This window comes from Camellia sinensis, unplaced genomic scaffold, assembly GCF_055761805.1.
Source record: "Camellia sinensis isolate YWXY unplaced genomic scaffold, ASM5576180v1 Unanchor12, whole genome shotgun sequence".
Lineage (NCBI taxonomy): Eukaryota > Viridiplantae > Streptophyta > Magnoliopsida > Ericales > Theaceae > Camellia > Camellia sinensis.
The window spans coordinates 2599429-2671517 of record NW_028128998.1 but is presented as its reverse complement, the minus strand read 5'-3'; the positions used below and the strand labels follow the sequence as shown (position 1 = coordinate 2671517).

Genomic DNA, 72089 nt, shown 5'->3' with positions numbered 1-72089 from the left:
TGGGAAGCATTTGTGGTGGTTTTCCAAGACAAGTACCTACCTCCCACTGCTAGGGAGAGGTTGAGGCAAGAATTTCAGGACCTTAAGCAACTCAATATTTCCGTGGCCAAGTTTGAAGCAGCCTTCTCTAGTTTGTCCCGGTTTGCACCGGAGTTAGTGGCAATGGAAAAACGTCGTTGCATTGAGTTTGAGAAGAAACTAAGAACAAAAATCTTGTTCAAGGTTGCCGGGAACATGATCCGGAATTATGATCGACTTGTGGAAGCGATGGCACACGTAGAGATTACCGTAGAGGCCAAGGAGGAGAGAATTCGAGGGTCAAGGTCGAGGGGTCAAGGGTCACAAGGGGACTATAGGCCAAACAAAAAGAGAAAGAACACATTTTCATCCTAGTCCCAACCGCAACAGTCTAGATCCACCTTTCCCTTGCCTAGTGCAGGCCCGGGGAAGAGTGCGCAAAGTGGTTTTTCTTGTTTCAAGTGTGGCCCACTAGGTCACAAGGCCTTTGCATGTCCACAGAAGGGAGGAGGACAACAGATGTTGCCACCACCACCACCACCTAACCGATGTTAAAGTCAATCTCAAAGTAGGGGGTAGGGGCCTACTTGATATCAGTGCAGTCAGCCAGGGCACATAAAGAGAGCTTGCCCGCAGTTGGGAGGTGCATCTGGCATCAGGGTCGAGGCTGACTCAGAGCCACTAACAGGATCACTCAGTCCAGACTTTGCGAGCTAATCAGGGAGCCGTTTCGGCTTAGTCAGTGCAGCAGGCCTATGCTCCGAGAGATAAGTAGGTTGACTAGAGGCCACAGGAGCACGTATATGCTGTTACCGCACCAGAGCAATTGCTAGGATCCTCGGTTGTGAGAGGTATTTTTGTTGTGTGTAATTCTTTGGCTAATGTGTTGAAAGATACGAGTGCGTCTCATTCATTCATATCTACTGCATTTGCGTCTGTATTGGGATTAGAGGTGGCACGGTTAGCATCTCCGCTCAGAGTAGAGTCACCAGTTGGGGGTACAGTTGCCTTAGATGGGAGGTGTCATGGTTGTGAGATAGAGGTTACCAGGCGTCGACTCCCGTTTGCTTTTGTGTTGCTAGACATGTTGAGTTTTGATGTTATTCTAGTTATGGATTATTTATCTTCATATCAAGCAGTGACTGATTGTTTTTGCCAGAGGGTCACAGTGTGCACCTCAAGTGGTGATTGTTTTTACTTTCTGGGGGATAGGGTTGATAAGGTCTTGTCGCCAGTTTTTGACCCTCATAGTAGAAACGAGCTTAGTGGCCTTCTTGCTACTCTCTTGGATAGTGAGAGTGATGAGACTCGTGTTGAGTTGCCAAGGGTAGTTTGTGAATACCCGGACGAATTTCCCGAGGATCTTACTAGTTTGCCACCCCACCAGGAGATTGAGTGAGTGCCTAGAACGACACCAATTTCTATGGCGCCTTATAGATTTGCATCTGTGGAGTTGCATGAGTTGAAGATTCAACTCCAAGAGCTTTTAGACAAGGGTTTCATTCGCCCTAGTACATCGCCTTGGGGAGCGTCGACTTTCTTTGCGAAGAAGAAGGATGGGTCGTTGCGGTTGTGTATTGATTACCGTAAACTGAACCGGTTTACCGTTAAGAACAAGTATCCTTTACCCAGAATAGATGATTTGTTTGACCAACTTAAAGGGTCTTGTTGCTTTTCAAAGATAGATTTGAGGTCAAGATTCCATCAGTTGAGGGTTCGGGAGGAGGACATCCAGAAAACGGTCTTTCGTACGCGTTATAACCACTATGAATTCCTTGTAATACCTTTTGGGTTGACTAATGCACCGGCTTCCTTTATGGATTTGATGAACCAAATTTTAGAGAATACTTGGATCATTTTGTGGTTGTCTTTGTGGGCAACATCTTAATTTATTCAACTTCCGAGGAAGAGCATGAGACTCATTTGAGGGTAGTACTTGACTTGCTTAGAGAGCACCAGTTGTATGCCAAATTTGAGAAATGCGAGTTTTGGCTCACTGAAGTGAAGTTTTTGGGTCATGTAGTGTCAAGAGAGGAAGTATCTGTATATTCTTCAAAAATAGACGCCATGCAGGATTGGGAACAACCCAAAAATATTTTTGAGATTCGGAGTTTCTTGGGATTGGTAGGGTATTATCGATGTTTTGTAAGGGACTTTTCTAGACTAGCCGCGCCTTTGACTAGATTGACTAGAAAAGGGGTCAAGTTTGTGTGGAGTGAGGCTTGTGAAAAGTCTTTCCAACAGCTTAAGGCTAGATTGACTACCGCACCGATGTTGATAATTTCGAAAAGAGGTTTGGGTTACACTGTGTATTGTGATGCGTCTCGGGATGGGCTTGGTTGTGTCTTGATGCAATGGGGAAAGGTTGTAGCTTACGGTTCATGACAATTGAAAACTCATGAGAAGAATTACCCCACCCACGACTTGAAGTTAGCAGCAGTAGTGTTTGCCTTGAAATTTTGGAAGCTTTATTTGTATGGTGAGAATTTTGAGGTTTTCTCCGATCATAAGAGTCTAAAATATTTGTTTTCTAAAAAAGACTTGAATTTATGCCAACGGAGGTGGATGGAATTTTTGGAGGATTATGACTTTAAGTTACACTATCATCCGGGAAAGGCCAACGTAGTGGCCAACGCCTTAAGTCGGAAATCCGTGAGTAGTTTGGTGAGTGTGGCTATTCAGGAATCGGTTATGTTGGGTGACATCAGCAAGTTTGAATTGCACTTGGGTGAGCCCGATGAGGGTGTAACTTTGTTTACCTTGAGTGCTCAACCTACCTTAATTAGTAAAGTTATAAAGGCACAACAAGAAGACCGTGAAGTAAAGTCAATTCGTGATAGAATCTCTAACGGGAAGGAAGAGAAGGGTTTGAACATCCACTCAAATCTGAGTGTACGATTCCTAGACCATTTGTTTGTACGAGAATCTTGTAGAGAGGAAGCGCTTCAGGAGTTCCATCACTCACGCCTTGCGGTACATCCGGGAAGCACCAAAATGTATGATGATCTTAGCCGTCAGTTTTGGTGGAGGGGTATGAAGCAGGATGTCGCTTCCTTTGTGTCAAAGTGCCTTACTTGTCAACAAGTGGAGGCTGAACACCAAAGCCCAGCGGGTTTGTTACAACCCTTACCGATAGCCGAGTGAAAATGGGAACACGTTACCATGGATTTTGTAGTTGGGCTTCCTAGAACACAGTGAGGCAATGATGCGATTTGGGTGATTGTTGATAGGTTGACTAAGTCTACACATTTCATTCCGATGCGTACCAGCGACTCAATTAAGCACGTGGCAAATTTGTACATTAAAGAGATAGTTCGACTTCACAGAGTTCCTGTAACCATAGTATTAGATAGAGATCCTCATTTTACTATCTGGTTGTGGCAAAGCCTTTAAGAGGCATTGGAAATTAAGTTGACCTTTAGCACCGCTTACCACCCTCAAACCGATGGGCAGTCGGAGCGTACCATTCAAATTTTGGAGGACATGCTTAGAGCTTGTGTCCTTGATTTCAAGAGGCCTTGGGAGAGACATTTGCCGTTGATTGAATGTGCCTATAACAATAGTTACCAAGCTAGCATCGAGATGTCACCATTTGAGGCCTTGTATAGCCAACCTTGTAGATCACCGGTTTGTTGGGCCGAGGTGGGGGATGCACCATTGTTGGGTCCAGAAATTGTTAGGGAGACAACCGTGAAAGTTGCTCTCATTCAAAAGAGGTTAGCTACGGCTCAAAACCGATAGAAAAGTTATGCCGATAAAAGGAGACGACCTTTGTCTTTCGAAGTGGGTGACCATGTTTTCCTTAAGATCTCACCTAGGCAGCGTTTGATGAGATTCGGTAAGAGTGGTAAGTTGTCTCCGAGGTTTATTGGGCCTTTTAAGATATTGGAGAGAATTGGGGAGGTGCCGTATCAGTTGGCTTTACCACCACAACTTTCGAGGGTTCACAATGTGTTCCATATGTCTATGCTTAGGAAGTATGAACCCGACCCTTCTCACGTGCTTGATTGGGTTGATTTGGAGGTAGATGATGATGCCTCTTACGAAGAGCGACCGGTTCAAATACTAGACACCCGAGAGCAAGTGCTATGGGGCAAAATTGTACCGTTATTAAATGTGTTGTGGAGGCAAGATGGGGTTGAGGTGGCAACTTAGGAACGGGAAGCGGGGGTCTGCTCCAAGTATCCAGATTTGTTTGGGAATGCTTAGTTGTTTTAAATTGTAATATTCCCTATTGTTGAAGGAAAAAGTGTTAAAATTGTTAATCACATGTTGTTATATGTATTGTTAATCTAAGCATGAGGTTGTGGTGGAATGATATTTTGGTAGAAAGCTTCATTTCGGATGCCTATTATAAGCAGTTGTCGTTTGGAAATAATGACGATGATGATGATGATGGTAAATGTTGGTTGAAGATCGATTTTGTGATTTGAAATTATGATGGCACAGTCATGATTGCTAGAACCCATTTGTGTGGTTAGTTTATTTAAATTTCGAGGAAAAAATTTCCTATGGTGGGGAGGTTGTGATGACCAGTTTCGTATACGTCACTTCACTTATTGTCCTCTTTGGGTTTGTTGTGTTCAAAAGCTTTTTCTCAAATTTTGGTCCTTGTTTATTCCGAGTTTGAGTGTCACTCGTTTAAAAGGGTGCTCGGTCGAGTCTGGAGTGTCTGGAATCGAACCAGAAAAAAATTCTGGGCTGAAGGACCAGGGCCGCACGTGCCAGGGATGAGGCCGCACGTGTGGGGAAGTGTGGGCTCTTGAACATTGCACACTGCATTATATGCAGGTGCGGAGGGGAAGTACGGGAAGGTGCCGCACGTGCGGGGATCAAAGCCGCACATGTGGGGGCAAGTGTCGCACGTGCAGACGGGCATGACTCTGTAAAGCTCTATTTTTCTTCTCTTTTTGGGTTGTGTGTGTCACTTTTCCTATACCACTCTCTCACTAAAAACACATTACTCTCCCTTCTCTCTACATTTCATAGCCCAAAACTCTTCAAACTCTTGATCCCCTTGTATCCATTGCATCTTCAACCCAAGTTCCTTCATCAAAGTTGAAGAGCTCCTCAAGAGCTACATTGTGTATAGTGGAGATTGGGTTTTGGCACTATTGATTTCAAGGGTTTCATCTCATTTTCTTCTTCAAAACTTGAGGTAGTAACTTCTTTGAGTTATGTATACATGTCTATGCAAGGTTAATGTGATTTTGGAGCTTTCTTAAAGACATTATAAAAAGGTTTTGGTTTTTAACTCAAGAAGTTAATGGTTTTGCAAAAGAAATCCATCTTTTGTTTCTTTGAAAGATTTTCTTGAATAATTGAAGCTCATTGTCATAAAAATGATGTTTTTGGTGAGATTTTACCAAGAAATTGAGAAATGCATTGTTTCGGTGAAAAACCTAGAAATTTGGGGGGTTTGTTGGATGTTGAGAAATTATGATTCTACTTGTGTTAAATGAATGTTCAAATGGAGATTTCATGACATTAGATGTAAAATGTCAAATTTCTTAGTATATGCGAAATTAGTAAATTTCCTTGGAATCTATTGTATATGTAGATATGTATATGAATCTTGAAATGACAAAATGTTGAGACCTTATGAGATGTGGAAATGTCGCAACACTTGGATAGAGGTAAAGTTCATGAATTATACATGTTAAATGTATTGGAAAACGGAAGTGGAAATTGTGATCGCAAATGGAACAATTGTGGGGAAATTATGTTATTGTTTGGATGATACGTCGCATGGGTAATCACTACATGGCATGGTTAATTGTTGCATTGCATGGATAGTTGTGGCATTGACATTTCAATATATAGCTAGTTATAATTATTGAATTGGGATTTGAAACTTGCTTTGAGAAAGAATTATTTAGAAATGAGAACTATTGTAATGTCTTGGGATAAATACGTTGGTAAATCCAGATATGAAGTGTAGATTGAATTGATTAAGTTGGCCTGAGTGTTCAGGGTAAAAGACCGAAAACACGCGCGGAGGAGGTACCACTTCCCTTCTGGTTAGCAACCGGTAAAGTGGGTTTTTGGTAGTGCTAGTTATGCCTACTTGTAGACACCAACTCAGGGATTACCTGAGTTGTATTTATCGCCCCAATGAATTAAACAATAAATTTCTGAATTGTAGAGAATTTCAAGTTATCGTTGTACATGGTGATTTTCAAAGAGATGTAAACGAACTCTTTTTTTGGGGCGTAGCATACATGTGCATTTCATATTGGGAATTCTTGCATAAACGTATATACTTCGTTAAGATTTCTCTACTGGGCCTTATGCTCACCCCTATGGGACTTTGGTGCTGGAAAAGATGTAGTGAACCCGCCAAACTAGGGCGTGGAAGTATGTTTTGAGAGTATAAGGCTCTTTTGTTGTGATTGTAATTTTTGCAAGCCAAGGGCTATTCATGTATGGGTCCGAGAGACCATTTTTGTGTAACCGAGCTTAAGCCTTGGAATATGTAAGTCTTCAAGGGCATTTTATTTATTTTGGGATTTGATGTTCTGCATGCTATAGATTCATGTATTTCTATATCATTGAATGTATAATTCACATGTGGGACTTTTGCACAAACCTTATTGATTAATGATGTAAAGGTTGGAGAATTACTATTATTCTTTAATGGATGTTGGTTAATGTACCTAATTTGTGTTGGGTTATTTTGGGCCGTTACAAAAACGCCACCAAACACAGCCTATAGTTGACAAACGAGACTTTAGTCTTAAGTTAAATCTGATAGGCTACCATCCAATTAAAAATTATACTCTTTTTTTTTTAAATGATTAAAAAAATTGGAACTATTACTCTATAGTGATGTTAGAGGAAACAAATTATACATAAAAAAAAGAAAGTTTATAATTTTAATTATTAATATTTATATAATTTTTCATTAATTTGGAATTTGTTTTCACAAACTACACTGATGTATAGTTTCTATAAAAAAATTTAACGAAACGTCACAAAAAATCAAACTAAGTAGTCATATGTCCACCTTGCCTGATGCACAAATGCACACCACAAATTAATCTATTTAAATTTTATTAATTCTTTTTTAATGTTGGGCAAATTACACTTTGCACTCCTACACTTTGTATCAAATCTCACTTTGGCTCCTACACATGAAATCATGACAATCAACCCCCTGCACTTCTGGTCAAATTCCACTTTAATCCTTGCACATGAAATTGTGACAGTTAACCTTCTGTACTTTTGGTAAAATCTCACTTTGATCTCTATACAAGCGTCAATTTTCCTTTCTATTATCAATTATTTAAATATTTAATAGAATCTTGTCATGTGATAAGAATGTAACTATGACATGAGCGTAAGAAAGGATAATTATCTACATTTTTTACCAATATACACTTTATCCCAAAATTTACATCAAAATATGACTGTATTAGACTATTCGATCCCTTGGGACCTCGTAATGGCAGATGATGTTGTTTCTGATAAACTTTACAACGTGCGACGCCTTCAACACGGCATATGATTGGGCCTCGACCCACTTTGTAAAGTAATCTATTGCGACTAGGATGAACTCATGCCCATTCGATCCCTTCGGAGTGACAGCCCCGATCATATCAATTCCCAAACTGAAAATGGCCATGGTGAAGTCATGTTGTACAGCTTCGACGGCGGGATGTTCATGCGGTTTGCATGGATCTGACATTTGTGGCATCGCCGAACAAAACCGATACAATCCTCCTCCATGGTGGACCAGTAGTAACCCTGTCTGAGAATCTTCCGTGCTAGCATTACTCCGTTCATGTGTGCACCGCACTCTCCTCCATGGATGGCCTCCATCAGGCGCTTCGATTCTTCGGCTTCGATACATAGCTTGTGCATTCCCAGATGACCTCTCTTATACAGCTTACCCCCACAGATGATGAACTGAACAGCCATTCTTCTGATCGCCCTTTTATCCTTGGCATTCGCCCCTGGTGGATACGTCTCTTTCTCCAAGAAGTTCCAAATGTCGTAATACCAGGGGTTTTCATCCTGAACTTCATCTATGGCGGCGATTGATTCATGCGCCGGCACAAACTTCTGATCAATAATAACCGGACGCATCCGGACTCCAGACGGGATGTCTATCATGGAAGATAGAGTTGCTACCGAATCTGCGAACCTGTTGTTCTCTCTTACTAGATGAGTGAAAGTTAGCTTCTCAAACTAAGGAATTAACAAGTCCAAGGCCTGGTGGTAAATTATCATTTTTTCTTCTTTGACTTTCCAGTCTCCTTTTGCCTGAGACACAACAAGGTTCGAATCCCCGATGACGTCTAACCGTCTTGCCCCTAGTTCCAGGGCTGCTTCTAAACCGGCAATACATGCCTCATATTCTACTTCGTTGTTCGAGACTTTGAACCGGAGCTTGAAGGCTAGAGGGATACGGGAATTGTCGGGTGCTATCAGCAACACTCCTATCCCATACCCGTACTGATTTGACGCTCCGTCAAAGTACATCGTCCAATACTCGTCGTCGACGTGCAAAATGGCTTCATCTGGAAATAGGTATTCAACTGCTCCACCTCCTTCCACTGGATGATCAGCTAAGAACTCTGCTACTGCTCTTCCTTTTACTGACTGACGCGTCACATACTTCAGATCGAACTCGGAGAGCAACAGCAACCAACGAGCTAGCTTACCCGTAAGCGCTGGTTTCTCGAAAAGGTATTTGATAGGATCCAGTCATGAAACCAGCATTACGAAGTGAGCTAACAGGTAGTGTCGCAGCTTTCTGGTAGCCCATACTAAGGCCAAGCAAGCCTTCTCCAACGGTGTGTAGCGAGTCTCATACTCTAGCATTTTCTTGCTCAGATAGTAAATGGCTCTCTCCACCTTGTCCTCTGACTCTTGCGCGAGCATGCAACCCATCGTGGTCTCAGTCACTGAAAGATACAATATCAACGGTCTCCCCTGCTCTGGTGGCGACAACATGGGCGGGTTCTGTAAATATCCTTTCATCTGTTCAAAAGCAGCTTGGCATCGGCCGTCCCATTGGAATTTCCTTCCTTTCTTCAGGAGACCAAAAAGTGGTTCACAAGTCAAGGTTAATTTTGAGATAAACCGTCTTATGAATTGCACTTTACCCAGAAAGCCTCGCACCTCCTTTTCAGTCCTCGGTGGTGGCATTTCTAAGATGGCCTTGATTTTGGAAGGGTCGACTTCGATGCCCCTTTGTGTAATCAGAAACCCTAGCATTTTTCCTGCCGTAACACCGAACGTACACTTCTGTGGATTCAGCCACAACTGGAATTCTCTGATCCTTTCAAAGAACTTTTACAAGGCGGTGTAGTGGCCCTCCCTTTCTTTGGACTTGACAATCATATCGTCCATGTACACCTCCACCTCTTTGTGGATCATGTCATGCAATATCGTGGTCGCGGCCCGTTGATATGTAGCTCCGGCATTCTTTAACCCAAACGGCATCACTTTGTAATAGTATGTCCCCCACGGGGTGGTGAAAGCAGTCTTCTCCCGGTCTTCGGAGGCCATCACTATCTGATTGTAGCCTGAAAAATCATCCATAAACGAGAGCAAAGCATGCCTCGCTGTAAAATCCACCAACTCATCAATATGTGGCAAGGGAAAGTCGTCCTTCGGACTAGCTCTGTTCAAATCCCTGAAATCCACGCATACTCGAATCTTGCCATCCTTCTTCGGCACTGGAACAATGTTGGCCAACCAAGTCGGGTATTTGGATACTAACAGGAAGCCTGCGTCGATTTGCTTGGTGACCTCTTCCTTAATCTTGAGAGCCCAGTCCGGGCAGATCCTCTTGAGTTTCTATTTGATCGGTCGGCCCTCGGGGTCGAGAGGGATCCGGTGTAGTACAATCTCAGGATCGATTCCAGGCATGTCTTCGTAGGACCACGCGAAAACGTCTTTGAAATCTTTTAATAAAGCGACTAAGCGCTCGCGTTCCCCCGAAGACAACGTGGACCCGATTTGGACCAGCTGCGGGTCCTTCTCAGTACCAACATTCACAGTAGTGATTTCATCCATTAAGGGTTTAACAAATCCTTCCTGCTCTTGATCAATTAATCGTTGCAAAACCGGAGGAATTTCTTCCTCGTTGTTTTCATCAAAATTTTGAAAATCCTGATTTAAGCAATAAATCAAAGGCACAGAAAAATACTCAAAAATCACATCCACATCATTCTCATTAAATACTTCCAAGCCGTCCGATTCTTCTGTTACAACAGACTCAAAAGAGAAAGAAAATGACGACCTAGACAGGACTGTGGCATCCGGGTTATCACCCCCAGGAATACCGGACTCAGACTCAGTCGAGCTGGAACTTGATTCCGACTCACAAGACTCAGCGGAATCAGATTCCGGCTCACTACCTGACCTAGTGCTGCTTGATAAAAATCCCTCTTCGTGTTGCCAAACGAGAGAGGGTGCGATGGATGCATCCAAAATAGTTGATGGTAGGCCCGCAGCCGTTTAATTCCCGATCATGCATACCGAGAAGTTATCCCCCAAGCACTTCTGTTCGATCAAAAGATGTGAAAGTGGACATGCCAGCGCTACCCCCATTTCATTTTCAGCGTCCTCAGACTGCGCTTCCTTACTCTACTCAACCTCCGCTGATAGATTTGTCTGCCCTTCGGCAACGTCATCCTCAGGTAGCTGCAGGTCAAAGAAAATCTCAAACCCCGGTACGCGCTTCCTCTCCGCGTTCAGCCACGGCTCTGGGAAGCCACAGAACGGAAAGTCCTCCCCCTCCCGGACAAAGCGTCCGTTTAGGGTACCCTGAATGGGCCTATGCATCAACTCAAAAGTCTTCCCAGCCTGCTTTGCTCTAGCTCTTCCAGCCATTTCCTTTCCCTTCCTTATCTTGTCTTCATTGGTGGGTAGATAACCCAAGCCGAAGGTGTATGGGTTATGTGGCACTTCGGCCAATGCTGCGACGCCCTTTCGGCCGCTCTTTCCCAATCCCATCCCAGGGATATGTTGAAGCTTGTTCATGAGGTATACCGCTTGGGCACTGACATATACCCCCTCGTTAGCAGCCATGATGTCCTGTACAACCCGAACCTCAGCAAGGGTGAAACCTGACATAAACACGTCCTCCATGCCGTGCTCAATTTCCAAAACTGGCGTAGATACTTCCGGCGGTGAATGGATCGATGAATTCCCAAAAACAATGGCTACTCCTTTTCCATAGGGGTATTTCACCACTTGATGTAGGGTGGAGGAGACTGCCTTGACTTGATGCAGCCACGGCCGCCCCAAAAGCAGGTTGAAAGTTGCAGGAACCTCCAAGACATGGAAATCTATCTCATGCTGTCCCGGACCAACCTTTGTTTGAATCTTAACTGTTCCCATTACTTCCCGGCTTGTGTTGTCATACGCTCGATTCACCTGGGCTGTTGGCACAAAGTCCGCGATTTTCAAACCGATCGCATAGGTTGTCCTTGCCGGGCAAACGTTGATGGCGGACTCTGTGTCGACAAGGACCACCGGTATCCATTTATTCCTACACTCCACAGAGATGTAGAGTGGCTTGTTATGGTTTCCCCCCTCGGGTGGTAATTCCTTGTCAGAAAATGTCATCATCGGGGTAGCTCCTCCCAAAAAAACCAATCCAACCAACTGCTCCGGCGTAGTCTCTATTGAGAGTTTGGCCCTGTCCATGGCTGAAAGGACAGCCTATCTATGTACTCGAGAAGCCATAAGCAGCCTCCAGATGGAGATGTCTGCTTGTATCCTTTTCAATTGTCTCAATACGGCCTCATCCTTGAGTTGCTTTTCTTTTTGCTTCTCTGCCTCCCTATCTTTTCCAGACGCCTCTGGTTGATCTAGGTGTGGAGGCTTGAAATACCGTCCACTCCTAGTCATGTGATCGACTTCGCTGATATACCAGGTATCATCTGGTTGGTTACTCCCCCAATCTTCGTTTGTGTGGGCAAGACATAGATCATCGTCCTCCCACCACATTCCATCTGCAGCCGACAAGCACCTGTCTGGCTCTGGCATGACTGTTCTCATACTCGCAGTACCTTCTATCCCTATGCTCGCGGCATTCTCCATTTCTGTGCTCACAGCAGCCTTAGTCCCCACATGGGCTTTTGCCTTCCTGATTCTCTCGGAATCTTCGAATCTTTCCTGTTCCGACTGTGTCAATGCAGCCGACTGTTCAATAACCCCCGTACTCGAAATGCTCCAATCCCGAGCGAAATTCTTGACACCGGCGCTCTCCGGTGATGCACTCTGTTCTTCAACCCTTCCGGCTGTCACTGACATTCTTGCCCCTGCCGGGCCTTGTTGTGGCTGAAACTCTTCTACCACATCTGGTTGATCGTCCAACCATCTCGTAGCCTCCGTTGATTCCTCATAATCGAACCAGTTGATGGCTGAGTCCCCTGGATCTTGGTTACTGTAAAACTGGAGCTTATCAAGGTCTTCTTCCACAGCCGTTAAATCATCTGTTCCCTGTCGTAGACCGTCCCCCTGGATTACACACAGCTCCCCCTCTGTTTGTAGTTCCATATCTGGCCTATCCTGGCCTATCGACAAAATGTAGTCACCTGGACTATAAGCTTTCTCAACACTACTCCCAGATTCTGCAGACTCCGACTCAACAACCCCCTTCTCCTTTGGAATCTTCTCTCTCCTGTCCTCGACAGTCATCACCGCTGGCTTAGGTTGGGTTATGGAGGTGTCCATCATCCACAAATCGGTGCAATCGGGAAGGAACACTTCCGGCTTAGGCAGGTGGGAAGGAGTGATATAGATGCTAGGATCGTAAGGCATGACCCCAGTTTGGATGAAGTTGACTCTTTTGGGTGGTGGAGCTTGGTTATGTGTGGGGAGAGGGTTTGTAGTAACGTTGGGTTTCTCGGGAGGCAAAATCACCCCGTTATCGATGAGATCTTGAATCTCATGACGTAATCGGAAGCACAGGTCGGTGACATGACCGTGCTGTTGGTGAAATGCAAAATATTTGGCTGGGTTGTGGGTAGCGGGGAGTCTTTCTGGTAAGGGTCGCGGCTCTAGGGGCTTCAGATGCCCTTTTCTGATTAAAACCCCCAAAGCTTTGGACAGGGGCATATAAAGTGGCGCAAAGGTTCTGGTGTTTTTGGGTGGGTATTTGGCTGTTTGTGGGTTGCTTCCGGATGCACCGGAGAATGGTGCGGCCGCCATAGTTCTTGGGGGAGGGTTGGTAGTGACCATACTCACTTCGGAGGTCCTGGCAGTTGTAGCACCACTCGGGCCTGCATTACTGTTACGATTGAAAGTTCTGCGGGGTTGCTCCCGGTCATTATCAATTCAGCCTTGCTTCAGTGCATCCTCAATCTGTACCCCCATTTCATGTAAATCGGAAAAGGTAGGAAAGGGGAGTACGATCATCTTCTGCATTAACTTGGGCTGAAGATTACGCACAATCATTCGAATCTGATCTTTGTCCGTGGGCCTTAAGGTCATCATCGAAGCCTTAGCCCGCCATCTGGTCACGAATTCTGAGAAGCTCTCTTTGGGTTCTTGCCTCGTTGTCTCGAGATCTTAGGTCGTAATCTCGATTTGTGTATTGTATGAGTACTGCAAGATGAAGGCCTCAGCCATTTCGTCCCAGCTTCTCTTGACGTCATCCTCCAATTTGGCATACCATATGGCCGCTACACCCGACAGGGTCCGGCCAAATAGAGACAGCTTCTGCAGTCTAGTGAGGCCCATTGGCCTTAGGATATCTGAAAACAACCTCAGGTGCATCATGGGGTCCCCGGACCCATCAAATCGATCAATATGCGGCATTTTGAATCTGTCAGGCAGCGTCACAGCTGTGTCAGTGTATCCATCTTCGATGTCAGGGATGGTCTTGACTCCCTGGGACTTCTTAAACATCTTTTCCAACTTGCTTAGTTTTAAGGCTGTGGGGTCCACTTCGAACTCAAAAGGAGAGTCCGGTATATTGACAGGCGTGGGCGCCTTGGATAGTTGTGGTGGAATCGGGGGCGGAGCTGGCCCCGCTGGAAGGTCTGTATTCTCTTGGACATTCCGGACATTCGGTGTTTCTTCGGGTATCGGAACCCTTAGTGGGGGAGGGACTTGCTGTGAAACAGATGCTCCGGTTTGCTGCTGTAACCTCACGATTAACTCTACTTGTTCATTCATAACCGTGGCCTGCTATTTGGCGAACTCTGCCTATCGGACAGCATCCTACTGCATCGCTTTCATGCTTTCTTGGAGTTGGCGCACCATCTCCTCTAAACTAGCCATACTGCTCTGTTCTGACGGAATTATCGATATATGTTCCCTCTCTGTGGGTGAAACAGAACCCTGATCCCTACTGTACTCGGGTGCGGTAGACAAAGCCCTCTGTACTGACTGCGGAACTGATATCCTCTGCCTAACTGCCCTCCGTCTAGTAACCGGGGGTAGAGAGTGGTACACTGGTTGTCCGTCTACCAGATCCTCAGATCGATGGAGCCGACGACCTCTAATCCAGAGTGCTTGGGGAATATCTACTGGGTCAGAAGCAATTGTGCTTGACTACCTAGTAAAAAGATAAATAAAGCAAATAAATGAATGGGCAATTGGACAATGTAACAACGTAAAATAAACACACACAACGCACAGTTGGGTATTTATAACACATAGTTGGTAAGCCGAACACACTGTTCCTCGATACTGATCACTGTTCCCCAGAATTACTGTTCCCAAAACTGAACTTGATACCCGCAGATAACTGATTTCTCAACAACACTGCTACTGGTGCCCTCGGGCCTTGCAAACTGATATGTATGTTCCTGTAGAGATACACTCTAAAGCACATAGCAGATAAGTGAGAGCCAAAACACCCCTATGTTGGGGTAGGGTTTCCCTATCCTATTTTGTCAGGAGCTAGGGTTTTACTATGCACGCAGCAGTTTTCAAACAACCGAACATCGGGTAAGCAACCTGTCCTAATTTGGAATAGTCACTATGGATTTCGATATGCACTAGGTCGAATGGTTGAAAAGGGCGCCCCAGTAAACCGGGGTTTGTGTTCCCATACTGTCAGAGCTCACAACTGGTTAGCCTTATGGCATGCTTTGACAAAGTCAAGCCTCCGGCAAACCATTCAGGAATGGCAAATGACAAACACGGTGTCGTAGGCGCACCAATGCACATGCAATGCAAAGAGACACATAAATGAAATCAAAACAGGATATCACGAGTTCGAGTCAAGCTCTCTAAAAATCCCCAACAGAGTGGCCAGAAACTGTAGACGCGCCCGTGGGCCTCACTACAGTTCGGACTCAATTGGTGTCACGGTCCTTAATCTGAACCAAAGAGTCCTAATCCGGCAAATCGTTTTGAGAAACAGATTTTTGAAAAGAAGTGCCAAACATGGACTGCTTTTCCAGATACAGAGTCGCCACCTAAATATTTTTTATGGGGGAATTTAGGAAACCCTGACTCGGTGCCAAAGGGCACGTGTCCGTCATCACCAAAGTTGCCTCGGCTCGGGAGCTTGGGTACGATTGGGGAAGGTCAGCTATGAGCACCCCCTCTCGCCCGATCCGAAGATTGGCCTCTACTAACCGTGATATCCGTTTTTGAAAACATTATATGTTCTTATTCCGATTATTAGCTTAGAATTACTATGTTATGTGCACAGCAAACAAGTATAGACCAAATCGCCTAAATTGGAACAAAACATTGCATGTTTGTTTTGAAAATGGTTTGCTACTCGCAAGTAGGCTAAAATACAGGTTTTGCCACCCTCAAGTGGGCTTTAGAAAAGATGGTTTTGCCACTATCTAGTGGGCTTAAAACTCACAGTTTTAATGCATTATCCCAACTTAAGCAATTCGACCTTCATCCACAGGCATTCAAGCAGTTATATCACATAAGCAGCTAGCCTCGTGGTAATCATACAATTTATGGCAATGCTCACACGCATGCGGCATGCTAAAGCATAAATACTTACAATGTACTCCGTGCCAAAACAATAAACTAGTTAGCAAACATGCGTGATCCTAGTTCATGTTAAAGTGGCTAATGCAACACATGCAAAGATGCAATCCAAACAGGCTCGGCTATCCTAAACATGGCATGTGAAATGCTGCAACTAACAAATACTCAACTTGGAATTGAAATACGAGTGCAGTTAGCATGATGTACCGAGCCTGGTGCATGTAAGACAAATGTATGGATGCACGCATGCTAAGCATAAGGTATGCTAATTTAAATATGCCCTAGTCTACCATCATAAGCGGGTAAATAAAAGGGAAGAAAGACGTGGGGTTGGAAGGCATACACACACTCACGCACACTTATTACACAATTGCCCTCACTCGGAGGGTCCGAATAAATATTACAGTCCGAATAAATAATACTAAATTAAATATTACAAAATTTCTAATCTAATTAAAAAATTAAATGCTAAGAGAAGATGGCCGCAACCCCTACCTCAGAATGCGTGAATGATGCATGCTCGGATTTATCTTGCCCTGAAAGCCCGTACCATACCACTGCTGCCTCTGTTTACACTGCCCTGCTTCTCTGAAAACTGCCAAAGTCCTGGGACAGGTTCCTTGAACCCTGTAGGACACCATCGACTGAAGGGAATACCCACCGGCCATGGAACTTACCCATCGGCTTGGGTTTCACATTATCGGCCACCAATCCATGGCCGGTCGGCACTCTACAGTGCCGGTCGACAGAAACTCCCTGCAGAAACTGGTTTTTGACAGCAACAAGGACAGACAGTGTATGGCATGGAATTTCAAACAAATGTATGCGCGGGCACACTCCCTATCATGCAAGGGACTCGAGGGAGCATGACCCTTGACCCTTGGGCCATCAATCATGCATTTTGATGCGTTGATGGCCTAAGGAACCAAGGTTGCAATTTAATGAAAATGTATGCAACGTATAAATGAATACCAAAACCCTATCATGCCAAAGTCAAGGGCCTCGGTGACCGAGAGTTGAGACGCATTACATCACTTATAGTATGAACAATTCTTCCCCCTCGCACTTGGTTTGACATCCCAAACCAAGCAATGCAATGCATGTTATGCAAACATGGCTCGAAAATGCAACATATTACTAAAATGCAAAGCATGCCAAATGTAATGCAACATATCATGGCAAGCATGCAATGTTCCTAACATGCAATGCTAATATGGTACAATGCACGCATGCAATTAGAGGCAACAAGTCAAACATACAACCATGTCCAAGAAGGGACTTAGACTGAAATAGGAGGCCTCAAACACCCCCCAAAACAGTGGCTAAAAGTGCCTCAAGTGATGGACAAAATGCACTACAAACATGCAAGCCAAAAGAGGGGCCAAAGCTAAGGCATAACAAAGGGCATTCTATCACCACTAACCCAAACAAACATGGCATGAACTATACAACCAAAAAAAGAATTTTGGCATGCAAAAAGAGCCCCAAAACCCACACATATGGCATCCCAAATGAAACAAACACCTAGGAATACGCAATGCATGTTTCAAGGCATAAGAGGGTGCAACTTCAAAGCATGAGAGGAGCGATGAATGCAAGTATACAAGCATGGTTTAGGGACTAAAATGACATGCTAAGTGATTCAAAATCACCGAAATAGCCTAACCAATGCATGTTCATGGCCTATACCCTTAAGGCTCTCAAGCCAAAATGCAAAAAGGTGACACCAAACATGGAAAACATGACTGAAACAGTGGCCAACAGATCTTGAACATGGCAAAATGATGCTAATACCATCATAATATTTGGCTAGATCATGCGAGAATCATGGCCTTAATGTATGGCATACCTCTAGGCAACCTTGAGAAGATATAAAGCAAGTATAACATGCATGAAAGAGATCAACAAACCCACATGAGACAGAGGTAAAACATGTTGTATAAACACCAAATAAGCTCTGAAATGAAGCTAAACAAGATTAAACATGCATGCTACCACATTGAGCCAAATATGCAAACAAGAGAGAGACCAAGGGAGAGGGGTGTCCCTCCCCTATGCAAGACTTCAAACCCTCTTCTTTACCACTGAAAATCCACTGGATTTCAGTGGTGAAAAGAACCAAACACTCAAGAAAGTAAAGTCTAACAATGGAAGCACCAAAAGGGCCAAACAAGGCCTGAGCGGGTGAGTTCGACCCCCAATTCCAAAACACCCTTAATCAAAGTTCTTAAGCAGGAAAATATAAGACTTTTTTATGTTATACTCAAAGCTTGAATCAATATGCAAGACAAGTCAAAAGCCAATGCAAGATTGGGGAAACTAAAGTGAAAATCTTACCCTTGAAGAACACTTCAAGAACAGTTGGTCCAGCCACACTCTTCTGAGCAAAATCAGCCCAAAATCTCAAAAAACAACCCTCAATGCCTCTCAATCTCGGAGCAAGGTGTAATGGCGTGTGTATTAGTGCAAAAGTAAGGTCAAAATGCACTTTTAGGCCAAGAAAACACACACAAGGGAGGAGAGAGAGGGAAATATAGAGAGAGAGTGTGTGTGTATAAGATGTATATGTATATAAGCTTTGGTTTTTTTATGTTCAAAACTCTAACCTCAACAATGGAAGAAGAGAGGTGCTTAAATAGGCGAAGGGAAATGATTTAAGCTTCTCAAAGAAGCTAAATGAAAGGGGCAAAGGGGGCAAAGGAGTCAAGGCTTCTTGAGGAAGCTAAGACAGTTGGCCAAGCTTCTTGAGGAAGCTTTGACAAAGGATCAAGCTTCCTCAAGAAGCTTTGACCAAAAGGGGGCAAAAGGGGCAAAACAGCCGCTTCATGCCCGAGGAGGAGTGTTGGTGCATTCCAGCTGGCACAGCTGGCATGCACCAAGTCTGAAGGGTGCAAAAGAGTCACACTGGCCAGCAAAAAAAAGTCACCGGCCAAAACAAAGTGCCGGTCTGCAAAATATAGTGCCGACCGGCCATTGGTTTTAAGAAACCACTGTCGGTGGCACCAATAAACGGCCGGTGATGTGAGGGGACAGCCGGTGGGGTGTGGGAATGGCCAACAAGCTATTCCCTGCCTCTCAAGGCAAAAACACAAGTGTTTGGTGCAAAACCAGACACCGAAAAGTCGAGTCGAGAGATCTTGAGGCGAGGCGCGCAGCCGAGACCTCCGGGAACTCGAGACGAACACAAGCACGGATGATCACCGAGTGTTCCAACAGTGACGTCCAAGTCTTGAGGACGGTCAAAAATGGGGTGTCTACAGCACCCATGTCTATCAATACATTAGCCAAAGAATTACACACAACAAAAATACCTCTCACAACTGAGGATTCTGGCAACGGCTCTGGCATGATAATAGCATACACACGCCCCTGTGGCCCTTGATTGACTTGCTCCCCTCTCGGAGCATAGGCCTATTGTACTGACTGAGCCAAAGTGGCTCCCTGATTAACTCGTGAAGTTTGGACTGATTAAGCCTGCTGGTGGCTCTAAGTCTGCCTCGACCCTGATGCACCAGATACGCCTCCTAACTTTGGGCAAGTCCTCTTCATATGCCCCAGCTGACCACACTGATAACAATTAAACCCTTGACCTTTATTCTGAGACTGAGACTGACTTTGAGATCGGTTAGGTGGTGGTAACATTAACTGCCCTCCTCCCTTCTGTGGGCATGAGAAGGCTTGGTGACCCGGTTGGCCACACTTGAAACACGAGAAGCTACTCGATGCACTTTTCCCAGACCCACACTAGGCAAAGAAAAAGTGGATCTAGACTGCTGTTGTTGGGACTGGAATGGATAGGTGTTCCTGCTCTTCTTGTTATGCCTATAGTCTCCTTGAGACTCTTGGCCCCTAGACCTCGAACTCCGAAGCCTCTCCTCCTCGACTTGTATGGAAATTTCTACGCGTGTCGTCGTCTCCACAAGACGGTCATATTCCTGAATCATATTTCTGACAAGCTTGAACATAATTTTTGTTTTCAATTTCTTTTCAAATTCAATGCAATAGGGCTCTTCCGTTGCCACCAACTCTGGTGCAAATCTGGACAAACTAGAGAAGATCGCCTCAAACTCGGCCAAGGGCATGTCGAGTTGTTTATGGTCTTTAAACTCTTGCCTCAATCTCTCCCTAGTAGTGGGAGGTATGCATTTATCTTGGAAAGTAACCACAAAGGCTTTCCATGTCGGCTCCTCTCTACCCTTGGCATATTTCCACCATTGACCCTCGTCTTCCTTAAGGTAGTAACTCGCTAGAGTTACTCTTAGTTCACTATATTCGATGTGAAGTATCTCAAATGTCGTCACAGTTTGTTCGAGCCACTCATCCGCTTTCTTGAGCTCGGGGCTACCATGGAACTCATCTGGTTTGGTCCGCAAGAACTCTCTAGTAAGGAAACTCGCCCTTGACTCCGCGGTGTTCTCTTAGGCTTGATTCTCCACCCTTAACAAGTTCATAGACTCTCTTAAAGCTGCTGCCATTTCTCAAGCTAGGGCCCCATTGTGGTTTGACCCGCTTGTCCCACTTGCTCGGCCACATTAGTTTGGCCTGCTTGCTCAGCCATATTAGCTTGGCCAAATCCTTCTTCTTGCACCGGAACCCTATGGACCGGTACCTCATGCACACCTCGACGAGCCCTACCACGCCTCCCGCCTCTACCACCACGGACTTGATCCGTTCCTGAAATCCTAATAAAGGACACAAGAGAAATAATTTAGCACATTAACTCATATGTTCTCGTAACTTGACTCACACGTTCGACTACAACAATTCTATATATTTCTCTACCATATACATAATTCAATTTCACTCCACATAAGCACTTAGTCATGTAAACACAGATGGACTATTCTTTTACGACGACATCCATCCCATGAAAAACCAAGAATTCTTAGTAGAACGAGTATTGATCAAGTACCCTTCTAATGAGAAATCAAGGAATTTAACATGCGCAAACAACATCCCAAACGTCCAATCCCATACCCATTTAGTCACATAAGCATGTTATCACATAGTCACAAAATGCATAATACTTCCTAAACATGCTAAATGAACCCATTGTGGTTAAACAATCACTTCCCACGAGTTCTAAGTATTCAAATCCGGTAGCTCTAATACCAAGTTGTAACGCCCCAAATTTCTAGCCCAAGTGATAATACAACAATCATGACACTTTCAAGGAGAAACGAATATAAATCTCCAAACTTACATTACATGATACAATAGTTCTTGATGCAACAATACATTAACCCAATAACAAGTAAATAAAAAAATAAATACCCACAAGGGTTTACTAGTTTCCAGGGCTTGAGCCTAGTTACACAAAATGGTTATTCAAACCCACACACATATAGCCCTTGGCTTACACACAGAGTCATAGCAAAATGAGAGTCTCGTACTCTCAACACACATTTCCTCGCCTTTAGTTAGGCAGCATCACCACATCTTTTCTTGCACAAAAATCCCGTAGGGTGAGCATAAAGTCCAATAGGAAATCTTTAACAAAGTATATACATTTTATACAAGTCTTAAGAGATGAAATGCACATGTCATGCTATGCCCGTTTTTGAAAATAAATCACATTTTTATCTTTTGAAAACCATCATGCTCAATGATGTCATGCAATTTCAATTGTTCAAAACTTAACAATTTATTTCAAGGGCGGTAAGTACAACTCTGGTAATCTCTAGGTAGGTGTCTGCAAGTAGACTATACAAGTACTACCAATTTGTCATTTTTACCAACATTGACTAGAAGGCTCGACACCTATAATCTGTCATTTTTACCAGTATTAACTGGAAAGCTAGACACCTATTCAATTTCATCTACACCACCTGTCAAGACTTACCACCGTATTTACCCCAAAACCAATTCATGGAAACTTGTTTCTCAACATTCTTTTCTCAATGCAAGTTTTCAAATCAACTTTCAAAGTTTAATGTAATCAAATGAATTGATATGTCAATAACACAAGATGAATATAAATAATTTTATTCCAATTCATCATCCAAGGAATAACACAATTCCCTCTTCTCAAGTATCCTCAACAATTAGTCATTTCAAGACTATTTTAACGTTTTGAACAATAATTTCCAAAATGAACAACAATTCTCATATTCCTTGAAATTCATCATTTATGCGCTGTTTTCGTGCAGGTTTTAACGATCACAAACGACTCCAAGATAGAACCCAAAACTTTACAGGATCTGACACAATGCACAGTTGCACTAGAAGAATTTGCCAAAAATGTATCAATTTCCAGAAATATGGAATACAAAAATACAGTAAAGAGGAGAGAGAGAGAGAGAGAGAGAACAGAGAATGTTGTATATTTTTCCCAATGTTAGAGTCCTATATAAAAAGGCTCTATGGTGTCTGTTAGGAACAAACACACCTATTGCTTTTGAAACCAAACACATATTTAAAATTCAAATAAATAAGACTATTAAAATAAATAAATAAATAAATAAATAAATAAATAAATAAATAAATAAATAAATAAATAAATAAATAAATAAATAAAGTTTTGAAGCTTTTAAGAAATCTCCAACAAAATTGCATTAAGCGAAATTCTGGGACAAGAAATTTAAAATTGTGATAGAGAAGTAACCTCCAAGTTCAATAAATTAATCAAGACACATAAATTAAAGAAATTTAATTGCAGAATGTTGAGATTTTTTTTTTTTTTAAAAAAAAAAAAAGGCAGCAATACTAGATAAACTTTCAAATAATTTGGAAGGAACAAAACTTCAACAAGGCTGTTGCATTGTTTTCCAAGTGGTAGGTCTATGGTTAGCAAGCTTAACTTCTTTCAGATATGTTTTGGACTGCTCTTGGAATAATAGAATTTTATCCAAAGGTTGCAACCAGTGCTCTTGTTAATCCAAGTTATACACTTCGCTGCCCAATCTTATCTCAAATAGTTGGTGCTCTTTTCTTCTTTGGAAAAGAAGACTTGACTTGATGTTGCTCCTTAATCACCCCTACCATTGGTACAAATCTTTTCAGTGTGCTAAACACCCCTATTTCTCACCCACCACCCTCACCAAAACCCACATTGACCACACCCCCAACCCAAACTCGGTACTGCTTACAAAACCCATAGGTCCTAAGCGTCATATCTGGCTTCCCCAATCATAAACTCAACTTCAAAAGTTACCAAGCTTTTTTTATTTCCCTCAACAAAGTATTCCCTCATTGAGAAAAACCACCACTTTGTATGTATATTGAGTGGGTAATTTGTATGAACAAATTGGGCCGCGTTAATTAAGCCGCGCTAATTGGGCTGAACTAGTTGGGCCAAGCACTGGGCCAAGGTAAGAGCTTGGGTAGCTCGATTGGGGATTGAATGGAATTGGAGCTAGCTAATTATGTGCAGGTCATATACAGAAGTCCGAGGGGGCTTTGGTGGGGAATGCCCAGCTCAATTTAGTTCGGCAGGTTGTCATTTGGCTGAGTGTACAAATCGGCTTGAGAAAGGGAGCAAACTGAGGTGACCTCAAGGAATGAAGCTGAGCTAGCTGTAGCTCAGCAAAGCACTACTCTTTGGTCAGGATTAGCACAGCTCGACTAGAAGTAGAACAAAGTAGGGTAGCTCGGTTGAGCACAGTAATAGCCGAGCAAAGAGTTTTGCCATCTCGCTTGGCTTGCAGTGAGGAGGGTGTTCCCAGGATAGGCATTATCCTCGAAGAATATAATTCCTAAGAGGACTCTGCAGTGGAGAGTTAGAGTCCTACTGGGATTGTGCCACGCAGAATCTATAAAAGCTCATGATAACACCTATATCCAGGTATTGCAATTCTCACTTGTGAATACACATAGCTTTGTGTCCCTTGTCAACTTGCTGACTTAGGCATCGGAGGGATTTCTGGCACACACTCACCGGCTTGCTTACGATTGTGTTTTCAGGTGATAAAACAACAACGTTTGGACGAGCGCAAACTTGATCAATAGAATTATACGAGAAGAATTATTTTGTGCTCGTACAATTGGCGCCGTCTGTGGGAAGAACACAGAGAACTTACCTCTTGATTGAGTTTTTCCTCCAACTAGTTCCAATGGTGCACAACGAAGACTTGCCTCAATCTACCGTCAACAGGAAAACTCTAGAAGGGAACATGAGGCACAATGATTTGCCTCATGTTCCGCCCATGGTAGACCTGGACCCGCAGCGACGGAACCCTCATCGGGGCGTTCAAGAAAAATGGGGCTGAAGTCCCCGTTGCTCTCAGAGCCCAGATGGACAAAGTCGCAAGATGGATGCCCAAGTCTTAGAGGACTATATGAGGGAACAAGATGAGTTAGTCAGAAGAATGGTGGCAAACATGGAAACTATGAAGCGACAGATAAAGGGCAAAGGTGTTGTAGGGGTTGAGAGCAGCGATGGAAGAATGCATTCTCGCTATACAGGACATCGGGATAGGCAGGCCACGCCTACCCATTCTAGGAGCAGGAGCCTCAGAACAGGCGATACATATTCAAGAACTTCCAGGACTTGTGACTCTAGGTCTGAGAGAGTGAGGACTTAAAGGTCTTACCCAAAGGGAAGCAATTATCGACCCTCGCATACTCACCAAACTACCTCTAGACACAGTGAGTTTCCCTGGTTGGTGGACTTGTGAACCGTTCTAGAAGAAAGGGTGCAAAGGAAAGAAGACGCCCAAGCCTGTGACCCTCATAGGGTCTCAGATTTGTAATGGTTGGCACCTCAGATGTACGAAAGCGTTAAGGTTGGAATGCTAGTATCACGCCTTGCTTATAAACCAGCTGACAAAGCGTTGGCAAGGCTGCAGAGCTCGTCGTTTGTTCTGGCAATTGAGAACGCACCACTGCCCTTAGGCTTTAACCAGCCTAAGTTCACGACCTATGACGAAAAGTCGGATCCCTACATGCACCTAAGCAACTTCCATCAAGTTATGGCCATATATTGATGGAATAAAGCTCTAATGTGCATCCTATTTCCGTCAAGCCTCAGCGAATCGGGCTTGACTTAGTTTGAGAAGTCTGAAGGTGGCATTGCTTCATGGGCGCAACCGACGGAGGTGTTTGTCACCAAGTTCAAGACAAACACCAAGACGCTAGTGGAGATAGACCAGTTGCTCGCCATCGACATGGGCGGAAAAAAAAATGCTGAAGTCCTACAATAACAAATATTGGGAGACCTTCAACCAGATAGGCGACTTCCCCACCAACCTAGCTATCGCACAGTACAAGTGAGGTTTTCCAACGGACTGCAAGTTGAAGGATTCAATGACAATGACGCCGCCCCTCACAATAGAAGCCCTAATGGAAAGAGTGCATCAGCACATCAGGGTAGAAAAAGCGAGGCTCATGCCACGGGTAAGTCCTGCACAACAGCGATGTTAGACAAAAAGCCCCCAGCAAAAGTTAACGTAGTCGAGAGGAAGGATCGACCGTGTAGAAATAATCGCGACGAAGACCGCAAAGCAAGGAGGCTAAGGGTCTGCACCGCCATCACAACGGTGTTCAAGAAACCTATCTACCGAATATTGAATGAGATCCACGATGAACCCTTCGTTCAACGGCCGGTCAAGTTGGGTGAAGCGCAAAGGGGCTATGACGAAAGATATAGGTGCACCTTCCATGACGAAGTTGGGCTCTGAACTGAAGATTGCACGTCTCTGAGGCAACATTTGAAAAAATTGGAGGAAACAAGCCACCTAGATCAGTACATTGAAGGGGGAGCTCAACTTGCTTTTCAAGATGGCAATGTGGCAGATGGGATGCCGGCAAATGGCCTGCCTCAAGGCGTGATAAATCTAATTCATAGAATCATTGAACTTAAGCGAGTCTACGAACTCAGAGGGATGATCAAAAAGGCAGAGCACGTGAGGGAAGTGCTGAGAGTCCAATACCATAAAGAAAGGGAATACCATCACTTTCTCAGATAGGGACTTGGCGAGGTTGCAGAACCCTCTCAACGATGCACTAGTGGTTACTTTGCGCGTCAAAAATTTTGATATTAAAATGATATTGATAAACTAGGGGAGCTCGTGCGAGATAATGCACTATGAGACTTTCAAACAATTGAAATTGGAGGACAAAGATTTGGTACCCGCGACTTCCCCACTGGTCAATTTTAACTTGATGCCAGGATGGCTGGTCGGCAAGATCATTTTTCCGGTCAAAGCTGGCTCAATGACAAAGCAAGTGGAGTTCTGAGTGTTGAAAGTCCCTTCCACTTATAACATCATCTTGGAGAGGGCATGGATGCATGTCATGCGAGCCGTTGCATTGACCTACCATCAGGTAATGTGGTTCCCTAACGAAGCTGGCGTAATTGAAGAGGTCTTGGGAGACCATATTATGTCCAAGTGATGCTTAAAAATCGACAAGAATGACCCAAAGAAGTTATGTTTTCTCGGCTCATCCTTGTCTAGCACCGAGAGAAAGGAGCTGATAGAATTTTTGATCTCCAATATCTAAGTGTTTGCCTAGACGCCATATGATATGCTTGGCATTTACCCAAATTTCATCTACCATTAACTTAATGTCTACCCCACCGCTAGACCAATTATACAACGGACTCGCAGATCGGTGCTATACCATGTAGAGTAGTGGCTGAAGAAGTAGGAAACCTGCTGGAAGTAGGGGCAATTAAAGAGGTTCACTATCCCAAGTGGATCTCCAACACTGTGGTGTTGCCCAAAAAAAATGGTAAATGGTTTGCATGGACTACAAGACAGTCAACAAAGCGTGCCCAAAAGATAGTTTCCCTTTACCAAGGATAGACCAACTAGTGGACCTAATTGCAGGTCACAACCGACTTAGTGTTCTCAATGCGTATCGTGGATACCATCAGATTGCTATATATGAACTAGACCAGGAGTTCACATCCTTCACGACTCCGAGGGGGTTATATTGTTATAAGGTCATGCCCTTTGGCCTGAAGAATGTGAGGGCAACATTCCAGTGAATGGTCACCAAAATGTTTGAACCATTGTCAAGTAAAATAGTGGAAGCCTACATTGATGACATGGTGGTCAAAAGTAAGGATAAAGCAGACCATCTTAACAACCTAGCTGAGATGTTTCAAATCTTGAAGATCTACAAGTTGCGGCTAAACGCCTCTAAGAGTGCGTTTGGGGTGAGGTCAGGCAAGTTTCTTGGCTTTCTAGTGACCAACTGCGATATAGAAGCAGATCCCTCCCAAATTAAGGCTGTTCAAGAGCTCAAAAGGCCTAACACGGTCAAGGAATTGCAACACTTGACAAGCCTAGCAGCCACACTAAACAAATTTATCAGTCGATTGTCAGATAGGTATCGACCATTCTTCCAAGCGCTTAAAGCAAAATTTCAGTAGGATGAAGAGTGCGAATAAGCTCTAAAGAGCCTAAAGGAGTATCTGACCTCGCCAACACTGTTAGCAACCCTAGTGCCTGGAAAGGAACTTTTCTTGTACTTGGCGGTTTCTTAATATGTCGTTAACGCGGTGTTGGTATGTGAGAAATGAATATAACCCTTGCTCATCTTTTATGTGAGCAAGACCATGCTGGATGCCGAAATGAGATATTTGTCATTAGAAAAGCTTGTTTTAGCCCTAATGGTAGCTTCAAGAAAGCTGTTGCACTACTTCCACTCACACACTATGGTCGTGTTAATGGCGTTCCCTCTAAAAGCCTTGTTTGAAAAGATGAACTTCTCTAAAAGAACACTGAAATGGGCAGCGGAGTTTGGACAATACAACATCAAATTCCAACCTAGGATGGCGATTAAGGCCCAAGCTTTGGCAGACTTTGTGGCAAAGTTTGCCCCAGGAAGTCATTCTGTTTGTCTGGTTGACCTGACTGAGGAAGCCTAACAATGGGGGGAAAGTGCTGGAGGAATTGAGCAGCCCCTATATCAACCTGGTTAACCGTGCAACGCGCCGTTAAGCCTAACAGTGGCTACATCATCCTCAGAGGCCAACAGCATATTGCCAAAGAGAAAAGGAGCAAGCCACACAAATACAAGCACAATTTGCGATGACATACATGAAAAGGAAATAGTAAAGCAGCCGAGCAGTGAGGACCAGATCTGAACGATGGCTAAAGACTTGGAAGAAATCACCAATGTCCTAGACCCTAAAGCATCTTTAGATCCATCCACATGTTGGAAATTGTTTGTAGGAGAGATGTGGAAGCTCTTCGTAGATGGCGCATCCAACTGGTATGGGGCCGGACTTGGCATAGTCCTTATCTCGACAGACGGCTTGACCATTGAATAAGTAATCACACTTCGATTTCCAGCATCCAATAACGAAGTGGAGTACGAGACACTATTAGTCGGTCTGAAGTCAGCCCACTGGATGAAGGCCACCGAGCTAATGGTATATAGTGACTCCCAATTAGTAGTCAACCAAATATCTGGCGACTATGAAGCAAAGGATGACAGAATGGCCAAGTATCAAAAGCTAGTCAGAAACGAGATTATGAAATTCGAAGTCATGAGGATAGAACAAATTGGCCGAGAAGAGAATAGCACAGCAGATGAACTGGCTGGTTTGGCGTTGATGGCAGACACTTCTATCCCACACCCTTTGCTAATTGACTTCTTGCTAAGACCAAGCATTGAGGAACCTGAAGCGGCCGAGGTACTATGCACCAAGCTAGATCCCTCCTAGATAGACCCCATCATCACCTTCTTGAAAGATAAGATTTTGCCAGAGGACAAGAAGGAGGTGAACAAGATTCGAGCAACGTCGCAACAGTTTTGGCTTTCTCCATCCCTAGCGCTATACAAAAAATCTTTCACTGGACTATACTTGAAATGTGTCCATCCTAGCAAGGTTGAGGCATTTTTGTTCGAAATACACAAGGGCATTTGTAGAAGCCACCAAAGGGGTTGATCTTAGGCCTACCGAGCTATCTCACAAGGGTATTGGTGGGCATACATGCAGGCAAACACAAAGAAGTATGTTAAGAAATGCAAAAAAATGTCAGAAGTTAGCACATCAAATCCATCAGCTAGCTAGAGAGCTTTTACCTCTGACCAGCCCCTGGCCTTTCGCAATGTGGGCCTTAGACATAGTGGGACCACTCTCAACTACGCTAGGCTCCAGAAAGTTCTTAATCGTGGCAACAAACTACTTTACAAAATGGGTGGAGGCAGAGGCACTCACATCCATTAAGGAGAAAGACGTCAAGAGGTTTGTTTGGCAAAACATCATAACCTGGTTCAGAATTCCCAAGGCCCTGATATCAAACAATGGCACCCAATTTGATGGAAGAATCTTCAAGGGTTTTTGCGAAGAACACAAAATAGAATTTTACAACTCCACGCTAGTGTACCCCCAAGCCAATGGCTAGGTTGAAGCATCGAACAAGGTGATCTTAGATTGCTTGAAGAAGAGGTTAGAAAAAGTGAAAGGAAAGTGGGTTGAAGAACTACCCCATGTCCTGTGGGTCTACCGAATAATACCAAGACGATCAACTAGGGAAACGTCCTTTGCCTTGGCCTACAGCATGGACACAATAATCCTTTTGGAAGTCGGCCTCCCCACTATTAGAAGCGAAAATTTTGACCTAGAGCTGAATGGAGAAGTAATAGCCTTGGAGCTAGATATAGTCGAAGAACGAAAAGAAAGGGCTCTGATTCACATCGCTTCGTATCAGCAATAATTGTCCAGAAAATACAATAAGGTGGTGCATCCAAGGCAATTCAAGATTAGAGATTCGGTACTACATAAAGTAATGGGAAACACTTTGGTGCCTGGTGATGGCAAATTAGGACCCAACTGGGTGGGACCGTACAAAGTTATGGGGCTAGCAGGAAAGAGAGCTTACCACTTGGAGGACAATGATGGCCGAGCTATCCCAAGGCCATGGAACACAACCAATCTCAAAATATTTTATTTTTAGCTTTTTGTACTTGTCTTTTTACAACTCTTTGTTCGAATTTAATAAAACAAGTAGACAATTTCATTTTGAACACTTTTTCAATACTTGTACGTATTTCTATTGTTTAAAAATCTTTGCTCAACTAGCGGCAAAGTGGGTTGGCAGGTTTGACCAACCCCTTCTTAAAATCTTTGCAAGCCTGGGGGCAAAGAAGGTTGGCAAGTATGACCAACAAGTTTTTGCACTCCTTAACCAAGATGGTCATCTCGGCCAAAGAAGGTTTGCAGGTTTGATCAACAGGTTTTTGCACTCTTTAACCGAGATGGTTATCTCGGCCAATGAAAGTTAGCAGGTGTAACCAAGTTTTTGCACTCTTTGACCGAGATGATCATCTCGGCCAGAGAACGTTGGCAGGTTTGACCAACAAGTTTTTGCACTCCTTGACCGAGATGGTTATCTCGCCAGAGAGAGTTGGCAGGTTTGACTAATAAGTTTTTGCACCCTTTGACCGAGATGGTTATCTTGGCTAGAGAGGGTTGGCATTTTTGAGCAACAATCTTTTACAGTCCTTGACCAAGATGGTTATCTCGGCCAGAGAGGATTGGCAGGTTCAGCCAACAATTTTATGCACTTTTTGACCGAGATGATTATCTCGACCAGAGAAGGTTAGCAGTTTTGACCAATTTTTGCACTACTTGACCGAGATGGTTATCTCGGCCAGAGAGGATTGGCAAGTTTGACCAACAATTTTTGGCACTCTTTGACCGAGATGATTATGTCGGCCAAAAAAGTTTGACAGGTTTGGCCAATAGTTTTTAGCATTCTTCGACCGAGATGGTTATCTAGGCTAAAGAAGGTTGGAAGGGCCATGTGTAGCCGAGCTGGTTAGCTCGCCAAAACATGCATTCAAAGTTGCAACATTTGAAAAGAAACACAAAATATATGAAAATAGTTGGAAATTTTCATTGATAAATGAAATGACTACAAAATGGGGGGCTGCTAGCCCAGTTACATTGCCGAAATAGGAAGAAAAGGAAAAAAACTACAAAGATGGAAAATATAGAAGCAAGTTTCATCACGGACAAGCAAACAGGTCGTCCAGCACAGTATCGACACCAGCACCGACTTCATCGCTCGCCAAGTCGGCTCCAGTACCATCCTCTAAGACCAAGTCAGTGATGCCTTCTTCGACAATCAGATTTGGCTCGGTTTGGCTCAATACTTCCAACCGAGCAAAAAGATCAATGGTTGGAGCAAGAGCATTGTTTGGCGCCGGGCTCTCCTTCTCCACCTCCAAGAATTTCTATTGAACGGCATTAGCATAACTCGTTATATAGCTTGGTATGAAATGTGGAGTAGGATTCTAGAAAACGTCAGAGTTAGGCACCTGATCGAGCTTCTCTGCCGCGGCTTTCTAACCACTTAAAGAAGATATCTTTGGTGACTTCGCATTGTTGAACGTAGGTTTCCTCACTCTCTTTGAAACTACAGTCCTTATCATCCTCCATCTTCTTCTGCATCGACGCTATTTCGGCATCTTTCTTCTCCTTCAGCTTGGCAAGCTCACGAAGATAGCGGTCTTTCTTTTCGGCCAAGGATTTTTGCTTGGCTACCACAGCCTCATTGAGTAGCTCGGCCAATTGATCTCAATTAGTGGATAGCTCGGCCAGTTTGGCATTTACCCCCTTAAGCTCAGCATCCTTAGCCTCACTTTTGGCAATAGCCGCCCACGCTGTCTTCCTCAATTCAAGCGCACATCGGTGAGCAGCGTGGTTTTTCTGCACGGCCTATAATTCGGCCAAACAAGAAAAGAGTTAGACTGAGCCAAAAGTTGAAAATAAACAAAAAAGAAAACGCAAAACCCAAGCTTACTAACACCATAGGCTTGGTAGTTGACCGAATAGCTCTTAGCTCGGTCAGCTGTTCGTACCGGTCCATGTCGGCAGGCAGGTAGGAGGCCCTCTTTCCTAGATTAAAGGCTAGGTCGCTGTCCTTCTCAGTGCATACCGAATCAACCGTGGTCACAGCACAGCCTTTAAATGTCATAGCCGACGCCCAATACAGGGGAGAGGAAATGTCAAAACCACCAGAGTAGCGGCTTTTGGATGATAGTGAAGTTACAGGCAGATCGGCCTCTGGCTGCTCGGTCTCCTCTTCATCCATTAGTCACTGCTGCTCGATGGGTGAAATGCAGGCACGTTTGGTGGGCCAAGATGATGACGCCCTCGCTTTTAAGAGGGCAATGGCAGTTTCGCGCGCTGCTCGGAGGGAGGATGCTCAGTCTGGAACTCGCCGGTGGCTTGCTTGGTGATTAGCGCTCAGACAACTCTCCTCTTAGCCATTTCTTGTTCTTCAGTGAGAGGGACGAGGTTGATTTCAGGGAGAGTTGGGTCAGGCTCAGGTGAGGACTCCAAGAGGAAGTCGGTCACCTTGCTCTTTCGCTTACCGCTATACCGGTAAGTCGGTTGGAAATTCAGGAGCTTGGTCTAGTCTTTATGCCGGTATCATAGTGCGGCACGGAGTCTTGATTGGTGTAAGGGTAGTTCTCCTTGAGTAAATTCAGATCTGTAAAGAAAACAAGGGTTAGCATGGTATAGCCCGATTTTTGGGCTTCGTGATCTTCAAAGTTTCCAGAGACCTAGAGAAAGTCGTCATCATGCAAGTCTTTGTCTGGCGTTCTCTTGATGAGTTTCTCTCGACCTCTCTTTATTTTGAGATAGTATACCCATCCGTCGTCATTTTGATTGAGCGAATATTGGTGGAAGATCTTGGCTAATCTGAGGTTGAAACCGAGACAGTGATTTTGTGAGAACCCGAATGTAAAAAAAAAAAAAAAAAAAAAAAAAAAAAAAAATTAAGTAAATAATTAAATAATAATAATAATTTTACAATTTCAAATATTTTGATGGTAAATCCTAAAGTGCAAATTAAATATTTGGGGGATCTTTAATTAATTTTTTAAACTATAAATAATTTTTTTTTTATGGAAGTCCACAATTTTTAAGACTATTGATAATAATCTTAATGATAATAACAATGATAATAATAATAATAAACTAGTTAGTAAGGGGTCATTTTGAAAATTTATTATAGGTGGATAAAACCCTAATGGTGAGATATCAATCCTTTTCTTAACTACCCTAGTAGCAGCCGTGAGTTATAGAGAAAAGGGAGAGGGAAAGAGACAGCTTGTTTCAATTTTGTGGTGTCTCTAGCAAGGTAATCTTCCTCACTATCTTCCTTTTTGTTCTTATTCTCTTTATTTAATTCCTTGTGCCGTTGTGAGGGTTGTGTGGCTGGTTTGTTTTGGGATTATTCTATATAGATATACCTGCATACATACTTATACTAATGTAACAAGAGAGTTAATTGGGTAGTCAAATTATCACAAGTGTATCTCGGTTGGTTTGTGCGTAAGAGTGGTCACCTGTGGCAGACAAATTGTTGGGTATGCAGGTGTGTGTTTTATTATTTCTTTATATTTAATTGGTGGTTTGGTTATGCTGTGAAGGAGTTTAAGAGAGAGGTATTAGTATTTAATAATGGATTTTCTTGTGTAAATGGGTTGCTGGGAAGTTTTGGTTTGCAATGGTGGATGGAAATTCTTGATTCTAAAAAACATAAACTTTTAATTTTGAGGAATCTTATCAAACGGAGGAATTTTGAACTGAAATTTTTACAGTAGATTAATTACATACTGAATTGTATATCTGATTTTTTTCATAATTTTTGGGGGTCAAAATCCATATAAATTGAGGTATTCAAATCTGCCCAGAAAACCAGTCCAAAACAGGAAATTCGGGAGTGTTGTTCTCTTTGGGTATAAATCCAAAAATTATCAAATTAGTGTCATTAGAACCGGTTACGAGTCTAGTTTCGTACGTTTTTGGCCTTGCATTGATTGCTCGTGTATATTAAGAGAACCATCAATTTCTTTAAAGTGCTGCAGAAAACAACCTGTTTGGATATAATAAATTGTAGATAATTATTTTGAAAAGAAAATCAAGTGAAACCAATTGGGTTTGAAACTTAGGATACATTAGATCATATCTGGAGGTTATTGGAATTTTTTGAATAGCGTGGAGTGGGTTTTGTAATTTTCAAAGTTAGCGAATAGATTGGGAAAATTTGTTTAAAACTCTGTTTTATCTCAAAGTCACATTTAATTAAGTTTCAGCCGGAACCCATGTCTTGGGTGATTTTAAACCTTGAAGAACATGAACTTAGATAATATTTAAGAGTAGCGGTGAGTTGGGTTGAGCCGTGTTAGTGCGCTTTAGTTGAGGTTACTTAGTTCCTATTTTGTAGTATTTTAAATTAGTTGTGACGTGTAGTTTTTTTTTATATACTTCGTTCAGGGCACTAGTTGGACTTTTTCACTCTATTCGATTCAAGGATTATATCATTTCGTTTCAGGTGAGTAGTTTCATGCTACATATTTTTATAAATGTTCCCCTACCCTGAACTGTTGGAAAAATTAAATTGTTGTTTCATGATTAAACTGTTTTGATAAATTATTATATTATTAATTGAATCAAATTATTTCTGAAACATGTGTGAACTTGGCATACTGTAAACTATTTGTTTTGGTCTCATGTTTATAATGATGAACTACCATGTTTTGCGAAACTGATGTGTATTGATTATTGGGACCATGTGTGTATTTAGTCCAGGGAAATTATTCCACTGTGTGTGGTGACTCTGGCCACTAGGGAACAGATCCGGGTTGGGCCGTGATGACTCTAGTGCTCAACGATTGTAAGGAACAGACCTTTAAAAACAACTAGGTGACCTTCAATCGGATCGTCTTTGAGAAAAGGCCCAGGTGCCACCCTGAGGATGACTCTTAGTTCGGTATTGGATCCAACGGGGCTTATAGCCTGAGAAATGTGTGGCAGATTATTTGTTTTTATTGGTACCCAGAAAATTATTGGTGTTCATGTTATAATCTGTTTTAAGTGGAAAATGTTGTTTATCATGTTCTTGCGAGACATGAGTATTTTAAGTATTGAACTGTGGAACCATCTTTTTGAAACAGATTGTATTTACCAAACTGTATGCCAATCTAGTTTCTGTGATATATATCTTATTATGGAATTGAACCCTGTTTTCAAAACTGTATTTACTATCCATGTTGCTACTCACTGAGCTATCAGCTGACTTAGTTGTTTACCATTTCCAGGTGTTAGAAGGACTTAGAGTGGACTCATGGCGTAGCGGGGACTCAATTGCATGGACCTCTAGGGCATTCCTTTAGTTTAGAGTGTTATGTCAAATTTGTGCATATTTATATTTATTCTTATCGAAGTTCATTTAGGATTATTTTTTTTTATATGTGGGTTGTTTATATCCCATAAGTTTGGATGGTTTGTGATTACGGTTGATTTTGCCGTTTATAATTGTGACATGTCTGGATTGAGTTTTGGTTATTTATTATTGGACTACTGTTCAGTTGTTCAATATGATTGGATTCGTGTTTAGGCTTACGTGTGCCTTGGGCTAAGTCCTTGTGGGCCACGGCCGGTCATGCCCGGATTTGGGGTGTGACAATTGTGGTATCAGAGCTATAGTTTATCGAGTTACATATATTGCATTTCATCATTAGACGAGGTCCGAGTCCCTATAGTCCTTAGTAGTGTTTGGTTAAGTTAGTTTTGTTTAAGCTTGTGTTGAGCTTTTCTTAATTTTGTTTTGAAGGTTAAGAGATGGCACCTAAGAGAAGAAGTGTCAATGCTCTTGGAACTGAACAACCAGCAGCTAATCGTAGAGTTCCCCATGTTCCTATACCCCCTACCGCACCACCTGTTGCTCCAGTCGTCCCTGAAGCACCAGGAGTTGTTCCTGCTGCACCAGCCGCACAGGTTTTACAGTCGTTGTTGGGATTACTGAACAGTCATGTAGCCTCACAACCAGCAGTTCACCCAACTTTAACTTTGGATAGAGGTTCCTTATTTGAGAGGTTTATGAAGGCAAAACCTCCAGAATTTCACGGAACAGTGGACCCTACGGAGGCAGAGGCATGGGTACTAGAGATGGAGAAAATATTTGATGTTCTTGGTTGTTCAGCAGACCAGAAGGTGGCCTTCGCAGCTTTTAGATTCAAGGGTCAAGCAGAGCATTGGTGGCGCATGGTGAAGCGTCAATATGAGGGTAGAGAAACAGAGCTAGTGTGGAGCAAGTTTTTAGAATTGTTTAATGAGAAATACTTTCCTGAAGCAGTGCGAAGGCAGAAGCAAGTGGATTTTCTCAATTTGAAGCAAAATGACATGTCAGTGGCTCAGTATGAAGCCAAGTTTGCAGAGTTGTCGAGGTATGCTCCACATCAGGTGGCCATAGAGGAAGATAGAGTGATGTTGTTTGAGAATGGCTTGCGGTCAGAGATCTATGCAAAAGTAGCTATTTTGGAGATGAAGACATATTCTGCATTGGTAAGCAAGGCATTACTAGCTGAAAGGGGAGTAGATGAGGAAAAGAGAGCTGAGGAACAAAAGGCTAAGGAACCACAAAACAAGAGACTTAGAGAGGAGAGACAAGTAGAGCATCGTGGTGGTGGTAGCAATCCTAGCAAGAAGCCTTACACCCAAGGTCAGGTTAGCAATGGCATGAGGCAGCAGAATCGGAGGAATTGTGATAGATGTGGTAGGTCACATTCTGTTGGGTATAATTGTGATGGCACAGCTCGAACATGCTTTAAGTGTGGCAAGCTTGGGCATCTCTCTGCACAATGTAGGTCTAAGGGACTGGGAGGGCAGTCAGTAGCACAGTCATTTCAAGGGCAAGGGCAGAGACGAACTTTTTATAGCGGTGGGTTTAACCAGAAGCAGAATAATGGCAAAAGTGGGACTACCCAAGGGCAGACATCCGGGAATGGGGCTCAGGATAAGAAGTCAGCGGCTACCCAAGGACGTGTTTACGCTCTCACTAGAGAGGAGGCTGAGGCTGCTCCATCTGTGGTGCAAGGTACACTCCTTATATCATCTGTACCTGCTAGAGTTTTAGTTGATTCAGGATCTACACATTCTTTTGCTGCACCTAAGTTTCTACGTCATTTGTCTATTCCTTGTGAGCCTTTGGATGTAGCTATTGCTGTGTCTACTCCATTAGGAGAAACAGTAGTGTTAGGAGACATTTGTAGATCTTGTGAGATAGAGATGGATGGTAGAAATTTTCCAGTGGATTTGATTTCTTTAGAGATGAAGGATTTTGACGTGATTTTGGGAATGGATTGGTTAACGAAGCATCATGCCTCTATTGATTGTTTTAGAAAGAGGGTAGTTTTTGCTATGCCAGGACAACATGAGTTTTTCTTTCAGGGAGATGGAAAAGGGTCTTCTATTTGTTTTGTTTCTTCCCTTCAGGCTAACCGAATGTTGAGAAAAGGGTGTCGTGGTTATTTAGCTTGTGTGGTGAGTACTGAACAACCAGAGCAGAGGTTAGAGGAGTTGCCTGTAGTGAGGGAATTTGTTGATGTTTTTCCAGAGGATCTACCTGGTCTTCCTCCAGACCGTGAGGTTGAATTTTCCATTGACTTGATCCCTAATACAACACCTATCTCTAAAGCACCCTATAGAATGGCACCGTTGGAGTTGAGGGAGTTACAAACTCAATTACAAGAGTTGCTAGACAAAGGTTTTATTAGGCCTAGTGTTTCACCTTGGGGAGCACCTGTGTTGTTTGTGAAGAAGAAGGATGGGTCTATGAGATTATGTATTGATTATAGAGAACTGAACAAAGTCACAGTGAAGAATAGGTATCCTTTGCCACGCATTGATGATCTATTTGACCAGTTACAAGGAGCTCAAGTATTCTCTAAAATTGACTTGAGGTCAGGCTATCACCAGTTGAAGGTAAGGGATGAGGATGTTCCTAAGACTGCTTTTAGAACCCGTTACGGGCATTATGAGTTCTTGGTGATGCCTTTTGGTCTCACAAATGCACCAGCCGCATTTATGGATTTAATGAACAGAGTATTTAAGCCCCAACTGGATAAATTTGTGGTAGTATTTATTGATGACATCCTAATTTATTCGAGGAGTAAGGAGGAGCATGAGCAGCATTTGAGGGTAGTACTGCAGATCCTTAGGGAGAAAAGATTGTATGCAAAATTTAAGAAGTGTGAATTCTGGTTGAGCAGTGTATCCTTTTTGGGTCATGTAGTGAGTAAAGATGGGGTATCTGTGGATAGCACGAAGGTGACAGCAATTGTTGATTGGCCACGACCTACTTCTGTGACGGAGGTACGTAGCTTTCTAGGGCTTGCTGGGTATTATAGACGGTTTGTGGAAGGATTCTCCCGTATTGCTTTGCCACTTACCAATCTCACCAGGAAAGGGGTAAAGTTTGAGTGGAATGATGATTGTGAGCGTAGTTTCCAAGAGTTTAAACAGAGATTGACATCAGCTCCAATCCTTGCCTTACCTACAGATGGAGGTGGTTTTGTGATTTATAGTGATGCTTCACGACAGGGTTTAGGATGTGTGCTCATGCAGCATGGGAAGGTGATTGCTTATGCGTCACGACAGTTGAAAATACATGAGAGAAACTATCCTACGCACGACTTAGAGTTAGCAGCAGTGATTTTTGCTCTTAAGATCTGGCGACATTATTTGTATGGAGAGTCATGTGAGATTTACACTGATCATAAGAGTTTGAAGTATATTTTCACACAGAAGGAACTAAATTTGAGGCAAAGAAGATGGCTTGAGTTACTAAAAGATTATGATGTGAATATTTTATATCATCCGGGGAAGGCAAATGTGGTTGCAGATGCCTTGAGTAGGAAGGTTGCAGTTGGAGATATAGCTGCTTTGTCTATTGAGAGTTGTTTGGTGGAAGACATGAAACGTTTGAGACTTGAAGTTGTTACACCTGGTAATAGGGCTTGTTGTAGTCAATTGACAGTTCAGCCGACCTTGAGAGAACGGATTCGTATAGCTCAGGAGATTGACCCCCAGTGTGAGCGTATTAAAGGAGAGATGGTAGAGGGTAAGCATGTAGACTTTGTGGTTAGTGATGATGGGTTGCTTAGATTCCGTAGCCGAATTTGTGTTCCTGCTAGTGGTGATTTGAGGAAGGAGATTATGACGGAGGCACATAGTTCTAGTTACAGCATTCATCCTGGAAGCACTAAGATGTATCGGGATCTTCATGAACATTTTTGGTGGAATGGTATGAAGGGAGATATTGCAGAATTTGTGGCTCAGTGTTTGGTGTGTCAACAAGTTAAAGTAGAACATCAGAAACCTGCGGGGAAACTACAACCCTTACCTATACCGGAGTGGAAATGGGATCATGTTACCATGGACTTCGTGTGTGGATTACCTCGTACTAGTAGTAATCACGATGCAGTTTGGGTAGTTGTTGATAGATTAACCAAGTCAGCACATTTTATTGCAGTACGGATGACCTATTCTCTAGCCCGATTTGCACAGTTGTATGTGAAGGAAATTGTTAGATTGCATGGGGCACCAGTGTCAATAGTGTCAGATCGGGACCCTCGTTTTGTGTCTAAGTTTTGGGGTGCGTTACAATCAGCTATGGGTACTCAGTTAAATTTTAGTTCAGCTTATCACCCTCAGACAGATGGGCAATCAGAGAGGACTATTCAAACCCTTGAGGATATGTTGAGGGCTTGTGCCTTGGAGTGGAGAGGTAATTGGGATGATTATTTGCCGCTCATGGAGTTTGCCTATAATAATAGTTATCATTCTAGTTTGGGAGTAGCTCCTTATGAGGCTTTGTATGGGAGGAAGTGTAGGTCTCCTTTGTGTTGGTATGAGGTTGGTGAAAGGCAAATGTTGGGACCTGATTTGGTGGAGGATGCTACACAGAAAATTATCACCATCAGAGAGAGATTATTGACTGCCCAGAGTAGACAAAAAAGTTATGCTGATCATCGTAGGAGAGACTTAGAGTTTCATGAGGGGGATATGGTATTCTTAAAAGTATCACCATGGAAAGGAGTGATCAGGTTTGGAAAGAAAGGAAAGTTGAGTCCTAGATACATTGGTCCATTTGAGGTATTGGAGAAGGTTGGTGAGGTTGCGTACCGTGTTGCTCTACCCCCTAGGTTGGCAGGAGTGCATAATGTGTTTCACGTGTCTATGCTGAGGAAATATGTGCACAGTCCGTCGCATGTGATAGATTATGAGCCGCTTCAGATTAGAGAGGATTTTTCGTATGAGGAGATACCTGTTCAGATTTTGGATTCGAAAGAGAAAAGGTTGCGTACAAAAGTCATTAAATTGGTTAAGGTACTGTGGCGTAATCATCTAGTTGAAGAGGCGACTTGGGAATGCGAGGACGAGATGCGCGAGAAGTACCCACATCTATTCACATGATTTACTCAGGTTAGTTTCGAGGACGAAACTTTTTTTTTAGTGGGGGAGAATGTGAGAACCCGAATGTAAAAAAAAAAAAAAAAAAAAAAAAAAAAAAAAAAAAAAAAAAAAATTAAGTAAATAATTAAATAATAATAATAATTTTACAATTTCAAATATTTTGATGGTAAATCCTAAAGTGCAAATTAAATATTTGGGGGATCTTTAATTAATTTTTTAAACTATAAATAATTTTTTTTTTTATGGAAGTCCACAATTTTTAAGACTATTGATAATAATCTTAATGATAATAACAATGATAATAATAATAATAAACTAGTTAGTAAGGGGTCATTTTGAAAATTTATTATAGGTGGATAAAACCCTAATGGTGAGATATCAATCCTTTTCTTAACTACCCTAGTAGCAGCCGTGAGTTATAGAGAAAAGGGAGAGGGAAAGAGACAGCTTGTTTCAATTTTGTGGTGTCTCTAGCAAGGTAATCTTCCTCACTATCTTCCTTTTTGTTCTTATTCTCTTTATTTAATTCCTTGTGCCGTTGTGAGGGTTGTGTGGCTGGTTTGTTTTGGGATTATTCTATATAGATATACCTGCATACATACTTATACTAATGTAACAAGAGAGTTAATTGGGTAGTCAAATTATCACAAGTGTATCTCGGTTGGTTTGTGCGTAAGAGTGGTCACCTGTGGCAGACAAATTGTTGGGTATGCAGGTGTGTGTTTTATTATTTCTTTATATTTAATTGGTGGTTTGGTTATGCTGTGAAGGAGTTTAAGAGAGAGGTATTAGTATTTAATAATGGATTTTCTTGTGTAAATGGGTTGCTGGGAAGTTTTGGTTTGCAATGGTGGATGGAAATTCTTGATTCTAAAAAACATAAACTTTTAATTTTGAGGAATCTTATCAAACGGAGGAATTTTGAACTGAAATTTTTACAGTAGATTAATTACATACTGAATTGTATATCTGATTTTTTTCATAATTTTTGGGGGTCAAAATCCATATAAATTGAGGTATTCAAATCTGCCCAGAAAACCAGTCCAAAACAGGAAATTCGGGAGTGTTGTTCTCTTTGGGTATAAATCCAAAAATTATCAAATTAGTGTCATTAGAACCGGTTACGAGTCTAGTTTCGTACGTTTTTGGCCTTGCATTGATTGCTCGTGTATATTAAGAGAACCATCAATTTCTTTAAAGTGCTGCAGAAAACAACCTGTTTGGATATAATAAATTGTAGATAATTATTTTGAAAAGAAAATCAAGTGAAACCAATTGGGTTTGAAACTTAGGATACATTAGATCATATCTGGAGGTTATTGGAATTTTTTGAATAGCGTGGAGTGGGTTTTGTAATTTTCAAAGTTAGCGAATAGATTGGGAAAATTTGTTTAAAACTCTGTTTTATCTCAAAGTCACATTTAATTAAGTTTCAGCCGGAACCCATGTCTTGGGTGATTTTAAACCTTGAAGAACATGAACTTAGATAATATTTAAGAGTAGCGGTGAGTTGGGTTGAGCCGTGTTAGTGCGCTTTAGTTGAGGTTACTTAGTTCCTATTTTGTAGTATTTTAAATTAGTTGTGACGTGTAGTTTTTTTTTATATACTTCGTTCAGGGCACTAGTTGGACTTTTTCACTCTATTCGATTCAAGGATTATATCATTTCGTTTCAGGTGAGTAGTTTCATGCTACATATTTTTATAAATGTTCCCCTACCCTGAACTGTTGGAAAAATTAAATTGTTGTTTCATGATTAAACTGTTTTGATAAATTATTATATTATTAATTGAATCAAATTATTTCTGAAACATGTGTGAACTTGGCATACTGTAAACTATTTGTTTTGGTCTCATGTTTATAATGATGAACTACCATGTTTTGCGAAACTGATGTGTATTGATTATTGGGACCATGTGTGTATTTAGTCCAGGGAAATTATTCCACTGTGTGTGGTGACTCTGGCCACTAGGGAACAGATCCGGGTTGGGCCGTGATGACTCTAGTGCTCAACGATTGTAAGGAACAGACCTTTAAAAACAACTAGGTGACCTTCAATCGGATCGTCTTTGAGAAAAGGCCCAGGTGCCACCCTGAGGATGACTCTTAGTTCGGTATTGGATCCAACGGGGCTTATAGCCTGAGAAATGTGTGGCAGATTATTTGTTTTTATTGGTACCCAGAAAATTATTGGTGTTCATGTTATAATCTGTTTTAAGTGGAAAATGTTGTTTATCATGTTCTTGCGAGACATGAGTATTTTAAGTATTGAACTGTGGAACCATCTTTTTGAAACAGATTGTATTTACCAAACTGTATGCCAATCTAGTTTCTGTGATATATATCTTATTATGGAATTGAACCCTGTTTTCAAAACTGTATTTACTATCCATGTTGCTACTCACTGAGCTATCAGCTGACTTAGTTGTTTACCATTTCCAGGTGTTAGAAGGACTTAGAGTGGACTCATGGCGTAGCGGGGACTCAATTGCATGGACCTCTAGGGCATTCCTTTAGTTTAGAGTGTTATGTCAAATTTGTGCATATTTATATTTATTCTTATCGAAGTTCATTTAGGATTATTTTTTTTTATATGTGGGTTGTTTATATCCCATAAGTTTGGATGGTTTGTGATTACGGTTGATTTTGCCGTTTATAATTGTGACATGTCTGGATTGAGTTTTGGTTATTTATTATTGGACTACTGTTCAGTTGTTCAATATGATTGGATTCGTGTTTAGGCTTACGTGTGCCTTGGGCTAAGTCCTTGTGGGCCACGGCCGGTCATGCCCGGATTTGGGGTGTGACAGATTTAGCTCGATGATCCCATTTACTATCATATAGGTGTTAGTAGACAATTGAGTTGGGTAGAGCTTGGTTTGCCATAAGAATTCACAGATGAGAGACTAGACAGAAAACTATAGTCTGCCTTCTACAATGGACAGCACGGTGAAAGGGACGAAGCCAGGCTTGCCCCAAGGAATGGTGTCTAGCTCAGCTAGAGAGAGGTGTACATCATCAGGAATGTTGTAGTCCTTTTAGAACTCGGCTATGGCACCTGGTGAGCTAACCATGAAGCGGTACTTGCCCATGGTCTTAAATTAAAAAAGATAATAAGTTTTCTCAACTGGCTGGCTCGACTTCGATTGGGTATCTCGATTGAGCAGCACTGCCAAGTGCTGAAGTGAGGGTGTGCTTGGCCAACCTAGCCAAGTCTGCAAAGTGACAAATAAAAGGTGTTATGCCTAAGTGCTGACTGAGCTAAGACAACAGTGTAAACTAATCGTTTGATATTTTGCTTGGCCTGAAGTGTGTACACACGGTGCTTGGCTCGGTCTTCAGGTAACGGTCATAGTTCAGCCCAACAGTAAAGCAAGGTGTTAGCTCCGCTAAGGAAAGGCCGACTAATTAGCTCAATTGTGACCACAGGCAAGGTTTTAGCCCAATCAAGATCATGTGTGGGGCTTCTAGCTCAATTATGACTAGGTCAAGGTTTTAGCCCAGTCAAGATCATGTGTGGGGCTTTTAGCCCGATCAAGATCGTTTATGGTTTTTCTAGCTCTGTTGTAATCATTTAAAGTGTGTGCAAACAAGATTTTAGTTCAGTCGCTTTGCGATTTCGGATTGAAATCACTGTTTATGACTGGTTCTTGTTCCAGTCAAGAAGATTTGTTTTCGAACATGGAATTTTAAGGGGTTTTTTACAGAGGTTATAATCTCAAGATCATTTTATGATAGGTTAACATGCTAAAACATTGTTTTTGAGCCTAGATGGTGGATTAACAGCACTAAAACATCAATAATGCGGAGAACGCCATGAATATTCATGGAAAAAGTGAGTTGGTTTGAGAAACTTACATGTTCAAGGGCTGAATCGAGTTCCAGACTGCAGAAATGATTCTCTGGGCAACTGCGAGTTGAATAGTGCAAATGTTTGAGGCATTGACGGGAGAATCGAGAAGAAGCATGAGTTCTAGGGTTTGCAGTGGAAGAAGTTGAACAGTAAAGGGTTTTGAGCGTATATCTGGGCTATATATATGAAGAAGGCATAAAGGTGGGACTGTTCAAATATTTGGGGTAGTGTGTGATAATTGTAGTAGAGTTACGGGCATAGTAGGACCTCGCCATGTGTCACAAACATACCAAGCATAACAGATGTGTCAGAATAGTGGCAGAACGGGTGATACAGTTGACAAGACTTCTTAAAATCGAGCGAGTTCTGTGACCAAGTAACTATTTTAGTTCAGCTGATGTGAGCATTCATGGCTCGACCTGAGAGAAGTAATCTCAATCATGCTTTCTAGATGGAATTAAAGGGCAATTGAGAAGATAATTTGTATGAACAAATTGGATCAATCTAATTGGGCCGCGCTAATTAGGTTGAACTAGTTGGGTCAAGCACTGGGCCGAGGTAAGATCTTGGTTAGCTAGGTTGGGCACTGAATGGAATTGGACCTGGCTAATTATGTGCAGGTCATATACAGAAATCCGAGAGGGCTTCGGTGAGGAAGGGCGAGCTCGATTTAGTTTGGCAGGTTGTCATTGGGCTGAGTGTACAGTTCAGCTAGAGAAAATGAGCGAACTGAGGTGGCCTTAAGAAATGAAGCCAAGCTAGCCCTAGTTCGGTAAAGTGCTATTCTTTGGTCAAGATTAGCACAGCTCGGCTAGAAGCAGAACAAAGTAGGGTAGCTCGGTTGAGCGCAGTAATAGCCGAGCAAAGAGTTGCGCCATCTCGCTTGGCTTGCAGTGAGGTGGGTGTTCCAAGGATAGGCCTTATCCTTGAAGAATATGATTTCTAAGAGGACTCTGCAGTGAAGAGTTAGAGTCCTACTAGGATTCTGCCACGCAGAATCTATAAAAGCTCATGACAGCACCTATATCCAGGTATTGCAATTCTCACTTGTGAATACACAGAGCTTTGTGTCTCTTGTCAACTTGCTGACTTAAGCATCGGAGGGGTTTTCGGCACACACCCGCCGGCTAGCTTACGATTGTGTTTTCAGATGATAAGACGACAACGTTTGGAGGAGTGCAAACTTGATCAACAGGATTATACAAGAAGAATTATTTTGTGCTCGTACATATATAACAAGAAAAGACAACAATATGTACCAAACCAACAATATATATGTTGAATTCGAGTCAAGGGTAACTTTGTGGACAGTAGCTCATGCTTTACAATATTTTCTTTGCCATCATGCTTCAGCCTGGAATTATACATCTTGAGCCATGGAAGAAACATGAAAATTGGGGTTTTAAGTTGCAGAGATAGACTAAGACTAAGAGAGATGACTTTGGGTTGTCAATGGTGGTGGGGTTGATGAGCGTTGGATTGGTTAGACCATAGTTCTAAATCGCGATATCGATATTGGTAGTATCGACCAGTACATATCGAGAATTGGTTGTTGTGGCCGTGAAATTTTAAAAATCATTAGCAATCCCTCTAAAACTTAATTTTATGCCTTTTTTTGTTTTTCTTGGCGGGGGGACTCTTTTAGCCTTAATTTGTCACATTTTAATCAAAATTTTGATATATAGGAGAACTTTTGACTCATTTTCAACTAAATGATATGTATATATTTTAGTCTCAAGCTTTTTTTGGCATATATTAAACTTTTAATAAAAAAAATTGATGTAGAAATATTTTAAAAATTGATATGTTAAACTTTTAAAAATTGATGTAGGTGTACAAACAAATAAATACGAAAAAAAAAACTCTAAACATTTACAATCTACAAATCCACCATATACATACGCACCTTCATGTACCTCACTCTTCTTATCCATTTCAATCTCTCATACCATAATATAACCACAAAGATTCCTATCCTCTCTCTCTCTCTCTCTCTCTCTCTCTCTCTCTCTCTTTAAAAAATGGTTGACGCTGACCGGAAGTTGTAGAACAATGGCTTTTCTGGCCAAACCCAGAAAAATATTTTAGCTTTAGATCGACACTAAAACAAGACCAAAAAAAAAAAAAAGAAATACGAAGTAGAAATAGAGCATAGCAAAACCCACAACAACTCACCAAAAACGGACGACAACAACAACAAAACAGGTTCTCTGCTCCAATTTCATCCATACTGGTGATTGCAAATCTGTATCGGACTGTATCGCCCCATGTATCAGATTCAGACCGCTACGAACTGGGACTCGAATGCTACGACTGTGAATTTCATTCTCACCGGTATACCAGTCCATATCCAAATTGGCACTCTGATTTTCCGGTACGAATAGGTCGGTATGGTACATATCGGCTGATATTTAGATCTATGGGTTAGACTAGGGATAAAAGTGAGAGATAGCATATATTGCATTTTTTATTTGACTTGTCCAAAGATTGATATTTTCTTTCTTTTATTATACTTTTAGTCTTTAGTTTTATTTTTTTATTTTTTTGCCTTTTATTTTTGAGGTTGAAATGGGCATTTTAAATTAATAGTATGATAAGGTCAGCAAAACCAGTCAGAGTTAGTGATGGACAATTAGTGACAGAGAGTTAACAGAAGGGGCGATGTGTTACCAACAAACAAACCAGAAGGGATGTCATTGTTATTTCAGAAATCTCAGAGGAGGTATCTATAATTTCGTTAAACCTCATGGAGCTCTATGTAATTTACCCAATTAATTTTTATTTTATTTTATTTATTTATTTATTTTTACGATTTCTATGGTCCACTGCACTTGCACAGACATAACATTTAACTTTTTTATCATTATTTTCTCTTGAGTTTTCCCAACCACATTATAAAAATCATTACTACGCTATTTTTGTATCCACACTTATTCAAACTATGCTATGTTTGTAAACGTAAAATAGTAATTTATGAAATTGCGTGATTTTGCCATAGCGGCCCAAGGTTATTAGATATTTTAAATTAAATATCAAATTGAGACTTTATATAAATAAATTTTTTTAAAAATTGAGGTCGTCAGCACTAAGAATTTTAAATCTTTTTTTTTTCCTTTTTAGGCCTTAGGCAGCCATCTATCTTGCTTAATGGTCAATCTGCCTTGAATTTTGTGATTTCAAAAAGATGCATGATTTAAGATTTCACTCATTGTTGACACTTGCTAACTTAAAAATTGGGCCTCTTTTGGGAAGTGTAAAAAAAAAATAAAAATAAAAAATAAACTAGTTTATTGACTTATTAGTTTCTTTGACTCATAGTACCTCTCTATTTTTTGTACGTTTTTTCATAATAAGCAAAAAAAAATTAACTATTTTAGCACTTTCCAAAACAACCCTGAGACCTCGTTTGGAAACAAGTTATTTCAGTAATTTTTCAGCCTTTTACGAAACGATGTGTAGAAAAATAGAGAGAGTGATGTGACAGCTTATAATGATTTTTTGACTTTTTAATTAAAATATGTGGTAGCGTTTGGTAGAATTTTAGAATTATAATTTAATAATATATGTTTGGTTATGAGTTTTGAAAAGACTTTTGAATTGAGTTTTAGGGGGAGTTTTGAGTTTTTGAAATTAAAAAAATTATTGATTCAAAAACTTACAACTCATAACCAAACACACAATTCAAAATTCTATTCAAAACTCATAAAAAAGTTTAAAAAAAAGTTCAAAAATATTTTTTATTTAAAATATAAAAAAATAGCAAGTGTCAATTGCCCTAAAAAAAATCTGAAAAATAATTTTTATTTAAAATATAAAAAAATAACAGGTGCCATGTTCTTCAAAAATAACAATTTATCCCTTAAAAAGATAGACAAGTATATTTTTTAGACTTTTAAAAAAATTATATATATATATATATATATATAATGATATATAAGTAAGATGATTAATTGATAATTAGAGAACATATGAGAGAGAGTTGCTTATGTATTCTAAGGCAATGTCACATAATTACGTTTAAAAAATGAGTCTAATTTTTTAATTTAAGTAACATTACATATATTTTTATGAATTTGGATTATTCATTTATGCAGGATGAATGTGAATAATTAATAATATTTAGTGGATTTCTTTATTCAAAGCTTTGTGTTTAAGTAGGGGTTTAAGTAAAGTTAAACCTGTTTTTTCAGTCTCTAAAGCAAGCGATTTTAGTTTCGACCAAATTTTATTTGGTTTAATTTCTTCTTTCATCTTTTAATTTTTTCACAAATTTAAAATCTACATTCAACTTGCATATTTTCAAAGCTGTCAAATATATCTCCTCCTCCCTATTCTCTCATGTTTTGCCTATACCAAATTAACCCTTCCTCCCTATTCTCTCACACACGAGGCAAGTTGTTGGGATATGCCATAGTACTTTCAGGTGAGAGTTAAGTTGGGCCTCTTACAAATTTTATTCTCAAAATTGATACATGGATTTGTTGGCAAGGCAAACTTTGGGAAACAGATTGATCTGTAACGCCCTCTAAATAATAGCTTTAAACCCATTAAATAAGACATGCATTGATATTCAAAAGCTCCACATTCTTTCAATTAACAGCGTTTCATTACAAAAAGTATTACATGTTAACAACAAAAGCAAATGCCCTATGGGCTTACAGCTTTCCAAGTTAACACTTGGTTACAACAAAAGAGCACTAACTCAAACACGTTAAGCCCTTGGCTTGAATTTACATGTAATACATCAAGTAAAACAACAAAAAGGTCCGCCTCTGGCCTCCCAAGCTACGTCCTTGGAGGTGGTATGCTACCTGTACCTGAAAATGATATTCCCATATAGGGTGAGCCACAGCCCAGTAGAAATACACTAAACCAACCATGAACAATGACTAAAAGATTAGCAACTGATAGACGGTCAACACTGACACTTCCATTTACATCTCCCTACGTTTCCTTGACAGCCAAGTCTATGTTACAATTCACTTTTCGTTTTTGTTCAACTTTGAGTTTGAAAACAAGGCTCAGTACTCTGGCCAGAACATTTGATGAGATTATAGTTCATCACTAGAACACTTTCGAAATCCAAGGTGGATACACATTATGGTGTTGTACCAATAACACATAAACTACTCCCATACTTCGCAAACAATGATGATATACATTTTAGTGCTATATCAAATCAAACAAACTTTTCAATAGATAAGCATATGAGCTATATCACTACTACAACAGATAAGCATATGAGCTGTATCAACACTTCAATAGATAAGCATATGAGCTGTATCAACACTTCAACCGATAAGCATATGAGCTATATCAACATTCCAACAACCGGTTTAGAGGTACATCCCCCATCTTCCCCTAAACCATTAACCGGTTTAGAGGTACATCCCCCATCTTCCCCTAAACCGTGGAGTACATCCCCTATCTCCTCCCATACACAAGTAATGCATATAAACACAGAATCACATATGCAATCAATCAATACATAAAATTAATGTATTCTATCAACCGACATGCTCTATGACACATCCAATTGATTAGTTTTAGTTTGCCTAATCATCAAGCATTGTCTACAACAATCAACACTACCCTCCACCGGTAGCCCAAAGCAATTATTTCTAAGCAGGAAATAAATGCACAATGGATATTCAATCAACATTTCAATTCGGTGAGTGATAAATAATTCAACTACACCCTTTAACCCCATGCACTCCCAATCTCAACAATTCCATTTCATTTCCTCATTTCCCACAATTAATTATCTCAATTAATTAAACAATGTAATTAGGTCATTTTCCATAATTACAATTACCACCCTTAGGTCCCATTTTCATCAATGATTCAACATTTATTCCATTTCTCTATACCAAACATGCATCTAGGTTTATTACAAATAAAATCCCAACTTTTGTAAAATAACACAAATGGCCCAAACTTTCACAAAATTATCAAACCAACCCCAACATCTCAAATTACCAAAATTTAAAGACAAAATCCATAGAGAGGAGTAGGATATCCCTACCTCAAATTCAGAGCTCCAAGGGAGAAGATGAGTAAAACTCAGAAGTGCTCCAAATCCCAAATTTCTCAGATCTCAACAAAGCCCTCGACGATCAACACACTTCTTACAAAGGCCCAAGGTGAGGAAAACACTCTAGGTAGATCAATCCTAAGAGAGAAGTTCGGTTTTAGAGTGAGGTGCTCTCCAATGGAGGTTTTGAAAAAGTAAGAGAGAGAAAGGAAATCAAAAAGTGATCAAAAAGGTGGTTTCACGAACTGATATAAAAGCAGGTCCGCTCGAGCGTACAACACCCCGCTCGAGCGTACAGACACAAGTTCACGCTCGAGCGTCCAGCGATCCGCTCGAGCGCCGGGTGCACTCTCCCAGAATTTTCTGCAGACGACCAAAATGCTGAGAGAAGGAAATTCACGCTCGAGCGTCCAAACTGCCGCTCGAGCGTAAAGGCAGCAACAAAAGCTCGCTCGAGCACAAAACCGCCGCTCGAGCGGAGAGACCAAAACCTGGGCAAAATTTCAAAGCTTTAAAACACAACCAACTAATTCCCAACTTGCCCAACACAACCCAAAACTCTAAAACAAAGAGTAAGGGATAGAAATGAGGATAAGACAACAACGAATCTACGAAACTGAGTCCAGATTATAGTTATACAACAACAGGGAATACCGGGATCGCTATAACCTCCCCCCCTTAAAGAATTTCGTCCTCGAAATTAAAGATACATCAAAACACAAGGCCAAATGATCATAGAGTATTCAACAGCCGAACCCCAAGGAAAGAAATTACTTTCAAAACAAGCCTCCGACTCACTCTACCAAGGAAAAGACCAACCAAGGGAACACATTCTAAATAACACCACCTTAGGTGCGCAAGTCTCAACAAACCAAACCTCCCCCGAAACAATTCACCAAAAACCGACTAGTGCTCCAAGCTTAGTCACTACTCAATAACACGACTAAAGCAAATCTTAAAGTAGATAATAAGAAAACATTTTCTTGTTCAAGAGGCATTTCTCAAAGATGTTTAAATTTTCAACGTTAACGTTCCGGAATAAATCTTGCATGTTCCGTACGAAAACTCAAAAGCTTTGCAAACATTTTTCACAAATACGGTGTTACCCAAAAAGCAGAGTCATCCACAGTTTATTTGCCAAAAGATTAATCTGGAATTCTTTAAAATTCTTGAATTAAATCAACTTTTCAACAACGCATTTATATGGTCCAAACACTGGAAAAATTTTGTTTTCCATTTCTTTCCAAAACAGCACTATCCACAACCATCACTCATACAGTGATGCCACAACCGACACAGAACATAACATTTCTATAATGATAGTTAATAGAAATAACAACAGTACTATCAATACATAAGGTATAAGAAATTCATGGTTTTGCAATTTTATCCCGCCTCCCTTTACTTAACCACTTTATAATCATAAACACGGCTCAGAAATACACAAATGATACACATTATAGTGCTGTATCAACATCAAACTAAACACCATACATTCATCATGTATAAAAAGCCAATCATTCACAATGATCAATCAATACATATATTAGATGTATTATTCCAACCGTCAGACTCAACGACAAAACATGTTCGATTAATTTCAGTTTTCCTTAATCAACATACGGAGTCTACAACGAACGAGACTAAACTCAAGGTGACCAATGCCACCCCAACACCCGATACCGACAAGCTGACTAGTCAACTCAATAAACTCTACACTCAGTAATCCACACACTGATGTGCTACTCAGACCACTAACCCCAACCACAGAGTTCTCTACACGAACCACAAATTTTGGAATCTCACTGGATTTCCTAAAATTTGACCGCCTCAACATCGCGTCTAAGGGAATCACCATCCCCCGCCATGGTTATCTAGCAAGCCTGCTCACTTCCTTGACCGAAGACCGACATGGTCAACCTCAATCACAACATCCCGAATACGAAGGACTACTTTGACCCACGCTATACTCATTACTTTAGAACACGAATTGCTCTTAATTCAAAGAATGCTGGCAGCATCCACTCATAACCCACACCCAACAATGGATAACCAATCACAATATGAACACTACCCCTATACAACCAAGGGGGTCACCACGGACTCACTATCTAGCAAGGCCCAACACACGAACCAGCATACAGGTACCATTCCCACTAACTCGAGATACAAATCTCACGTTCCCTCGAACATTCTCATATAGTCTTGCCAACACCGCGCAACTCTCGAAACCATCCCATCTAACACATTCAACCGTACTAGGCAAAACCTCCTTATTTTGCAAGCCCTCTTACTCCTACACCGAATCCTCCAATAACTCATAGGGTCCACTCGTTACTCTATATCTTACTTGTCACTCATCTCGAGAGTACCATCAAGAGGCCCGGCCTCCGTGCTAAACCACTAGTCCACACTACCGCTAGGCAACCATCATGAACCACACCCCGACACCGTCACAAGTCGCCGTTAGGGCTTCCAAAGATTCACTCTTCTAACTTTCCAGAGGGGTAAAAGTCCTCGCCTCCCTCGTCATTAACCCACATCTTCATTCGCAAACACCATACCACTGTGACTCCACCCACGGGTCACACTCTAACCATGGGCTATATACCCAATTAACGCTTCTGATAATATCCTCTGACTTGACCAGTGCTAAGGTACGAACTTATCACATTCAATCCAAATAAAGAAATTTGAAAACTTAGGGAGACATCCATTATACTACAGCCCGAGGTATAGTACCAGCTACTCACAACACATCGCTCCCGATACAACAATCACAACCTTATATAGGGACTGACATCCCTTCACTTGAAACGGCCAATCAGTACACCTGCAATCTTGACAAAATTATGTGACATGCCCCCGTAGGACACCATATTAAATACGTGTTACATCTAGTATTAATCGTACACTTCACATCCTCTCAAGTTCACTCGACAGTAGATCAAAAGCTATACCACGCACAAAACTTTAAATGGGTCGTACCCATGTAATTCCACACACTCGGCAAGTAAAACAGTTCTCGCTCCAATATTACCTTGGCTAGGACACGTACCCCTCAGTAGTTCTTCCAAATTTTGAAAACATGGCTCTCTAGCCCTCATCCTCCCCAAATCAAATCACAAGCATAAATTTTTTTTTTATAGCAACTTTATACATTAATAAAATTTTAGAGCTACGACATGCTCCAATTCACCCACTCTAGGGAAATTAACAAACAAAGCATATATGTATATATATAGATAAACAAACAGTTTAGATGTTTCAACCTTCCCAAAACACATTGGTTACACAACGGAACCCAATGATCACAAAACAATAATCCACTGATTACAAAACGGATTAGTCAAAACAAAACCATCCCATCAGTATTACTACTACTACCGTCCCTTGTTGGACCGCCGAAGTTGGTCATCCCCGAACATAAGGCAACCTACGAGCTTACAAGTCACGGACAAGAACCACTGGTATGCCCCCTCTGCCCACACCTGGAACAACTACAAACTTCCCTAGCTGGGGCTTGGGAACTCGACTCTACTGAGGCCCTCGGAATCTGGCCTGCTAGTCCCCCAAAACGATACTGTTCCTGCCCAGTCGAAAGAAACTGAGCCTGGCTAGGTTGCAAAACCCCTAAAGAAGCTCCCGACTGAGTACAAAAACGTCGAATATGACCCGGCTGATTACACACCCAACAGGTAGGCGGTGCCTGAGCACGAGATTGGTTCAGAATCTGGGCTGATGAAGACCCCAACAACTGCCTCCCCACTGAGCATTTAATCGGTCCAAAACCCGGCTGGTTGGATGATCCTGGTGGTACAACTACTGGTTGAACTGCTAACCCCACCCCTTTCTTCTGTGGGCAAACCGAAACCCTGTGGCCCAGCAGACCACATCTGAAACAAATGATGCCCCTCTGCTTATTTTCCCCCGAACCCAAATCTGACACTGGAAGGGCAGTTCTAGCCCGTCCTTCCTGTTGCGAGTTTAAAACCCTCTGCCTCTTAAAAGGCCTACCAACACCCTGAGTCACAGGAGTCGCCGAGATGGCTTCCTCCCCACTCTGCCCCATTGCTAGCACTGCAGCCTCTACATGGGCGGCCGCCTCAACAAGCGCCCTATATCTTTTATGCCAAGACCCCGCTATCCTTACACGGATGTCGTCACGCAGCTTACTCTCAAACTCGAAACAACGTAAGTACTCCGTCTCCACCAATTCTGGAGCAAACCTCGACAGATTAGCAAACCATCTTTCGAACCGCACCAAAGGTGTAGTACCTTGGCGTAATTCCACAAATTGTTTCCGCAGCTCTTCCTGAGCGGAAGGAGGGAAATCGCAACTTTCTCGCCTAGGCATCCTAGTAAAAGTAACGGAGACACGTTAGCACACTCATACATGTGCCGAAGCTAAACACTTACATCCTAACACATGGATAACTGTAATTCACTCCACATAAGCACATAAACACGTAAGCACTTACGAATTTCATTTCCAGATAATGATAGTCCCGAGGCGTTACTAGAGTTCCGATCAGAAACAGCATTGATCAAGTGCCTTTCCAACAGGACTCTCAGAAACCCAAGGATCCAATCAACATCCAAGAAACTACATTCCATACCCAAATAGTCACATAAACATGTTATCACAAAAGTACATAACATTACGTCTAAGTCTCTAACAAGCGAGAGAAACCCATTGTGATACTAATCACTTCCTACGTACCCAAAGTATTCGAACCCGGTACGCTCTGATACCAAGTTGTAACGCCCTCTAAATAATAGCTTTAAACCCATTAAATAAGACATGCATTGATATTCAAAAGCTCCACATTCTTTCAATTAACAGCGTTTCATTACAAAAAGTATTACATGTTAACAACAAAAGCAAATGCCCTATGGGCTTACAGCTTTCCAAGTTAACACTTGGTTACAACAAAAGAGCACTAACTCAAACACGTTAAGCCCTTGGCTTGAATTTACATGTAATACATCAAGTAAAACAACAAAAAGGTCCGCCTCTGGCCTCCCAAGCTACGTCCTTGGAGGTGGTATGCTACCTGTACCTGAAAATGATATTCCCATATAGGGTGAGCCACAGCCCAGTAGAAATACACTAAACCAACCATGAACAATGACTAAAAGATTAGCAACTGATAGACGGTCAACACTGACACTTCCATTTACATCTCCCTACGTTTCCTTGACAGCCAAGTCTATGTTACAATTCACTTTTCGTTTTTGTTCAACTTTGAGTTTGAAAACAAGGCTCAGTACTCTGGCCAGAACATTTGATGAGATTATAGTTCATCACTAGAACACTTTCGAAATCCAAGGTGGATACACATTATGGTGTTGTACCAATAACACATAAACTACTCCCATACTTCGCAAACAATGATGATATACATTTTAGTGCTATATCAAATCAAACAAACTTTTCAATAGATAAGCATATGAGCTATATCACTACTACAACAGATAAGCATATGAGCTGTATCAACACTTCAATAGATAAGCATATGAGCTGTATCAACACTTCAACCGATAAGCATATGAGCTATATCAACATTCCAACAACCGGTTTAGAGGTACATCCCCCATCTTCCCCTAAACCATTAACCGGTTTAGAGGTACATCCCCCATCTTCCCCTAAACCGTGGAGTACATCCCCTATCTCCTCCCATACACAAGTAATGCATATAAACACAGAATCACATATGCAATCAATCAATACATAAAATTAATGTATTCTATCAACCGACATGCTCTATGACACATCCAATTGATTAGTTTTAGTTTGCCTAATCATCAAGCATTGTCTACAACAATCAACACTACCCTCCACCGGTAGCCCAAAGCAATTATTTCTAAGCAGGAAATAAATGCACAATGGATATTCAATCAACATTTCAATTCGGTGAGTGATAAATAATTCAACTACACCCTTTAACCCCATGCACTCCCAATCTCAACAATTCCATTTCATTTCCTCATTTCCCACAATTAATTATCTCAATTAATTAAACAATGTAATTAGGTCATTTTCCATAATTACAATTACCACCCTTAGGTCCCATTTTCATCAATGATTCAACATTTATTCCATTTCTCTATACCAAACATGCATCTAGGTTTATTACAAATAAAATCCCAACTTTTGTAAAATAACACAAATGGCCCAAACTTTCACAAAATTATCAAACCAACCACAACATCTCAAATTACCAAAATTTAAAGACAAAATCCATAGAGAGGAGTAGGATATCCCTACCTCAAATTCAGAGCTCCAAGGGAGAAGATGAGTAAAACTCAGAAGTGCTCCAAATCCCAAATTTCTCAGATCTCAACAAAGCCCTCGACGATCAACACACTTCTTACAAAGGCCCAAGGTGAGGAAAACACTCTAGGTAGATCAATCCTAAGAGAGAAGTTCGGTTTTAGAGTGAGGTGCTCTCCAATGGAGGTTTTGAAAAAGTAAGAGAGAGAAAGGAAATCAAAAAGTGATCAAAAAGGTGGTTTCACGAACTGATATAAAAGCAGGTCCGCTTGAGCGTACAACACCCCGCTCGAGCGTACAAACACAAGTTCACGCTCGAGCGTCCAGCGATCCGCTCGAGCGCCGGGTGCACTCTCCCAGAATTTTCTACAGACGACCAAAATGCTGAGAGAAGGAAATTCACGCTCGAGCGTCCAAACTGCCGCTCGAGCGTAAAGGCAGCAACAAAAGCTCGCTCGAGCACAAAACCGCCGCTCGAGCGGAGAGACCAAAACCTGGGCAAAATTTCAAAGCTTTAAAACACAACCAACTAATTCCCAACTTGCCCAACACAACCCAAAACTCTAAAACAAAGAGTAAGGGATAGAAATGAGGATAAGACAACAACGAATCTACGAAACTGAGTCCAGATTATAGTTATACAACAACAGGGAATACCGGGATCGCTATAGATCAATGGCATTGTTGTTGTTGGCATTGTACAAAATCACACACAAATTGAAAAGTTAAAAATGATGCAACAAACCTTTCACAAAATTAGTCCCAAAGAGAAACAATAGGATGCAAAACCTTTCTTTTATTATAATTTTATTATAAAGAAAAGAGCTTAACTTGGATAAGTTAACACATTCCATTGTGATACAATGAGGGCAAGGCAGGGCTAGGATAATATTAGTGACGTTGCATAGTACAATACATTCGTGGTATTTGCTCAGAGGGCAAGTGTGCCTGCTTTTACAATTGTGGTAATATTAGTGACGTAGCATTACCACAATTGTAAAAGCAGGCACACTTGCCCTCTGAGCAAATATCACGAATGTATTGTACTATGCCCGGCTTACCATGCTCCTTCAGACACTCTGCTTGCAGGCAACATCCGTGCATGGCAATGCAACCGGCACCACCACGAAACATATCTTTGCTGCCATTGCTTGCTTCTTCTTCTCCTGCTGCATCCCTACATTCCATCATTCAATCACCACCCACACCCACATTCATGTTCATACACACACACACATATATATATATATAACAACACAAAAACCATAACTTTAGCATTGCCCAAGTTCAATTTTTTGTTGAATGGGTTTAATTGCACTTTTCATTTCTATAGTTTGAACACTTTGGTCCCCAAATTGGAGTTAAAATTAATAATTTTTGAACATTTGTCAATTTTTTAAAGTGTACACAAATAAGATTAACAAATTTTTTAATGAAATGACTAAATTGAAACTAGTCTAAAAATGTAGGAATCAAATTATTCAAATTGAAACTATAAGGATTAAAGTAAAATTTGAGGCAAATTTTAAGGGTAAAAAGTGTAATTAACCCTATATAAAAATAATGCACTAATACTATGTACCTGGAATTTGTATTTGAATTTTACTCAAAAAATATGAATTGTATTCAGATCTATGCATGGATTCTATAATATAGTAATTGAATCTCAACCACAATTTTTCATTCTAGGCAAAATTTTTGAATTATGATAATTTTTTTTTTTGTCCTAATTTGTTTAAGCTATTTTTTTTTAATAAGTTGTAATGATAAAACTCACCAAAGCAACTAAGATACACTACATCAAGAATCCAATGTAAAGAATTTTTGAAATTTGTTTGTGAAAAAAGTTTTCTATATCAGTGAAAGATAAATGAAGATATGACACTAAAATATTAAAATACCATACCACTAGTAATGAAGAGAGCAAACACCACAACAACAGCAATGGAGAGGGTCTTCATGGTTGTTTTCCAATAGATGCAAACACAACTCAGGTTTTTCTTTTTTCTTTCTTTTCTTTTTGTTGTTGTTGTTGTTGTTGTTGCAATATATGTTTGTAACTAAGCAAAATAGATTTTATAGGACTTTGGGGAAGACAAGTGTACCATGTTTATTAAGATATATACTGCTTATTGTAGCAAACATAGATTATACTGATGCCCTCTCTTGATTTTTTTTCCCATATAAGCACAATAAACAATGTTAATAGGACTGCTTTTACAAAGTCAAAATGCATTTATTCTCATAAAATCATTCCAAAATTACCATAAAAATGAAAACAAAAATACAGGTGCCAATCAAAAATACAGGTAGAACCATGTTTTTATGTATAGTGATAAGAAAATTAGGTAATAAATCTTTTTATATATAGCATTTCCTTTTTTGTTTTGTTCTCATTTTTTAGTCCAAAAATTTGTCTAATAATAAATCTTCCAAAAGTCTTTCTTATAACTAACTTACCATAACCAGAACAATTAATTCTTTATTACCTTAAACCAAAATTTTACCATATACAATTTGGTAAATTGAATAATTCCGACAATTTCTTTACTTTTTCAATAGTTTTTTCAATAAAAAATTAAATTGACACTTAATTATAAATCACTCTCCACATACCTATATTCTACTTAATTCAAATTACTTTATTATGTTCCAATAAGTCTTGTCGGTGTCATAGTTACTAAAATATCCCTAATAATAATATTCATATAAAAGTCTGAATATTCTGTGATGTGAACATTCACATTATAAAATATGAATATTCACATCACCAAGTTGTTAACCATGCAAAAAATATTTCTTACGATAAAACTATCCATAAAATATCTTAAATATGATAATTAAGATTTAGTGGAACAAATGTCCAAATAATAAGACTTATTTAAACACAATAATATGTTATAGACTAATTGTGAAACAAGCATTTGAAAATGATTTCTTAATAAATCTCTCAAAATTAAACCCATATAGGCCTTGTTTGGGAAGTTAGCTAGCTGGTTATTTTAGCCTGACTAAAAAAGTTGTGTTTGGAAAGTTGATTTTTTTTTTTCCCAGTTGATTTGATAGTTGTGAGAGAAAAAATAAAATGATTATGCACTCGTTTAGTTACAAAAAGACGAAATAGGCTAAAGCCAACAAGACAAAATGTCACATTCAAACTATAATCATTTTATTTTTTTCTTACAAAAGTCAAAAACAGCAAAAAGTCTATCCCAAACGAGACTTTTTAACCTCAGCCTAAAATAGTCAAAAATTTAAAAGTCAATCCACATTCCAAACGAACCCTATTTGTTGGATGTAACATTTTATCTTATTAACTATTAGGGTGTTCAGCGGATATTTCGATCCGACCGAACCGAACCTATCCGCCGCATTTTGGACAGATGCGTGATGACGAGCAAACGGTTGTGGATAGATTTTTCCAATCGACCTAGTTTTGGATGAATGATGGATTTGAGGTTCCTTTGGCCGCAACCGAATCGTCAAATCGCGAGCACCCCTAATAATTTGTAAGCCTTTGTGTTTTCAATTTGTTTAGATATTTTGTTTGTATTTTCAATTGAAAAATAATTTAGATATTTTGTTGTGTTTTCAATTTATTTTCAATTTGAAAATCTTTTTATCAAATGACAAGTGTTGATATTTGGTGTTTTTGTGTGAAAAATATAATACTTAATTTTGTCATTTAAAAAAAAAATCAAATTAAATAGTTTTTGAATTTAAAAAAAAAAAAACTAATGGAATAGTTTTGATAATGCATGGTTTTCTTATTTGTATTTATTATTGATATTTGACAATTTACTTGATAATCTTTTGGTTATGTTTTAAAAAAAAAATGTTGACAAGTTATTATATTTTGTTTAAAATTTGTAAAAGTTTAAACCGTTAAACCAATTCGTATCTATCTGTCAATCCACTCAATCTGTATCCACCAATTCGGCGGACGGATGCAGATTGATTTTTGGATTATTTTTTTCAATTCGCCAATCCGGCAGAGGATGGCGGAATGGAGATTCCCCAACCACAAACCAGATCACAAACGCTCCTATTAATTATTTTAATCTATTTTTATTTTTTAATAAATTATTTTATCCCAACTCTCACCCAAAAATATTTGCTTCGTCTCTTCTTCTCCACTATATTTTTGTGCAATTATTCTTTTTACTACCTTTTTAATTTCTAATTTTATTCCACTAACCCAAAAACTGAGAAATGAAAAAAAAAAATAATCTTAATTTAATAATGAATGTTGAACGCTGTAATAACTAGGTAGCCATTTATAATTTTAAAACATTGCCTAATTTGTTAATGCAATTAAGGTGGAATGCATTAGGGCATATATTTTTTTTCCCATAAAATTTGAGCAAAAACTCATTTTGATATCAAATGTTCCAATAGAAAGTTTTAAAGCTTCATCAAACCACCGGTCAATTGACCAGTGTAATTTTCTTATAAATTTTTGTGTTAAAGTGGTCATCTAAGGGATATTTGATAGTGAAAATCCAACAACAATAGACAATAAATTGATAAAATGCACAGTCGTTCTCAATTTGATGAAAGATTTGAAAAATCCTAAATTTAATGAACCGTTGAAGGATCAAAAAAATAATTTTTTCATCAAATTTAAATTTAATAGACCATTACAGATGATCTTAGTAATTGCTATCAAGCACAATTGACTAGAAGTTTAATCACTTACTACTTAAAATGACTGGAAATGTGAAAAATGACTTATAATATTTAGTATTTTTAAACCTTACACCAGTATAACGCAAACTAGGTCAAATACCCCTAGTTTAGCACTAGAAATTCAGTAATAACCATTTCAATACTTAATAATTTCACTTTCTCAAATAAACCCCTTTTTTTAAGTATGATAAATAAAAATAAAACCTATTCAAACATAGATTGAATCTGGTGGTGCATTTCCAAATGCGGTCACAATGCTTGATCTATTTTGGATAAAAACCATCTAACAAGTAGAAATTCACTAGGAAAAAAAAAAAACCTGTAAAAATTTTTTTTTTCTTTTTTCTTTTTAGGCCTTAGGCAGCAATCTATCTTGCTTAATGGTCAATCTGCCTTGAATTTTGTGATTTCAAAAAGACGCATGATTTAAGATTTCATTCATTGTTGACACTTCGCTAAGTTAAAAATTGGGCTTCTTTTGGGAAGTGTAAATAATAATAACAATAATAATAATAATAATAATAATAATAATAATAATAATAAAACTAGTTTATTGACTTATTAGTTTCTTTGACACATAGTATCTCTCTATTTTTTGTACGTCTTTTCATAATAAGAAAAAAAAAAAAAAAAAAACTGTTTTAGCACTTTCCAAAACAACCTTGAGACCTCGTTTGGAAACAAGTTATTTTAGTAATTTTTTAGCTTTTTACGAAACGATATGTGTAGAAAAAAAAAAAGAGAATGATGTGACAACTTATAGTGACTTTTTGACTTTTTAATTAAAATATATGGTAGCGTTTGGTAGAATTTTAGAATTATAATTTGATAATAGAGTTGCATTTCGAGTTTGTGAGCTTTGGAATTATGATTTAAGTATGAAAAATTTGTTTGGTTATGAGTTTTGAAAAGAGTTTTGAATAGAGTTTTAGAAGGAGTTTTGAGTTTTTGAAATTAAAAAAAGTTATTTATTCAAAAATTTACAACTCATAACCAAACACACAATCCAAAGTTTTATTCAAAACTCATAAAAAAGTTTTAAAAAATTTGAAAATATTTTTTATTTAAAATATAAAAAAAATAATAGGTGTCAATTGCCCTCAAAAAAATCCAAAAAATAATTTTTATTTAAAATATAAAAAAATAACAAGTGCCAATTGTTAACATAAATTTCAGAACATGAAACTTCATGTTTCGGATCATCTACCATGTATATCATCAAGAAAACAAGACTAAAACGACATACCTGAATCCATCGATGAACGGTTAAACGGAAGCGTCTGATTGTCAATAAAACCTTTGATATTGACTTTGTTAAAGCCTTCTAATCCTTTCCCTTATGTGCCTTATGTTTCTCCTTGAGAGGATTTAGAAAACAAAACAGTATTCTTGTTTTTTCACTCTTGGGAAGGAATAGGGACCATAACCTTTTAAAGGTTGTAATTGGTTTTCATAACTGAAAGGTAATGAAAACCAATAAATTAACCATTATTGGTTTCATAACTGAAAGGTAATAAAAACCAATAAATTAACCATTATTAGTTTCATAACTGAAAGGTAATAAAAAACTAATAAATTAACCATTATTATTATTGGTTTTAAAACTGAAAGGTAATGAAAACCAACTTTAACCAATATGTTTTAATTTCTATTTCTGCCCCTCATAGAAATAGAAATTATACAACTAGTATCTACACATTAGGTCCATAACACATATACCCTTAAGCCTATTAACTAAATTGAATCACTTAAATTGTAGGCTTCTTATAAATGATAACACCACATTTAATTATGTGGTCCCATTGAGACATTATCTAACAATCTCCCACTGGACCACATATGTATCCTGAAAAATGTGCTTAACTTTAGTGAGCTCAGAAATTTGTTATCATAACTTGAGGGTATCCAAACAATCTTGTCCATTAACTATATTAATATAGGATCAAAGCGGTCTTCGTTACATCAATCGTAACTCGACCCACCAATGGTCACGTATACAAATATAGCTAAATGACATAGATCAATCATGGATGCGTAGCATGGAAATTACATGTGATGTGATCCATACATGCCTATGTCCAACTGGTCCTACTTAACTTTATTGAGATCAATACTTCACAATACGTAACAGAGCGTAATAAACTGAATACTTCATTTCTGCAGAAATTAATCTAATTACATAGATAAAACTCAAGGCTGACATAAAGCAGTAATATAAATACAAACTCCCACTAAACCAGAATGTTCTCAAATAGAACAACACCCATATGAGCAGTGTGCTCATGAAAGACCTTGGGTGGTAGTTTCTTCGTAAGTGGATCCGCTATCATGGAGTTTGTTCCAATGTGCTCTATGGAAATCTGTCCACTCAGCACTCTTTCTTTTACAACTAGGAACTTGATATCAATATGCTTTGATTTTGTCGAGCTCCTGTTGTTATTGGAATATAAAACTGCAGACTTATTGTCACAATATATCTTAAGTGGTCTTTCAGTGCCTTCCAAAATACGCAACCCAGTGACAAAATTCCGCAGCCATGGTGGATGAAGCTATGAGCGTCTGCTTTGCAGACCTCCAAGAAATTGCTCCGCCAGCTAACAGATAAATATAGCCTGATGTGGATTTCCTACTGTCTTGGCATCCAGCAAAATCGGAGTCGGAATATCCAATGACCTCTAACTTATCCGATCTCCTATATGTGAGCATATATTCCTTTGTTCTCTGTAAATATCGCATAACACGCTTGACTGCTTTCCAATGATCCATGCCAGGATTACTTAAATATCTGCCTAACATGCCAACTATAAACGCAATATCCGGACGCGTACATACTTGAGCATACATTAGACTCCCTACAGCTGAGGCATAAGGAATCTTCTGCATTTCTTGAATTTCAAGACTGTTCTTCGGGCATTGGCTGAGACTAAACTTGTCTCCCTTAGCAACCGAGGTTTCACCTGATTTACAATTTTGCATGCCAAATCTAATGAGTATTTGTTCGATATAGCTCCTTTGTGATAATCCCAGAAGACCCCGAGAACGATCTCGGAGTATTTCAATTCCTAATACAAAGGAAGCATCACCAAGATCTTTCATTTCAAAATTCTTAGATAGAAATCTCTTGGTGTCATGCAATAAGCTTATATCGTTTGTGGCAAGCAATATGTCGTCAACATATAAAACCAAAAATATGTGTTTACTCCCACTGAACTTGTGATACACACATTCATCAACAACGTTAGTTTCAAAACCATACGAAGTGAGAACTTGATGAAATTTGAAGTACCACTGACGAGAAGCTTGTTTGAGTCCATAGAGGGATTTAGTCAATTTGCAAACCATATTCTTTGGGTCTCCTGACACAAAGTTTTCTGGCTGCACCATATAAATTGTTTCTTTAATGTCACCATTAAGAAAAGCTGTTTTGACATCCATCTGATGCAACTCAAGATCAAAATATGCAACAAGCGCCATAATTGTCCTAAAAGAATCTTTCGAAGAAACTGGAGAGAAAGTTTCTTTAAAGTCAATTCCTTCTTTTTGAGTAAAGCCTTTGGCTACAAGACGTGCCTTATACCTCTCCACATTACCATTTGAATCCCTTTTGGTTTTAAATATCCATTTACAACCTACGGGCTTCGCACCAACTGGTAATGAGACAAGTTCCCAAACTTTATTGTCTTGCATAGACTTATATTCTTCATTCATGGCTTCTATCCACTTATGAGAGTTGGAACTTTCCATGGCTTGACGAAAGTTGATTGGATCATCTTTCGACATTCCATTTTCTACCTCATGTTCCTGGAGATATACAATATAATCATCTAAAAATGCAAATCTCCTTTCTCTGGTGGATCGCCTTAATGGCACGGATTCCTGAGGTTGAGGTTGTAGAGTTTGTTCCTCAGGAACAATTACCTCATCTTGAATGGGGGTTTGAACTAGCAATGACAGGTATAGGAACCTGTGATTGGTCAAAAGTAGTAGTAGGAAGTGGGATTACTCCTGCTTCCTCCTCAAAGACAATGTCTCTAACTGGATTTCTCCCCCCAAACTCAACATCCTCAAAAAATGTTGCAATTCCCGTCTCAAATATTGACCTATTTGTGGGATCATAAAACTTGTAACCCCGTGATCGTTCGGCATAGCCAATAAAGTAGCTGCTAATGGTTTTAGAGTCCAATTTTCGTTCATGAGGTTTATAAGGCCTCGCCTCAGCAGGACACCCCCACACATGCAAATGTTTTAGACTAGGCTTACGCCCAACCCAAAGCTCATAAGGTGTTTTTGCAGCTGCTTTAGTTGGCACCCGATTTAAGATATAAGTTGCTGTCTTTAGAGCCTCACCCCAGAGGGACTCTGGTAAAGTAGAATGACTGATCATACTTCTTACCATATCCTTAAGAGTCCGGTTTCGTCTCTCAGATACACCATTCATGCTAGGTGATCCTGGCATGGTGTATTGTGGGACGATTCCACATTCCTCCAGGTATTGTGCAAACGGTCCTGGACGTTGTTCACCTGATCCATCATATCTGCCATAGTATTCACCACCACGGTCAGACCTGACACTTTTAATCCGTTTGTTGAGTTGTAACTCAACTTCGGCCTTAAATCTTTTGAATACGTCTAAAGACTGTGATTTCTCATGGATAAGAAATAGATACCCATCTCTGGAATAATCGTCTATGAATGTGATAAAATATTGTTGACCATTCCAAGACGCCATAGGGAATGGGCCACAAATGTCTGTATGAATTAGTTCTAAGACATCTGTAGTCCTATGGGCACCATATTTCTTTATTTTGGTCTGTTTTCCCTTGATACACTCAACACAGACATCAAAATCTGAAAAATCAAGAGAGTCCAAAATTCCATCAGACACAAGGCGCTCAACTCTAGATTTAGAGATGTGACCTAGGCGTTTGTGCCATAATGAGGCTGAATTTTCCTTAGTTAATTTACGCTTTGTACCTCGTGATTCCACGTGCAAGGTTGCATTATAAGATGCAATAGTTTCGAGCAAATATAGATTATCAAACACATTAAGTAAACCAGTACCAACAACATTGGAATTAATAGACATACTAAACTTCATATTTCCAAAAGAACAATAATATCCCAATTTGTCCAATACAGAAACAGAAATTAAATTCCGTCTAAAGGACGGTACAACAAAAGTGTCTAATAAATCCAAATAATAACCAGTTTTCAGTAATAATCTAAAGTGCGCTATTGCCTGCACTTCTATCGACTTGCCATCACCCACAAAGATGTATCTTTCAGCATCAGTTGGCTTTCGGTAGTTCAGGCAACCCTGTATAGAAACACATATGTGAGTAGTAGCACCAGAATCTGCCCACCAAGTGTTTCTTGGTACTGAAGCTAAATTTATTTCAGAACAGACCAAAACATGAAATGGACCTTTCTTTATACGCCAGGCGACGTATTTGGCACAATCCTTCTTTCTGTGTCCGGGCTTGCCACAAAAGAAACAACCATCCTGCGTTTTCTGTTTCTTTGGTTCCGGACCCTGGGGAATAGCAACTTCCTTTCCCTTATGCGTTCTTTTGCCCGTATGCTTGGAGGTGCTTGCCAGATGAGCACTTTCAGTCCTTTCTTGCTTCAATCTCTCTTTCTCTTGCACACAAAATGAAATGAGCTCATTGAGAGTCCATTTCTCCTTCTGGCAGTTATAACTGACCTTAAATTGGTTAAATTGTGCAGGAAGAGAGATGAGAACTAAATGCACGAGCAAATCATCAGATAGGTCGAGCTTTAGTGCCTTAAGTTTTGAAGCAAGATGAGACATTTCCATGATGTACTCGCGAACATTACCCTTGCCTTTATACTTTATTGAAATCAAGCTTGCTAAAAGCGTGCTTGTTTCAGCCTGATCGTTTTTAGCAAAACGCTTTTGAATTTCTAAAAGAAATTCACCGGCAACGGTAACATCCTCTGTTATTGCACCCCGAAAAACTTCTGGAATCCCACGCTTCATGATCATAAGACTTATCCTGTTAGAACGATCCCACTTTTCAAAGTACACAGTTTCCTCAGGAGTACTTTGTGCAGTGAGAGCATTCGGTTTTGGCATCCTTAATGCCAAGTCTATGTCCATGCAGCCGAGAACAATCAATATGTTCTCTTTCCAGTCCTTAAAGTTTGTTCCATTTAACATTGGAACATTGTTCATGTTGGCAGAGATTGAAGTAGTCGACACTAAAGCTGAATCGAAAAGAAAATAAAAGGAATGCTCACATTAAGTTACCAAACAGATAATCTCTAAATAAATTAATTTAATGACAACATCTCAAGATACCTAGCACAACATTAATACCAAACCTTTGGGTAGTGATATTAACTGTAAGTGGTATTCTTGTTGTAATGATCAAACATTGACAATAAGTTATGTCAAATAACAAATCTATCTTTTGATAGATTTATTATTCACATTAGGTTTTCTTGACAATTGGCACATGTTTATCACCACAAAATGTGTGTGTAATTCTGCCAAGTTTTAATCATGTCTTTGGACCGATAAATACCCGCATGAGATACACAGACATGAACTTCAAAACATTCCATATAAAACAATCTAGACAAGAGAGATCACTTTTGTGACATCTTGTTTGAATTGACTTATATTTAGAACATTTGAAAATTAAATTTCTGTAGACGTTGTATGAAATTACATTAAATTTAAAGATTTCTAAATTTGTTACCCCGTATATGTTATATAATCTGCAGCAATCCCAATTATATACATATATATATAAATACATGATGTTCACCATTTGAAAAATGAACCCCCCATCCGAATTATGTTCCATTTCCAGAAAACAAAACAGAATTTGCAGCAGAGGGAAAAACAGAAATACAAAAAACAGAATCTGATTCCAAGAAACTAAATAGGATGAATAAAAGCATATTTATTCTGATAATACACATGATATAACCGCTCTGATACCACTTGTTAACATAAATTTCAGAACATGAAACTTCATGTTTCGGATCATCTACCATGTATATCATCAAGAAAACAAGACTAAAACGACATACCTGAATCCATCGATGAACGGTTAAACGGAAGCGTCTGATTGTCAATAAAACCTTTGATATTGACTTTGTTAAAGCCTTCTAATCCTTTCCCTTATGTGCCTTATGTTTCTCCTTGAGAGGATTTAGAAAACAAAACAGTATTCTTGTTTTTTCACTCATGGGAAGGAATAGGGACCATAACCTTTTAAAGGTTGTAATTGGTTTTCATAACTGAAAGGTAATGAAAACCAATAAATTAACCATTATTGGTTTCATAACTGAAAGGTAATAAAAACCAATAAATTAACCATTATTAGTTTCATAACTTAAAGGTAATAAAAAACTAATAAATTAACCATTATTATTATTGGTTTTAAAACTGAAAGGTAATGAAAACCAACTTTAACCAATATGTTTTAATTTCTATTTCTGCCCCTCATAGAAATAGAAATTATACAACTAGTATCTACACATTAGGTCCATAACACATATACCCTTAAGCCTATTAACTAAATTGAATCACTTAAATTGTAGGCTTCTTATAAATGATAACACCACATTTAATTATGTGGTCCCATTGAGACATTATCTAACACTAATTGCTCTAAGGAGAAAAAAAATAAAAAATGAAAAATGAACGCTGTTCCAGTCAACCGGTTAGACGTCTCGGAGAATATAACTGGTTAGACGTGTTTTCAAAAGTGGGTTTGAAATCAATTTTTGAAAGCTGTAACCAAACACTACACTCAAACCAAGAGTTAGAAATGTGATTTGAAAACTGTGATGACCGGTTTCGTATACGTCACTTCACTTATAGTCCTTTTTGGGTTTGTTGTGTTCGAAAGCTTTTTCTCAACTTTCGGTCCATGTTTATTCTAGGTTTGAGTGTCACTTGTTTTGGAGGGTGCTCGATTGAGTATGGAGTGTCTGGAATCGAACCAGAAAAAAATTCTGAGCAAGAGGACCAAGGCTGCACATGCAGGGCCTTGGGCCGCACGTGTGAGAGAGGGCCGCACGTACGGGGGATGAGGCTGCACATGCGGGGAAGTGCAGGCATTTGAACATTACACACTGCATTATATGCAGGTACGGAGGGGGAATGCGATAAGGTGCCACACGTGTGGGGGTCAGAGCCGTACCTGCGGACGGGCCTAAGTCCGTAAAGCTCTGTTTTTCTTCTCTTTTTGGGCTGTGTGTGTCACTTTTCCTATATCACTCTCTCACTAAAAACACACTACTCTCCCTTCTCTCTACATTTCATACCCCAAAACTCTTCAAACTCTTGATCCCCTTAGATCCATTGCATCTTCAACCCAAGTTCCTTCATCAAAGTTGAAGAACACCTCAAGAGCTAGATTGTGTACGGTGGAGATTGGGTTTTGGCACCATTGATTTCAATGGTTTCATCTCATTTTCTTCTTCAAAACATGAGGTAGTAACTTCTTTGAGTTATATATACATGTCTATGCAAGGTTAATGTGATTTTGGAGCTTTCTTAAAGACATTATAAAAAGGTTTTGGTTTTTAGCTCAAGAAGTTAATGGTTTTGCAAAAGAAATCCATCTTTTGTTTCATTGAAAGATTTTCTTGAATAATTGAAGCTCATTGTCATAAAAATGATGTTTTTGGTGAGATTTTACCAAGAAATTGAGAAATGCATTGTTTTGGTGAAAAACCTAGAAATTTGGGGGGTTTGTTGGATGTTGAGAAATTATGATTCTACTTGTGTTAAATGAATGTTCAAATGGAGATTTCATGACATTAGATGTAAAATGTCAAATTTCTTAGTATATGCGAAATTAGTAAATTTCCTTGGAATCTATTGTATATGTAGATATGTATATGAATCTTGAAATGACAAAATGTTGAGACCTTGTGAGATGTGGAAATGTTGCAACACTTGGATAGAGGTAAAAGTTCATGAATTATCCGTGTTAAATGTATTGGAAAAAGAAAGTGGAAATTGTGATCGCAAATGGAACAATTGTGGGGAAATTATTTTAATGGTTGCATGATACATCGCATGGGTAATCACTACATGGCATGGTTAATTGTTGCATTGCATGGATAACTGTGGCATTGACATTTCAATATATAGCTAGTTATAATTATTGAATTGGGATTTGAAACTTGCATTGAGAAAGAATTATTGAGAAATGAGAACTATTGTAATGTCTTGGGATAAATATGTTAGTAAATCCGGATAGGAGGTGTAGATGGAATTGATTAAATTGGCCTGAGTGTCCGGGGTGAAAGACCGAAAACACGCGCGGAGGAGGTACTACTTCCTTTCCGGTTAGCAACCGGTAAAGTAGGTTTTTGATAGTGCTAGTTATGCCTACTTGCAGATACCAACCCAGGGATTACCTAAGTTGTATTTACCACCCCAATGAATTAAACAGCAAATTTCTAAATTGTAAAGAATTTCAAGTTAGCATTGTGCATGGTGGTTTTCAAAAAGATGTAAACGAACTCTTTTTTTGGGGCGTAGCATGGCATGTGCATTTCATATTGGGAATTCTTGCATAAACGTATATACTTTGTTAAGATTTCTCTACTGGGCTTTATGCTCACCCCTATGGGACTTTAGTGCAGGAAAAGATGTGGTGAACCCGCCAAACTAGGGCGTGGGAGTATGTTTTGAGAGTATAAGGCTCTTTTGTTGTGATTAAAATTTTTGCAAGCCAAGGGCTATTCATGTGTGGGTCCGAAAGACCATTTTTGTGTAACCGGGCTTAAGTCTTGGAATATGTAAGCCTTCAAGGGCATTTTATTTATTTTGGGATTTGATGTTCTACATGCTATAGATTCATGTATTTCTATATCATTGAATGTATAATTCGCATGTGAGACTTCCGTACAAACCTTATTGATTAATGATGTAAAGGTTGGAGAATTGCTATTATTCTTTAATGGATGTTGGTTGATGTACCTAATTTGTGTTGGGTGATTTTAAGGCGTTACAACTTGGTATCAGAGTTATCGGGTTTGAATACTTGGGGCTCACGGGGAGTGGTTGTTATACCACGGTGGGTTCATTTCACATGATTAGGTGATGTTTCGGATTTTGTGATTATGTGATAACATGTTTATGTGACTATATGGGTATGAGATTGGACTTTTGGGATGTTATCTGCGCCTATTAAATTCCTTGAGGTCTCATTAGAAGGATATTTGATCAATACTCGTTCTATTAAGAATTCTTGGTTTTTCACGAGATGAATCTCATCACAAAAGAATAATCCGTATATGCTTACGTAACTAAGTGCTAATGTGAAGTGGAATTGAATTGTTTGTGTGGTAGAACATATATGGAATTGTTGTAGTCAAACTTGTGAGGCAAGTTGCGAGCACATTTGGAATTATGTGCTAAATTGTTTATCTTGTTCCTTAAGTAGGATGTTAGGAAGGGGTCAAACCCGTGGTGGTAGAGGTGGAAGGTGTGGTAGAGCTCGCAGGGGGGGTGCATAATATGGCCGAGCAAGTGGGGCAAGCAGAAATTCCAAGGGAAATGGGTCAAGCCACAATGGGGAACCCTAGCCTGAGAAATGGCAGGGGCCTTGAGGGTATCGATGAGTATACTGAGGGTAGAGAATCAAGCTAGAGAGAATGTCGTAGAGATGAGGGCGAGCTTTCTCACTAGGGAGTTTTTGCGGGCCAAGCCAGATGAGTTCCATGGTGGCCCCGAGCCTAAGAAAGCAGATAAGTGGCTCGAACAGACAGTGAAGACATTTGAGATGCTTCACATCGAAGGCAGTGAGCTTAGAGTGACTCTTGTGAGTTACTACCTCAAAGGGAATGCAGGCCAATGGTGGAAATACGCCAAGGGCCGAATAGAACCAACATGGGAAGCATTTGTGGTGGTTTTCCAAGACAAGTACCTACCTCCCACTGCTAGGGAGAGGTTGAGGCAAGAATTTCAGGACCTTAAGCAACTCAATATTTCCGTGGCCAAGTTTGAAGCAGCCTTCTCTAGTTTGTCCCGGTTTGCACCGGAGTTAGTGGCAATGGAAAAGCGTCGTTGCATTGAGTTTGAGAAGAAACTAAGAACAAAAATCTTGTTCAAGGTTGCCGGG

General features: G+C 40.1%; 3 protein-coding genes and 1 long non-coding RNA gene across 5 annotated transcripts in view; all 4 read left to right on the top strand.

The window, feature by feature from the left end:
• The window catches only part of LOC145814704 (uncharacterized), a 690-nt gene extending 297 nt beyond the window's left edge, over window positions 1-393 (top strand). The window contains exon 1 of the mRNA XM_082911710.1: window positions 1-393. This exon is cut by the window's left edge and continues 297 nt beyond it. Within this exon, the coding sequence (XP_082767836.1) occupies window positions 1-393 (393 nt within the window).
• A 32498-nt stretch (window positions 394-32891) lies between these two features.
• LOC145814664 (uncharacterized) lies at window positions 32892-35236 on the top strand. Its single transcript, XR_014358009.1, has 3 exons — window positions 32892-32999; window positions 34139-34196; window positions 34963-35236. It is a non-coding gene; the product is annotated as an uncharacterized LOC145814664 (long non-coding RNA).
• Window positions 35237-35345: 109 nt separating this feature from the next.
• LOC145814663 (uncharacterized) lies at window positions 35346-42839 on the top strand. Of its 2 annotated transcripts, XR_014358008.1 has the most exons (3): window positions 40491-40598; window positions 41738-41795; window positions 42562-42689. XR_014358008.1 is itself a non-coding variant. In XM_082911635.1 (2 exons), the coding sequence occupies exons 1-2, from the start codon at window positions 35486-35488 to the stop codon at window positions 42576-42578; spliced, it is 1272 nt and encodes a 423-aa protein (XP_082767761.1). In that variant the 5' UTR covers window positions 35346-35485; the 3' UTR covers window positions 42579-42839. The 2 variants fall into 2 exon arrangements, 1 of the variants encoding a protein (XP_082767761.1); XM_082911635.1 differs by lacking the exons at window positions 40491-40598; window positions 41738-41795 and adding an exon at window positions 35346-36740 and having other exon boundaries at window positions 42562-42839.
• Window positions 42840-71561: 28722 nt separating this feature from the next.
• Window positions 71562-72089, top strand: part of LOC145814703 (uncharacterized) — a 690-nt gene continuing 162 nt past the window's right edge. The window contains exon 1 of the mRNA XM_082911708.1: window positions 71562-72089. This exon is cut by the window's right edge and continues 162 nt beyond it. Within this exon, the coding sequence (XP_082767834.1) occupies window positions 71562-72089 (528 nt within the window).

Excerpts from the sequence above, each read along its gene's own strand:
- LOC145814663 (XM_082911635.1), top strand. The coding sequence starts at position 35,486 with ATGGCACCTAAGAGAAGAAGTGTCAATGCTCTTGGAACTGAACAACCA.